Source organism: Paramormyrops kingsleyae, chromosome 21, assembly GCF_048594095.1.
Source record: "Paramormyrops kingsleyae isolate MSU_618 chromosome 21, PKINGS_0.4, whole genome shotgun sequence".
NCBI classification, from domain to species: domain Eukaryota; kingdom Metazoa; phylum Chordata; class Actinopteri; order Osteoglossiformes; family Mormyridae; genus Paramormyrops; species Paramormyrops kingsleyae.
Window position 1 is genome coordinate 1024967 of NC_132817.1, and position 60948 is coordinate 1085914.

The 60948-nt window shown below is 41.9% G+C and overlaps 2 long non-coding RNA genes across 3 annotated transcripts; one reads left to right on the forward strand and one right to left on the reverse strand.

Annotated features, from left to right (window-relative positions):
- The first annotated feature begins 18416 nt into the window (after positions 1 to 18416).
- LOC111835164 (uncharacterized) lies at positions 18417 to 32653 on the forward strand. Of its 2 annotated transcripts, none has more exons than XR_011984589.1 (4): positions 18417 to 18575; positions 19744 to 31166; positions 31373 to 31768; positions 32017 to 32653. It is a non-coding gene; the product is annotated as an uncharacterized lncRNA (long non-coding RNA). The 2 variants fall into 2 exon arrangements; XR_011984590.1 differs by having other exon boundaries at positions 28966 to 31166.
- Positions 32654 to 33494: 841 nt separating this feature from the next.
- On the reverse strand, positions 33495 to 46075 carry LOC111835165 (uncharacterized). Its single transcript, XR_002836175.2, has 7 exons — positions 45998 to 46075; positions 42811 to 43023; positions 41673 to 42728; positions 41325 to 41493; positions 39963 to 41235; positions 39761 to 39847; positions 33495 to 34042 (listed from the first exon to the last, which is right to left on the reverse strand). It is a non-coding gene; the product is annotated as an uncharacterized lncRNA (long non-coding RNA).
- Positions 46076 to 60948: the final 14873 nt, after the last annotated feature.

A 60948-nucleotide genomic window follows, 5' to 3' on the forward strand; every position in this document is an offset into this window, starting at 1 on the left:
ACTGGTGACTTGCAACCACTCCTCGACTGTGCTGTGAATCTCTTCTCATCAACGGACCCGGCGGAGTTCTGACTCCAACAATTTGGGGGCTCGTCCGGGATGAGCAGGAGATTCCCAAGATTCAGCTAAGGTGACGCAGCCTACCTGGACACCGAAAACTGCGAGGCGCCGACTGTAAGAGGTAAGCAGAGCCTGTTATGCCGAAATCTGCATATTGGATATTTCAAATTAAGCAGTCTGAAGTGTCCAGCGGCCCGTCTGCAAATTAGCACAGAGAGGAGGTTGCGGGTATCAGAGTGGCGCCCAAGGTATTGATGTACTGTATCTATGAATTATGTATCCATTGGGCTAAAGGAGTGTATGTACCTAGGGTGGGTGTAAAATAGGTTTTAAGGAACGGAGGGCATGGGACCCTGCCGTAAAATAGGTTTTTAAGGAACGGAGGGCACGGGACCCTGCCGTAAAATAGGATTTACAGGAGCGGAGGGCACGAGGCCCCCGCGGTGGTATCAGAGCGGAGGTGAAGAAACCCCGCAGTAGAGAATACAAAAGAGGAGATAATAAAAAAAAAAAAATTAAAAAAAAGGTCTCCCTCTCTACGAAATAAGGGTCTCCCTCCCTAAAAAAAGGTGAATTAAAGCACCAGTTTGGGTGCAGTTGTACTGAATTGTGTGCGTAAGCTGTGTTGTGGGCTCTTCCTGCCTTGGGGGGGCTTATCGCTCGCTCTCTGTTGGTTGGACTTGCCCGTAACTCCACTGTCGCTCCTTGCGATCTCACAGTGTGTCAGAACCGAAGGGGAGTTCTCAGCAATTGAAGACCCAAAAGCGGGCCAGCCCGGCCGCACCCACTGACTCAAAAAGGGCAGAGCCGGTGGGTACCTCGGGAGGTCATTACAACCTTTGAGGAAGACCTCGTCCAGAGTCAGTTCTAAGAACGGCCCTGGCTTGGACTCTCACTGGGGTGGGTGACACCTGAAGGCTATTTTGCCGACCCTGGCCGAGTCAGACCGGTAGTGCGACCGACAAGCTGACCCCCACCTGGGTCCTCTCGGTTGTGCGTACAGAACACCCCCTTCCAAGTTGGCATTGCTGGGGATCGGGGGGGGGGGTCTCAGCTGGGAGCGGGCTGGTTTGGCTGGGATTGAGCTTGCGAGGCGCGCCCTATTCAGGGGGAGACACGGCAGTAAGCTGCGTCTGAAGCACAGATATTGTTCGTACAACGACTTTTTATGTATTGGTGGTGTTCACTAGTAGGACATTCTACTACAATAAAAAGGTGTACTAAGTGTGGTTGGGTGAATCCACGCCCAGAGGCGAAAACGCTCCTAGAAGAAACAATACAGAAAATAAAAATAAATAATAATAATAATAATAATAATACTATAGGTAGATAAATAAAACTTTATTATAAAAATAAAGAACTAAATAAAGGATAAAAATAAATAATATAATATAAATAAGTAGAAGGGAGAAAAAGGAGCAAAGAAGTAATATACAATAATAAATATTAATACTAAATAATAGGAATAAAATAAAATTAACATAGCTGGTCTAACTAGAATGGATCACGAATTTGATCGAGAGTTAGATGACGGGGGATGGGCACCCCCTAAAAATACAGTGTGGAAGCCCATGTTGAGGCAGATTCAGGTGGTGAGAGAAGCAGTGGAGGGGGCAACCAAGGAGAAAAGTAGGGAGAAGGACGTCATAGAGGCATGGCAGCGTATGTGTGAGGCGATTCGGAGTGCTGGATGTCGAGCGGAGGACAAGTGCTCATTAGGAGTACTATTGTGGAAAAAGGAGAGAGAGCAGGCTAGTCTCAGGGACAAAGCGTCACGTAAGAGGGCGAGCGCTAGTCTGCTGAAAAAGGGGAAGTTGAAGAAAGAGGTAGAAATGTATGAAGGCGAAAGGAGAGAGTGGTCGAGGTTGGCGCTATTATGGCAGGGGACAGAACACCTCCACAGAGAGAAAACCGAGGAGTGTAAGTCACCCTCTCGTGCAAACAGAACACAGATAGGAAGTGCAGATCTTCCTCCGGCATATACAGGCCAGAGGGTGTACCCAACGGCGCCCCTAGCCCATATGTGCCCCATGATTAATGTCACAGGGGGAACCCTTCACATTCGCACACAGGGGACTCAGGAAGTCTCAGCCTGTGCGCAGTCTGAAAAAGGGAAGCAGGAGTCAGAAGGGGGCTCAGACGCTGAGACTGAGTCCTATACTCAAGAGAAAACAGGGGGGTCAGAACGACAGGATTCTGCAGGGGCAGCAGACCAGCCAGCGTTCCGTAACTGAGTAGTGCGGGAGCAAGCAGAGGATTTCGGGGAGAATGGCATGTTTAAACCCGCCACCCCAGGAAGTGGGCTAAGGTTCAGCGGTCGGAAGCGAAAGCAAGTAGAGGTGGTGGGGCAACTAGTGGGGACGTGTGAGGAGATGGAGGGGGACCCACTGTTCGAGGACTGTGAGGATGAGCAGCAAAGGGACACAGAAGGACTTAGTTCAGAATATATAGAGGGAGCGCCAGGGCCGTCCGGAAATGTATACAGCTTGCGCTCCAAAGGGACAAAGATAATCGCACCTTTGTTGCGAGGAGCAGGAGGCGGTAGGGAAAGATACAAACCTTTCTCTATAGGGGATGTGCAGGCTTTGGCAGATAAGCTGCCTCCCCCGGCAGAGGGGGGAGGACAGTGGTTAGACAAGTTGGATCAACTCACTCAGGGTCTGACGTTGGCCCTGGGGGACTTCCGGGCAGTGGCAGCCCGATGTATGACTAAGCATGCTTTACAGGATCTAGAGGCCAGAGCAGAGGTTACCAAGTTTGCAGATAGTGTGCGTCTGACAGGGGTGATCATGGACTTGGGTGACGCCATGCGAGAGATATTCCCCGCCCCGAGCGGAGCAGTGATCCCAAAGTTTACATGGGATCCTAAGCTCCACCCCAGAGAATATTTGAATAAATGTAAAGAGGATTGGACCCGTTGCACTGGCTGTCATCCAGGTCAGGCAGGGGTGCAGCGGGAGTGGTTCAGGCGGGCAGTCTTGGAAGGAGTCCCAGAGGCAGTGAAGGGAGCTATATTAGATAGCCCAGATCTATTAGGTGCAGAGTGTCACATGTGGGACCGGCACGTGATACACCATTTGCAGAGAGAAAAAGAGGAAGTCGAAAAGGAGGAAAGTGACCTTAAGCAGTTACAGTCGCAGCTGCTGAAGCTGCAGTTGGGCGAAGCGAGAAAAAAGGATGTTGAGTCCAAAAAGAAAGACAAGGGGAAGCAGATGGTGGCAGGGGTGTCCCCAGAGGGACCCCCCCCTCAACCACCTGGCCCATGGAATGGGCCCCCCACCTACCAACGGAGAGGGTGGGGCCAACAGTGGGGAAGGGGCCGGGGTGGTTGGGGTCGGGGATACAGAGGCCGGGGCTGGGGAAGGGGCGGCCCGCAAAGGGGACCGCCGTCAGGTGTCTGTTTCAGGTGCGGGGCAGAAGACCACTGGGTAAAGGATTGCCCAGTACCCCTCCCGGCCAGTGTACGCGGCAGAGGGGGCCCTCCTAGAGTCCAGGTACTGACACCCAACACACAGGTGATGGCACCCAACCCCCAAGCGGTTCCCACGGCAGGACAGTACCCGGTGATGGACGGGGGGGAGTGGGACTGGTACCCCTCCCCACAGTGATGGTGCCCACGAGCGGCCCAGGAGGCAGGGGAGGCAGACCCCATGCTCTCCCTTATGGTCATGGATAAAGAACTGCCGTTCCTGGTAGATACAGGAGCCACATATTCCACTCTTAATGTGGTCCCTGAACAACATCACCTGTCTACCTCAACAGTGACCGTTGTGGGCTTTTTGGGGAAAGAACAGAGACTGCCAGTGACGAAATCGGTGAAAGTTGTGGTGGGGAAACAGACCTTCCTCCACCCTTTTCTTGTGTCTTCTTCAGTTCCAGTGAATCTTCTAGGAAGGGACATGCTGGTGAAGCTGGGGGCCTCTATTTTGTGCAGTGCAGATGGACTGGTGGTTACTCTGCTGGGAGGCACTCGCCTGCGCTGTGACCCCCGGACCACGGGGGCGGGACAATGGCTGGTACAGCCCATCCAGAGTCAGGCCCTGGCAGACATCTATTGGGGCCTACTGGAGCCCAGCCTGACTGGCATCCTGGCGGCCTACTCTGCGTGGCGGCCCTGGATCTCGCTCCTAGAGCCCTATGTACCCCCACCTGACCCTCCCCATGTGACCCTTTTCTATGATAGGGCAAGTACTGAATGGTATGATGAACTGTTTACTGAGCAACTGGAAGGCCAACAGTGGCAAGTTGCCTCTGAAAACATTTATGTGGGACCCGAAGGGGTAGCCTCAGCCACCATGCTAACCCCAAAACAGCTGCCCTGGTTCATGATGGGACAGGAAGCTGTCCCACACATTTCTCTGGCCCTCCATCCCAAACATCAGGCCAAAGATTTAGGCCCGATGGTTAAACGGGCCAGAGAAACTGAGGACTGGATACAGACCCAGATCCCACAGATCTCCTTCTCGCCCTCCTGCAGTACTTATTGCATACAGGTCACAGCACAGGATACAGCTCTCCTGCAGCATGAGCAGATAGCCAGAGAACACGGCCGTGAAAAGATGGACCACCCGAAGGCGGCGGCCCTTCTGGCATCTTTACCAGACTCTCTGTGGTCCACTAGCCTTACAGATGTGGGTGTCATATCTTGTGCACCAGTGCAGTTTCAACTTCAGCCAGGGGAAGGCCCACTCTGGATTAGACAGTATCCACATAAGCAGGCAGCAGAAGAAGGACTAGCCGAGACAATAGACGGCCTCTTACAGGCTGGGGTGTTGGAACCTTCCACGTCTCCGTGGAACACCCCTATCCTCCCGGTGGAAAAAGCTGGGACAGGGAAGTATCGTATGGCCCATGACCTGCGTACTATAAATAACCTTCTGCTGACCCCCACTGTTCCAGTCCCAAACCCATATGTTGCCTTGACTAATTTGACCCCACAACAGAAATGGTTTACCTGTATTGATTTGGCAAATGCTTTTTTCTGTCTGCCTCTAGCAGAAGTGTGCAGAGACATATTCTCTTTCACGTACAAGGGCTGTCAGCTGAGGTACACTCGCCTGCCCCAAGGGTTTGCCCTTTCTCCAGGTATTTTTAATCAGGCCTTAAAGCAGGCTTTGCAGGGATGTCATCTCCCGGACGGTGTCACCCTCATCCAATACGTTGATGATCTCCTGATCGCTGCCCCAACATCAGAAGAGGCCCTACAGGCTACTCAGTCCGTACTGCTCCGACTCTCGGAAAAAGGGTTCAAGGTCAGTAAAGATAAACTGCAGGTTGCGCGGACAGTGGTATCTTTTTTAGGCCGAGTGTTGTCCAGCGCAGGGACAGGTCTCTCCCCAGCACATCGTTCAGCTATCCTGCAGCACCCAAAACCCACTACAGTAAAAGACATGCTGTCCTTTTTAGGTCTCACAGGTTACAGTCGCACTTACATTCCAGATTACACGGGGCTCACACAGCCCCTGAGGGCCCTGGTCCGAGAGCACGGCCTACGTCGCCTTAGTGCATATCTCAATTGGGACCAGGCATCTGAAGAGGCTTTTATCACTTTAAAGCAGAGATTAGCCCAGGCCGCAGACCTAGCCCTCCCAGATTATTTGATCCCGTTCCATTTGGATGTTTCTGAAACAGGTGACGTCGTCAACGCCATCCTGTTTCAGAAAAAAGGGGGAGAAAGGAGAGTACTGATGTACATCAGGGGGTTAACCATGACGTTTTTTAAAGTAATGAAGCACTTTTCTGCCAATTTGAATAATAAAGTGCCCTAAACATTTTCGACAACAAGAATCAAGGAATAACGCCGGTAATCCTTGTTAAAATGAGCGTACGACATTAACCCAGAAGCGGGGATGGTTAAAAGCCGCCATGCGACTAGTTTTAAACTAGAAATAATTCTCTTTAACATGAACGTGCTGTCGCTGACTCCGGGGAGTAGGTCCGTATAGGAACTATAGTAATTAGCAGCATCAAGCATCAAAACATATTTTAAAACTTTGACAGAATAAAGCATTAGTTTTTTTAATAAACACGGTTTTTCAGTAAATATTTGTACAGGCGCACGCGTACAATCAAACGTACGGGGGTCAGGGCTTTAGAGTTTAACTTCAGGTCTGTGAAATCAGGCATAATTATTTGTCAGGAGAACGACGTGTATGCAGACCCAAAGCACACTAACTTAGGCATTCACGCAACTTATCGCGAAAAACCAGATAGAAATAGACTTGTGAAATTTAAAGAAAAGATATTAACTGATTTTGTTAATGTTTAAAGGTATAAAAAACTTTAGCTGTATTTGTTAAATCAGTATAAAAATTCAGCCTTAACTACAGAAATAAACCAGGGGTACACGCACAAGCGCGCAGTCAAGGGTAGCCCGGCGAAACAGTTGTAATTTTCTTAAGCCGACAGTAGGCGCGCCTTAACAAAATGGGTATTACAAGGCCCCTAACAGCCACAAAATAAAAAACACCAGACATACTGTATATAGTTCACACTTTTCTTAAAATTGCATAAGGATTGTTTTGTCATAGAGAAATTTTAAATTAGGATGAGTTGGGGCACATGATGCAGGCGATGAAGAATGATGTGCTTCAGTGAGCTCCTCTGACGAGCTATATTATCAATCCAAATCCTTATTTAATTTTCCAACCTGATAGACTAATGCAGGGGTCGGCAACCTTTTTGACATGGGGTGCCAATTATATATTTTCTTGTTAGTCCGCGTGCCATGTTAACGATGGGGGTGGGGGGGGGCTACCATCGAGTAATCAAACCAAAGCAGCAGGCGCACCAAGCAACAGCCAATGACATTTCAACATCATAGAAGACGTCTTTAAAATTTTTATGTGTTTAATAATTAGGGTTGTGATCTAGAGACCTGCGCGGGACAAATTTTTCAGTCCCGCTTCCGCAAAAAAATATATATATTATTTTCTTCAGCTCCCGCCCGCAGTATTCAAGTTTTGTCCCACTTCCGCCCGCAAAATCCCGCAGGTAAACATATGAGTAGTTTTATTTTTACCACTTCTTCCCGCTACTCTGTTATTTGTTTCACTTGCTTCCCTTTTGAGTGTATATAAAAAAGAAACGGAAAATAAACAAATATGTTTTGTTTTATTTGAGTTTAATTAAATGGAATGATGAACATGGACATGAATGAGGAGCTTTTCAGAACATAGAAATACACTCAGAACAGTTAGAAATAGGCTAATAATATTGCAATGAAACAAAATAATAATAAACGTTGATTTCTCAAGTGGTCAAACAGAAAAGCATTTGGCCTAATACTGCTTCAGAGCGTTAGCCTTTAATTTAGTCGTTCTTGTTGCTTTTGTGCAGTAGATAAATAATAGAGTACTTGTTTTTAATAAATTAATTTTAAGATAATTCCATTTTGCGGGAGTCCTGCGATTAATTCTATTCTCCCGCAACCCGCACATACATGAGGACCTTACCGCCCGCATCCGCATTCACCCATCAAATCTTGTCTCGCGCCGCACTCGGTGCATTGGGTCCCGCGGTACTCCCGCAGGAGTGCAGGTCTCTATTGTGATCACCGTCAGCATGCCACCCGAAATTCCTCCGCGTGCCAATTGTGGCACGCGTGCCTAGGGTTGCCGACCCCTGGACTAATGAGTAGGTTAAGTTAGCGTGAAGTTACTATCGTTTATGGCAGGATACAATTTCCAACGAAAGGGAAGTAAATCTCGACCAGCTGTCAACACTCTCGAGGCTAACAACCCCAACACGTTACCTAACATGGTCGGTGACGCGGAAGGTGAAATATTGCTACAGACGGTGTGGAAAGAAATTAAAGCCAGCAAAGAAGAAATTAGTAAACAAATTGACAAAGTGACTAACAACATACAAAATAAGTTGGCTCTAGGGCTGGGCCGATAAACGATATCATATCGAATCGCGATTTATTTTATTTTAATAATGATGATAAGGTCTAGACATTTTTTGCTCGATATGGATTAATCTAAGAGCCAATCACACAGCAGAACAATACAACAGCCAATCAGCGTGCAGCTTGCGCGTGCCGTGCACGTCAAAGTTAATTTCCTACCGCACTTTGCAAAGCAAACTTGACACCAGGACGACAAAAAAAAAATGAGTGGAAGCAGTGACGAAAGTGAATCTAACCTCGAGTTATTATCCAAAGATGTTGAAATTGTCGACAAAAAAGGTAGCACGAATTCCATTATATGGAAGTGGTTTAGCTATCTGAAAAATGACGAGGCACAGATTAAAACGATCTGTAAAATATGTCGTTGGTTTGTGAAAACCAAGACTGGCAACACATCCAACCTATTCCATCACCTAAAAAAGCATCACCCAAACAACCACACTGAAAGCATGAAAATGCGGGCCGATGCTACTCCGTCAACTAGCAGGGCTAGCAGTGGGGCTGTACCAAAGCAGAAATCGATCGTGTCGTCTTTCGTGGCCATTACACCTTATGAAAGGTGTTCCAAAAGGAGCAAGGATATAACCAGAGTCGTTTCTAACTTTCTAGCGAAAGATATGATGCCCCTAAGCACAGTAGAACAAGACGGGTTTAGGAAATTAGTGAAAGTGCTTGACTCCAGGTACGAACTCCCTGGCAGAAAATACTTTTCCAAAACCGCACTACCTCAGCTGTATGAAGAGTGCCGCGGAAAGCTGGAAAATAATCTAAGGAACGTGAAATACTTTGCCACTACCACCGACCTATGGTCCAGCCACACATCCGAGCCATATTTGAGCCTCACCATTCATTACATCGACGAGGACTGGGGTCTGCAATCAAGATGCTTGCAGACTGCATATTTTCCAGACAACAATACTGCGGAAATACTTTCTGCGCGTCTGGGAGGATGCACTCGCATCTTGGGACCTTAGCGAGGACCGCCAGGTGTGCATTACAACGGACAACGGCGCAAACATTGTTAAGGCTGTCTCACTTAAAAACTGGACTCGCCTACAGTGTTTTGGTCACCGGCTGCATCTAGCCATTGGTAAGTTAAGCATCTACTAAAGTTAAAGTTTTCAGTGCTAAAACAGCATATGAGGATTTATAACATATCCTACGATTTCACAGCATTTAAGGCTATCACGTTTGACTGCATAATTTAGAAAATGCTGTTGTATTCACACTGCCCTAACAAACACCAACTTGCGTGTGGTTGTGCGCTGTAAAGGCAGATATAAATAAATAAATGATCGTCTAGACCTGCTTGACGCTATTTAATAAATATGCATATATATTAAGCATGTTACATGATGTAAATGTTTTAAAAAGTGAGTAATGCATCTGTTCTACAATAATAACATGATAATTTCTCATAATTCATTCCATTTTTGTTGTCATTGCATGCTTAAGCCATTATGTCAGTTTATTGGGGCAGTGTGAAATAGCCTTTATTTAACTCCGAATTGTGGGATAAAAAGACAGCCCTAGTGTGTGTGGTCTAAATGTTGTTTCTCATTATTGTTTGAAAATCTCAAAACATTGTAATTTATCATCACAAAATACTTTTTATCATCACAAACAAGTATTTTTTTTATAAAAATCTTTGCCTTGTAAAGATCTGAGCATGTGCCTATACTGTTTTCTTCATCATCAGAGGGGAGTATGAGAGACCAGAGAATCCAAAGAGCCATGGGTGTGTGCAAAAAACTGAACTAAACAGCTACCTGCAAGCTCCTGATGCAGACAGTGAGACCAACCCCCTGGTATGGTGGAAGATCAATGCAGCGACATTCCCCAGAGTGAGCCTCCTGGCAAAACGTTACTTGTGTATTCCTGCCACCAGCTCACCCTCAGAGCGTGCTTTTAGCACAGGTGGTAATATTGTGTGCTGCAACAGGGCAGCTTTAAAGCCAGACACAGTGGACAGACTAGTCTTTCTGGCAAAAAACCTGTAAACGTTTTACAAATTGAGTGCATTAGCTAGAAATTGATTTTTGTTTACCTTTTATTTAATGTACCTCTTAAAGTCACTGCTCACAGACTAGTCTTCCTGGCAAAAAAAACAGAGTTTTACAAATTGTGTGCACTTGCTAGAAGTTGAATATTTTTGTTTACATTATGCACATTTAATGTACCTCTTAATGCCAGACACTGTTCACAGACTAGTTTTCCTGGCAAAAAATAGATAAATAAATAAGATAATAATGTGAAAGTTTTACAAATTGTGTTCACTAGCTAGAAGTTGTATAATTTTATGTTTTGCACATTTGACCTACCTCTTAAAGTCAGACACTGTGGTCTAATTGTGTTACAAATTATGTTTTTAGAATAATTTTGTTTACATTTTGTACATTTACTGATTTTACCATACTTCACAACTTTTATTTATTTATTTTTTTATTTTAGTAAATTGTTTTAATTTTTAAGGCCAAATCTGTCATCTGTTTTTGTTAATAAACTATACTTTAAAATGTAATTTACTGAACCCTTTAATTTTTGTGGCTTCAGTCATTGTTGGGATACTCTTTTAAAGCTGGCAGCATTAACAGCTTATATCGAAATATATATCGTTACCGTTCAATATGGGGAAAAATTATCGAGATTACATTTTTGCCATATCGCCCAGCCCTAGTAGGCTCGCAGTGAAACTTCTATGTCCACGTTATCCGAGCAGATGGTCGAGGTTGAAACCAAAGTACGACAGAAGATGACCTAAGAGACACTCGTTCAACAATCAGTCGCTTGGAGAAAGATGTTTCTTATTTAAAAGACAAAGTCCAAGACCTTGAGAACAGAAGCAGAAGATCTAACATCCGTATCATTAATCTGCCTGAAAAATCTGAAGGAGGCAATATGGTTTTGCTTCTAGAGCGCATCATACCTGAAACCCTCGGCGCAGAAAACTTCCCTTCTCCTCCTATAATGGAGAGAGCGCACAGAACGGGAAACATTTTGCTGAACAGAGCGACTCCGAGGGTGATTGTGGTGAAACTCCTCAACTTTAGAGAGAGACGGAAAATCCTTCAACTCGCAAGAGAGCAAAAGGAAATCTACTTCGACAATCGACGCATCCATTTCTTCCCGGATTTTAGCGCGGAGCTCCAAAATGCACAAAAGGCCTACACGGAGGTTAAATGGGCTCTGAGAGATCGCGACATCGAATACTCATTCATATATCCCTCCAAACTCCGGATTACACACAAGGGTAAAGTCAAGATCTTCTCTACACCATCGGAGGTTAAAGACTTTATTGACTCTTTTGGTAAGGATACCGAGGCATCTCCTCTCGAATGAAAACTCAGCTACAATAGATCTCTTGAACCTCATTTAAATAATGACACTTTATTTGTTACCTTATTTATGCTTTAATACTGTGTACCTAAATGTGTACACTATTGTGTGACTTATATGCTCTTACTGGTTGCTCACTCACTTTTGAAGGCAAAGTTATTGAGATGTTTTATAGATTGTTAGCGATAGCTACAAGTTCGGTAGTATAGAGGTAGTTGTAAGGTTTTTTCCTTTTATTATCCCTTTTTTTATTTTTATTTGTTATTTATCTTTCCTTTTTATTTTTTTCTCTCGATTTATCTTTTATTTTTTATATATTTATATTTTTTCTTCTATCTCTTTTCCTTTCCCTCTCATATTGGTGGATTTAAAGTCTTCTACATTGCCTTTGTGCAACAAAATGTCCCTTTTACATTGTGTAAAGATAGCAGTAAATTATTGTGTGTGCAGTTGGGATCCTATCTCTCATATCGCAGGGCCCAACTTAAATGACTAACTCTTTAAATTGTGTATCATGGAATGTCAGGGGTATAAATGATCCAATCAAAAGGGGAAAAATATTATCATACTTGAAAAGGATTAACACCGATATAGCATTTATACAGGAGACACATCTCACTGATCAAGAACATAAAAGACTCAGGAGAGAGTGGGTGGGTCAGGTATTTTACTCATCATTTTCATCCAGCGGGAGGGGCGTAGCTTTGTTAATACAGAAAAAGCTATGATTTAACCTAATTAACAAATATTCTGACCACTCTGGAAGATATATAATTGTTGAATGTGAGATAAATGGGGAATATATAACCTTAGTAAATCTCTATGGACCAAACCATGACGATCCAACCTTTTACAGCAAACTGATATTACGATTAGCAACTATTAAGGGCAACTATATTATTGGAGGCGACTTTAATTTAGTTCTAGATCCTACAAAAGATGCATCCTCAAAAAAAAATTCCAAGCTTAAAGCATCTACCATCTTAAATCAAGGAATGTCTGATTTAGGGCTACGTGACATATGGCGTACCCTTCACCCAGACCAACTTGATTATTCATTCTATTCAAATGTACATAAAGTTTACTCAAGAATAGATTTTTTCTTAGTGTCACAGACAATAGAACATCAAATGAAGGACTGTACCTACCTTTCTGCTTCCATCTCTGATCATAATCCTGCTAAGCTTATATGGGAACCAACAACGATTACACCTCAATCTAAAAACTGGAGGTTTAGATCTTACTGCTTAAGGATCCAAATTTTATTCAGTTTATGACCACCCAAATAAATTTTTTTTTGGAAACTAATGCTAACTCAGCCTCTCATTCCATTATATGGGAAGCACTTAAAGCATTTATGAGAGGTCATATCCTACCATATGGGGCTTATAAAATAAAAGAAAAAAGAGCAAGACTAAGGGAACTAGGAAATGAAATAAGAACATTGGAACTAGAGCATTCAATGTCAAATAATGAAAAAACCTTGACACAACTCACTCAAAAACGGATCCTATATAACAACTTGTTAACTCAAAAGATCAAATCTAATATGGCGAGAACAAAATACCACTATTATGAATTTGGAGACAAAACCAGCAGATTACTGTCATGGCAAATTAAGAAAGAGAATTGGACCGATATATACATTCGATTCAATTAAATGATGGAAATTATATTAAAGATCCGAGAGAGATTAATACTTTATTCAAGAATTTCTATGAAGAATTATATGATAGATCATAATTGTGGAAATATTGAAGCTAAATTTTTTCTAAATAAATTACAATTACCTAAGATTGATGATGAGGATAATGAATTATTAAATTCTGACATTACTGAGAAAGAGGTACTCAAAGCCATTAATGACCTGGAAAATAACAAGGCCCCTGGCCCAGACGGCTTTCCAGTGGAGTACTACAAGTCTTTTTTAAAACTACTGTTAACGCCTTTAACAAACATGATTAAAGAATCACTTGATAGAGGTTCACTTCCTCACTCTCTGGAATTGGCTACAATAACACTACTCCCTAAACCAAGTAAAGATAGACACAAGTTAGGAGCATATAGGCCGTTAAGTCTTCTCAATGCTGACTATGAAATTTTGACCAAATTACTTGCCTCAAGATTGGAAACTGTTATACCCAAAGTAATACACTCAGATCAGACAGGATTTATTAAGAACAGACTAGGTGCGGATAATGTCAGAAGACTATTACATATAATTAATATTGCTCAAAAGAAGAAATTGTCAATGTTTATATTGTCCATGGATGCCGAAAAAGCCTTTGACAGAATTGAGCCTACCTTTCTTTTTGAAACACTAGATAATATGGGCTTTGGGTCTAGGTTTACTGGATACCTGAAACTTCCCTAAAGCACAAATCCTTACTAATAATATTATGTCTAATACCTTCACTTTATCTAGAGGATGTCGACAAGGTTGTCCTATTTCTCCTTTATTATTTGCCTTGGCCATTGAACCTCTCGCTGTAGCAGTAAGATTTCACCATGGAATAAAAGGAGTTGAAATCAGTACTAATAATCACAAAATATCTTTATATGCGGACGATTTGTTGATATATATGACCAATCCGCAACTCTCTATTCGCCCTCTATTAAAAATATTTAAAGATTATAGTAATACATCTGGTTACAAACTGAATTACGATAAAAGTATGGCTTTTCCCATTAATATATCAGAACAAGAAAAACATATAATTAAACCATTATCAATATGCAATAACGGGTTTAAATACTTAGGAATTCATATTGAATCAACATTTAACGAGGTATTTAAAAAAAAAATAACTACACACTCCTAGACAGAGTGAAAGAAGATATGCTGAGATGGAAGGACCTACCAATATCATTGATAGGCAGAATCAATGTCATCAAAATTAATATCTTACCTAAATATATGTATAAGTTCCAGTGCCTCCCTTTGAATATTCCAAAATCTTATTTTAAAGAATTACATAAAGTTTTATCAGGTTTCCTTTGGAAAGGCAAAACCCCTAGAGTAAAACTCCTTAAGCTTCAAGCACCGTATAAGAAAGGGGGATTGAAACTTCCTAACTTTAGACATTATTACCTAGCTTCACAACCTGGCAGCGTGTGGCTCTACAAAGAGCAAGTTGAGGGAGGCGTAAAAAGAATTTCCCCACGGGGATTAATAAAAAGTGTCAATTATTAACTTCGGCCTATATGGATTTGGTTACACCCTGATAAGGTTAATGTTAGATGCTTACCAATAGAACAATGGGAGATGAGTGCTATTTCATTAAAGACTATTCCGTTTTTTGAATCAAAAAAAAGATTGTCTACATTCACTAGGAACCCATTAATACTTATGCTACTTGGGTGGAATCACATAAAATATGTGGTCTTGACAACATCCCACTTAGAAATTTACCATTGTTAGAGAACCCCGTCGTGCCCCCAGGCATTATTGATGGAACCCTCAAAGCATGGGTACATAAAGGGGTAAATATGTTGGAAAAATTATATGTCAACGACTCTTTAATAAGTTTTGAATTATTATCCCAGACATATGGAATCCCAAGAAATATATTTTTTTTAATTCTTACAAGTTAGACACTGGATTAAAGAAATTACTCCTAAAACATTTCCCAAAATCACAATAGCATCACCATTTGAAAATATTATGTTTAATGAGAAAATTACCTCTCCAAGTGGTATAGCTTCAGTAGGATATAATATTTTTTAAAGAAAATTTTATGTATGTATATACAAGTATATATGTATGTATGAACATGTGTATATAATTGTATTATCATTGTCACGCCCAGCTCCGTACGATCCTTGTGTGTGCCACGCCCACCTCGTTACCTCGTTTTAATCCCTGCTTGTACTCACCTGTTGCCTGTTCCGTATGCCTAGTCTTGTGTATTTAGTCCTCGTCTGAGTCTGTCTTCCCCAGACTTGTCAGTAATGTTTGCCGTCGTGCTTCCCTGGTCCTGTTGCTTAAATAAATCCCCATTTTACCTGACTTCCTGGCTCCTCTCCTCTGCTTGCCAATTCGCCTGTTCCCGATCGTGACAGAATGACAAGTCTCTACAACAAGCTCAGCGCTACTGGGGAGGTTCTCCCCATGGTAGAAGAGGTTATCCGGTGGACGAACCTGCTCGATCTCTGGGAGGATCCAGTAGCCCACCGGCTGATTGACAGGTGTTGGGAACTCCTGGACAGGAGGTTCCGTACTGGTGAGGAGCAGCAGCTAGTGGAGGTGGGTGAAAACCTACGACTGCTGAGGGAGAGAGCGGCAGTTTGGCTGCCCCGCCTGGGAACCGCCCCACGTCTCACACGTTGGTAAAGTTAGTTTGCGGTTCGTTTTTCACGTTGCAAACGGCCATAAAAACCTTATATATGCACGAAAAAATACGAATTATGGCTCCTTGTGATAGTCCTGTTGTGTGAATTCAGAAAATATAAATACATTGCGTAAAAACAGCCTTTAATGTATTTTGACCAGTTATTTTCATTAGCTTCTCACGTCAAAACCAGACGTCCTCATGACTCAAAAAGCGTCTCATATTAAACATCCTGATTTGTGAAAAATTTCACAACTGATAATTTGTCCATATATCGCATGTAAACCCATAAAAAACACATTGAAAAACGCGCGTTTTAAGGAGGACCGGACAGATAGTTCTTAAGGTGGACCAACAATATAGCCCGAATACACACATTTTAATAATTCCATTAATCATACATGCATTTAAACTGGTTAAAACTGATCAAGATGACTTGTGATGGTCAAACAAGGACCTTTCACATCTTCATATACCCCTCAGACACTGACATTGATTTGTTAAAGCTTTCACAAGTCATATTTTAAGAGTTATGACTGATTAAAGGCCCTAAAAATGACCAAGATGACCTCTGACTAACCAAATCAAAACTTTCACACCTTCATCTATCCTCGAAGGACTCACCCTGATTTGTGAAAGTTTTCACAAGTCATATTTCAGGAGTTATGACTGATTAAAGTGCAGTAGTATTTATGGCGGATCAAGGTCTCAACCTAGGTGAATTTAAAGGCCCTAAAAATGACCAAGATGACTTCTGACTGACCAAATCAAAACTTTCACACCTTCATCTATCCCAGAAGGACTCACCCTGATTTGTGAAAGTTTTCACAAGTCATATTTTATGAGTTATGAAATATTTATAATAGTAATGACTGAAATCCTATGACATGAAATAAGCACAACAGTACATGGAAATTCAGTTGTGATGAACATCTCTGAAGTCCATGTGTGCTCCTTGACACAACAGAGAGCCACAACAGACATTACAACAATGATACATGAACTTCTCTGTGTTGTGAAAGTTCAAAAATGTTATGTTGAAAGTTGAACAACATATACAAAACCATGTTTTGTTTGGGTGATTTTCTGTGTAGATCCAATGTGACGAGTGCATGTTGTGGACACATGTGAAATGCACAGACCTCACAGAACAGGAAATTGACACCATCAGTAACCCAAACAAAACATAGTTTTGTATATGTTGTACATAATAAGTAAAAACTAACATTGTGAATTTTATTAAGTTATTGTGTTATTGTTTATTAATCATTGTAATTTGTTAAACTTATGTTACTGTTCTATTTGATGTAATGTTTAAACTACACTAATAGTTCATTGTAATAAAATGATGTTCAACTTTCAACATAACATTTTTGAACTTTCACAACACAGAGAAGTTCATGTATCATTGTTGTAATGTCTGTTGTGGCTCTCTGTTGTGTCAAGGAGCACACATGGACTTCAGAGATGTTCATCACAACTGAATTTCCATGTACTGTTGTGCTTATTTCATGTCATAGGATTTCAGTCATTACTATTATAAATATTTCATAACTCATAAAATATGACTTGTGAAAACTTTCACAAATCAGGGTGAGTCCTTCTAGGATAGATGAAGGTGTGAAAGTTTTGATTTGGTCAGTCAGAGGTCATCCTGGTCATTTTTAGGGCCTTTAAATTCACCTAGATTGAGACCTTGATCCGCCATAGATACTACTGTACTTTAATAAGTCAAAACTCCTGAAATATGACTTGTGAAAACTTTCACAAATCAGGGTGAGTTCTTCTGGGGTAGATGAAGGTGTGAAAGTTTTGATTTGGTCAGTCAGAGGTCATCTTGGTCATTTTTAGGGCCTTTGAATTCACCTAGGTTGAGACCTTGATCCGCCATAAATACTACTGTACTTTAATCAGTCAAAACTCCTGAAATATGACTTGTGAAAACTTTCACAAATCAGGGTGAGTTCTTCTGGGGTAGATGAAGGTGTGAAAGTTTTGATTTGGTCAGTCAGAGGTCATCCTGGTCATTTTTAGGGCCTTTAAATTCACCTAGGTTGAGACCTTGATCCGCCATAGATACTACTGTACTTTAATCAGTCATAACTCCTGAAATATGACTTGTGAAAACTTTCACAAATCAGGGTGAGTCCTTCTAGGATAGATGAAGGTGTGAAAGTTTTGATTTGGTCAGTCAGAGGTCATCTTGGTCATTTTTAGGGCCTTTAATCAGTCATAGCTCTTAAAATATGACTTGTGAAAGCTTTAACAAATCAATGTCAGTGTCTGAGGGGTATATAAAGATGTGAAAGGTCCTTGTTTGACCATCACAAGTCATCTTGATCAGTTTTAACCAGTTTAAATGCATGTATGATTAATGGAATTATTAAAATGTGTGTATTTGGGCTATACTGTTGGTCCACCTTAAGAACTATCTGTCCGGTCCTCCTTAAAACGCGCGTTTTTCAATGTGTTTTTTATGGGTTTACACGCGATATATGGACAAATTATCAGTTGTGAAATTTTTCACAAATCAGGATGTTTAATATGAGACGCTTTTTGAGTCATGAGGACGTCTGGTTTTGACGTGAGAAGCTAATGAAAATAACTGGTCAAAATACATTAAAGGCTGTTTTTACGCAATGTATTTATATTTTCTGAATTCACACAGCAGGACTATCACAAGGAGCCATAATTCGTATTTTTTCGTGCACATATAAGGTTTTTATGGCCGTTTGCAACGTGAAAAACGAACCGCAAACTAACTTTACCGACGTCCGACACGTCACCTGCCACCATCCCGGTCTTCAGAAAGACAGCAAAGGCTCCAGCCTCGGCCGCACAGCTAAAGACTACTCCTCCGAAGCGCAAGACTGAGCTTAAAGTGGCTTTGGCCGCTCAGCTCCCCAGCTCTGGGGAACTGCCTGGGCAAAGCACCCAGGGTAAGGACCTGCCTGGTCTATTTCTATCTGGTTTTTCGCGATAAGTTGCGTGAATGTGTGGTGGTTCCATAAATAAATAATGTGGGAAATAAATAAAAAAAATGTTAGTAAATTATATCAGAGAAACATTGAACTTGGGACAAGTGAAATGTGTTTTTCTTTAAAAAAAAAATGCAAAGTATAGTGTTTTATCTGTGACGACTAATATTCCCTGCTTAGCCTGGGGTGATACACTGATTACTCGATTGGTTTCCCCTTGGGAGCTGGTCACCTGTTTGGGGAGGGGGGGGGCGCTGCTCAGAAATACAGAGACTCTGATCGTGAAGCAGCAGCTCCGTGTTTTGCGTTTTCTTAACTATTTACATCTCCCCTCATCAGGTATGAAATCGAAGTAAATGTAATAAGAATGTATCCGTAATTTGTTAAAGTTACGAGAGATGCAAATATTATTCTTTAAAGAGTGAAAGTGTCATTGTTTTTGGATGTTTAACCGTTAGTTTCGAGTACCGTGTGCTACTTACACGTTCCATGCTAATGATGGAGACAGCGTGTTCTTATACTTGGTAACTACAATGTAATGTATTTGGGTGAAATACCGATATATTCATGTTGTGACAGACACAGTATATCAGTTACAAATGTGTGTTCTAAAAGTTAAAGAAGTTAATTAAATAGAGTTCACATACCTTTCTGTATTTTAAATAAAAATGCAGACGGCATTCTGAAGAGTTAATGAGTTAGAACTTTTACATAAAATCGATTGCCACGGTCCATTAAGTTGTGTTTACAATATTTGAGTACACTGAACAAATGTAAAGAATGTTATTGTTATAAATATTATTATAATAAGTCTTCTGAAATCTCTAAAAACATATGTTAAATGTGTTAAAAGGTGCATTAACTGTTGGAGCAGCTATACAGTTCATATGTTTGAAAGGACATTCTAAGGGAAGGTACTATACACATGCCTGTTAAAAATGTATTTCATGCAGCTATAATATGTTCATGCAACTCATGTTCTGGCTATGCTGAAATGGGAAAAAAACTGAATAAAATGTGTTGCCATGCTTTTAATGTTCATGCACAACGAGAAATACAGAGACTCTGATCGTGAAGCAGCAGCTCCGTGTTTTGCGTTTTCTTAACTATTTACATCTCCCCTCATCAGGTGGTGAGGGTACTACATTTTTGGAGGCACCGCTGGGATCTGAATGCAGTGTGAGTTGGCTTCCAGTGACGATAGCCTGCTTCCAGTGCCATTCAGCCCACCACTCAGCCCAGGTGACTAGTGGAGTGAAGACGTTTAGGTGTCCGGATCGAGCCAGGAGGGAAAGTGCAAGCAATCTGAGGTTGATCTTCGATACCAGGAGCGCTGCAGGTTTCCAGCCAGCTAAGGACATTTCTTCTATCGCTATACACCCATCGAGAGACTGAGTAACTAATGGATCACATAGAGGATTTGAAGCTTGAGGTGATAGGAGCAGTATATGCTCTCTCACAAGAAAATTTGACTGAATTATGTGCATTCTTAGGGATTGAGTATGAAGATGCCAGTAGCAAAAGTCGGTCATCCCTTGTTTCTGTAATTGTGAGATATGTCGAGCGAGAGGCATTAGAGGAATTGGAAGATGCCGGCATGTCTGAGCTCTTGTGTCTAAAAGACAAAATATGTGACATTCAGAGGGGTAATGATTTAGAACAACACATAGCACAGACCACGAAGGGAGTGAATGTAAACCCAGTAGCAGAAGTTACAGAGCAGCATAAACTGCAGAAAGAAATTGAGGCTTTACAGTTGGCTTTGCAGGATTTAATAGAGCAAAAACAGAGAGCAGTTAACCACACACCACAACGCACGGGTACACAACAGAACCTAAACGCTATACAAAGTTCTTCCATGTTGCAAAGTCAAAATGTACAGTCAGACACAAGCTCCCATGTGCCGTTAGTGATGCACCGGCCAGTTATGTCCCCATGGAACAGAGAATTTAAAATATCAGGACAGATAGGTGAACCTGGACAAAAAGATAAGCTCACCTTTTCAAGTTTGGCCCATCAGATCGAACATGGATTGAGCAGGGGAATTTCAGAGCTCGAAATAGGGGACGCAGTGATAAGAGCAATCGCACCAGGCATGCAACTGCGCAGCTACCTGGAGGGAAAACCAAATCTAACTCTGCCTGTGCTGAGACGTATATTGAGAGCACACTACCAAGAAAGAGGTGCGACCGAACTGTACAAACAGTTGACCTCTGAGGCACAAAGTAGTAAAGAGACCCCACAAAGTTTCCTCGTTCGGTGTCTTGACTTGCGGCAAAAGATCCTGTTTGCATCTCAGGAAGCAGAATACAGCTTGAAGTACGACCCAGTTTTAGTCCAGAGCATGTTTCTCCACACTGTCCTCACTGGCTTGCAAAGCGACAATATCAGAAGCGATCTGCAACCATACTTGACTAAAATTGATGCAAGTGATGAACTTCTTTTTGATAAAATTAATATCGCTTGTGCTAACGAAACAGAGCGGCAAAACAAGAAGAAGTTTTTAGCTCAACAACATCCCAAATTGCATTCAGTACAGACCACTGCAGTCTCTGCTGAAAGGAAAGAAAAGACATCATGTCATAAAAGCACAGAGAAACGTGAGCCTGACATCTTGAGTGAATTAAAGGAAATCCGAACAGAAATGGCGTTGCTGAAGGATCTCAGTGTAGAGGTTTCTCAGATTAAAGAGTCCATCAGACAACCGCAGGCCTTGCCTACCCAGTCCTCTACTCGTGTGAGAGCTCAGGCCGCCACGTCGCCACCTCAATCTGCATACCCATCTCAAGGTTATGTGCAGTCTTATGGCGGAAGGGGGGAAGCCTTCCAACGACAACAATGGTTCCCAGCACAACGCTACCACCCACCATCAACGCGTGTGAGAAAGTGTTTGGCATGTCAACAAAGTGGGCTGGATGTGTACTGTACTCACTGTTATAGGTGTGGCAGTAGTGATCATTTTTTGGTCGGCTGTAGAGCACGAGGACCAGTGATGTATAGAGAGCAGTCGTTAAACGAGACGGGGTCACGACTGCGGGACGAGGAGTGACCAGTTATGCAATGATGTCCCCATCTAGCTGCACGCAGTGTGGTATCACTGGCTCTAGCCTTAGACTACGACAATGCGCCGCCTGTAGACAAACATTATACTGTTCAAAAGCATGTCAGGCAAATCATTGGGCATGTCATAAAAAACAATGTGATGAGACAGTAAGAGTAAACACACATTCAGCCAAGCAAAGAAATAAAGGGGAAGCCAATAATTCTACACGTGCTGCCTTTATAGGAAAACAGTGTCTAGTGCCGTGTTACATTCATGGTCTCCTTGTCAATGCATTATGGGATACAGGATCTCAGGTTTGTATAGTGGATGAAATGTGGAAGAGGGAACATTTACCAAATATCAGACTGAGAAAGGTGGCTGATGTAATTGATGCACCTGAAGGACTCCGTTTAGTGGCAGCGAATGGACAAGACATACCTTATATAGGATGGATGGAAGTGACTTTTGGCTTAGCATCGAATGAAGTGGAAATGGATAGACTGGTCATACCGGTGTTGGTGATGAGGGGTAGTCAGCTTCATCATCCGATCATCGGATATAATGTGATCGAGCAAATGGTGAGTGACAAGGGAATAACACAGCCCGTCACAAGTGGATTCCAGGGAACAACTCATCCTAGTGCGACAACAGAAACAGTGCAAGCTTTCATCAAACATTAGTGCTGAGACACAATATGAATATACAGTTAAAACAACAAAGGAGAATGTTCATGTGCCCAAACATACATCGGTGCAAGTGGAATGTAGAGTGCAGTCATATCGACCAAAGGAAGAGACTTTGCTCATCTTTGAGCCTGACATCAACTCACAGTGGGCAGAAGGATTGGAGTTCTGCGAGACTATAGTTACTATGCGACCATATACTTCCCCACATATAATTGTCAGTGTACAGAATCCAACGGACCATGACTTGACATTAACCGGAAGGACCGTCATTGGCACAGTTCAAAAAGTACAGGCTGCATATCCAGCTGCAGTTCTGGAAGGACAGGGTTCAACTCCTGAAGGAACTAATAAGGAAGAAACCGATACCAGCCACGCTTCTGACACTAATTGGATTCCGCCAGTTGAATTAAGCCATCTCAGTGAGCTTGAAAAACAAATCGTGCAACAGATGTTAAAGGAAGAAGCAGCTTCATTTTCAAAATCTGAGAATGACATTGGTTGTGTGGAGAATCTACAACTGGCTATTTCATTGAAGGACACTATTCCAGTTGCACGAACTTACCAGTCAGTCCCTAAACCTCTATACCAAGAGATGAAAGATTATTTGCACGATCTTATCGCACAAAGATGGGTACGAAAATCAAATTCGCCATATGCATCACCAGTAGTATGCGTGCGAAAAAAAGATGGAAGTTTACGCCTGTGCATTGATTATAGGGAATTGAACCGGAAAACGCATCCTGACAGGCAGCCTATTCCCCGCGTGCAAGACATAATGGACAACTTGGGCGGAAATTCTTGGTTTTCACTTCTTGACCAAGGAAAAGCGTATCATCAGGGTTTTATGGCTAAGGAGAGCCGACCCTTAACAGCTTTTGTGACCCCTTGGGGTTTATATGAATGGATTAGGATACCGTTTGGCCTAATGAACGCACCCTCAGCTTTCCAGCGATGCATGGAGGAATGTCTGGGCGAGCTAAGAGATACCATCTGCGTTCCTTACCTGGATGATACGTTAGTTTTCAGTCGAACCTTTGAAGACCATGTGAAGGATGTAAGGAGAGTCCTGCAAAGGTTGAGACAATATGGGATAAAACTGAAGCCCACCAAGTGTGAATTGTTCAGACGTGAGGTGCGATACCTTGGGAGGATTGTCTCTGAGGAAGGTAGTAAAATGGATCCGGCCGATACAGCTGCCGTGAGAAATCTGAAAGATATAAGGCCAAACACAGTGGGACAGTTGAGGGCCATAATGGGTCTGTTGAGCTATTATCGACAGTATATACGAGATTTCTCCAAAAGCGCGAGTCCATTGTATGATCTGTTGAAGGACACCGAGACAGGGAAGGCCAAATGTAACGGGACAAAGGTTCAACAGGATAAAGGAAAGAAAAAGGGAGTACCTTCACATAGACCGATTGTGTGGACAGACAAGCATCAGGAGATATTGGAGGGGCTGATAGACTGTTTGATTGAGCCACCAGTACTTGCGTTCCCGGACTTCTCACAGCCGTTTGTACTTCATACTGACGCCTCAAATCAGGGACTCGGGGCAGTCCTATATCAGCCACAGGGTGGAAAACTTAGGGTTATTGCTTATGGGTCCCGGACATTGACGGTTGCAGAAAAGAAGTATCACCTCCACTCAGGGAAATTGGAATTTCTTGCTCTGAAGTGGGCTGTCACAGAAAAATTTAGGGATTATTTATACTATGCACCTACCTTTACCATATACAGCGACAATAACCCACTTACATACGTCTTAACCAGTGCAAAGTTGAATACGACAGGATGTAGATGGGTGGCCGAACTGGCAGATTTTCATTTTAATATCAAATATCGGCCTGGCAAAGAAAATGTGGACGCAGACAGCCTATCAAGAATGCCCTTAGATATTGAGACTCTGATGGAAGAATGCACAGAGGAAGTACCAGCTGACTGTGTTGGAGCGACCGTCCAGTCGGTAGAGATACCACATCCCAATTTCTCCTGGACTGCAGTTATTTCTCTTGACGACACCGTAGCATCCGAGCAAGCAGGTGAGCCATTACCTGTAGAGGAGATCATACAAGCACAGAAAAATGATGACCACATTGGACCTGTTCTACAGATTAAGCTTTCAGGTAAAAAGCCAACAGGACATCTGTTTAAGACCTTGAGTGCCAAAAGTAAATGCTTACTGCGTAGTTGGGAAAAACTTCACCTAGGAGACGATGGCATCCTCCGCAGAAAGACGAACACTCGGACACAGCTAGTTCTACCTACGAAGTACAAGCAGCATGTTTTGAGAGAATTACATGATAACATGGGCCATCAAGGTCTTGATCGAACCATGTCCTTAATAGGAGAAAGGTTCTACTGGCCACAAATGCACAATGATGTTAATCACTACGTCACCAAGAGTTGTGTTTGCCTGAAACAAAAGAAACCGAGTAAGGAAACCAGGGCACCACTTCAGAACATCGTTACCACTCACCCATTCGAGCTTGTCTCCATTGACTTCTTGCATTTGGATGAATGTAAAGGAGGGTATCAGTATATCTTAATCATAGTCGATCACTTTACACGATTCGCGCAAGCGTATGCAACTACCTCAAAATCAGCTAAAACTGTTGTTGATAAGCTGTTTAATGACTATGCTCTGAAGTTTGGGTTCCCGCAAAGGATCCATCATGACCAGGGGGGGGAGTTTGACAACCAGCTGGTTGCTCAATTGAAGAAGAGTTGTGGAGTTGCTGGATCAAGGACCACGCCGTATCATCCCCAAGGAAATGGGCAGGTCGAGCGTTTCAACAGAACGTTACTTCAGATGTTGAAGACGCTGACTGAAAATCAGAAAGCAAATTGGAAGGAATCACTAAACAAACTAATTTTTGCGTATAACAACACTAAATGTGAAGTCACTGGGTTTTCGCCATTCTACTTACTGTTCGGAAGATCCCCGAGGTTACCCGTTGATCTACTGTTCGGTTTAACACCTGAAACAGAGACTATTGATTATAGGGAGTATGTAAGGAAATGGCGACAAGAGATGCAGGAAGCATTGGAAATCACTAGACAGACTGAAAAAAAGGTGGCAGATAGGAACAAGAGAAACTATGATGGGAAAGTGCGAGGCTCTATGTTATGTCCTGGGGATCGCGTTTTAGTAAAGAACTTGACGCCTAGAGGTGGGACTGGGAAGCTTCGAAACCACTGGGAAGATGTTGTACACACAGTAGTCCGTCAAATGGGAGGAGAGGGCCCAATTTATGAAGTGAAACCTGAGTGGGGTAAAGGAAGATCACGTGTTCTCCACCATAACCTCTTGATGCCTTGTGATTATCTGCCATTGGAGATTGACCTGGGGAAGGAAGGAAAGACAAAGGGGCCAGTAAAAAGATCAAAGCAAGTAAAAAGATGGGAACCAGGCCCAGGAGAAGAGAATGAAGAAGAGGAAGATTATCCTTATTATTGTTACCAACCTGTGATCCAGCCTCAGCAGCCTGGCCAAGGAGGCATTGAATTCGGAGATGGAAACGTACCTGAAGTCCAGTTTCAGAAACCTGAGAAGGGAAACAGGGGGTTAGCAAGTGAAGATTTACCAGTTGTCGAGTCTGACGAACCTACACAGGGGAGGGAAGAAATCAGTCCAGAGGCAGAAAAGGACTGTACAAAAAGAGTTCAAATGGAACATGAGGAGATACCTCAACAGGTAGTTGAGGTGATGGAAGAGGAACAACCTGGGGGGAGACTTGACGACATGGACGATGTGCCGGTAACACCGAGTGGGAGTGACAGGGAGACAGGACGAGAATATAGATGGCCTAGGAGAGAAAGGAGGCCCCCAAAGACATTTACTTATGATTGTTTGGGTACTCCAGCATGTTATAATGTAGGGCATGCGAATACAATAGCGTTTCAATCCATGCCATATGAGAGGCAGAATTTAACTCCATGGACTTACTTCGTGCAACGGTATGAGCCAGCCTACTCATACCTCTATTGAAGAGATTGAGTTCATGGGGAAAATAAATGAAGTTTGAAGAAGGGAGACCATGTACTTCCTAACATATTCCTAACTCTATCTGTAACATGCAGTGTGTACAAAGCAATGGGCCATTTCAGACAAACTGTAAGGCACTAATGCTATAGGATACTGTCAAGGGGCATTACGTCTCTTGTTTGGGGTTGTGACCAGGGAGAGTAATGTCGGGACGACATTTATTTTGACGGGGAGAGTGTGGTGGTTCCATAAATAAATAATGTGGGAAATAAATTAAAAAAATGTTAGTAAATTATATCAGAGAAACATTGAACTTGGGACAAGTGAAATGTGTTTTTCTTTAAAAAAAAATGCAAAGTATAGTGTTTTATCTGTGACGACTAATATTCCCTGCTTAGCCTGGGGTGATACACTGATTACTCGATTGGTTTCCCCTTGGGAGCTGGTCACCTGTTTGGGGAGGGGGGGGGCGCTGCTCAGAAATACAGAGACTCTGATCGTGAAGCAGCAGCTCCGTGTTTTGCGTTTTCTTAACTATTTACATCTCCCCTCATCAGGTATGAAATCGAAGTAAATGTAATAAGAATGTATCCGTAATTTGTTAAAGTTACGAGAGATGCAAATATTATTCTTTAAAGAGTGAAAGTGTCATTGTTTTTGGATGTTTAACCGTTAGTTTCGAGTACCGTGTGCTACTTACACGTTCCATGCTAATGATGGAGACAGCGTGTTCTTATACTTGGTAACTACAATGTAATGTATTTGGGTGAAATACCGATATATTCATGTTGTGACAGACACAGTATATCAGTTACAAATGTGTGTTCTAAAAGTTAAAGAAGTTAATTAAATAGAGTTCACATACCTTTCTGTATTTTAAATAAAAATGCAGACGGCATTCTGAAGAGTTAATGAGTTAGAACTTTTACATAAAATCGATTGCCACGGTCCATTAAGTTGTGTTTACAATATTTGAGTACACTGAACAAATGTAAAGAATGTTATTGTTATAAATATTATTATAATAAGTCTTCTGAAATCTCTAAAAACATATGTTAAATGTGTTAAAAGGTGCATTAACTGTTGGAGCAGCTATACAGTTCATATGTTTGAAAGGACATTCTAAGGGAAGGTACTATACACATGCCTGTTAAAAATGTATTTCATGCAGCTATAATATGTTCATGCAACTCATGTTCTGGCTATGCTGAAATGGGAAAAAAACTGAATAAAATGTGTTGCTATGCTTTTAATGTTCATGCACAACGAGAAATACAGAGACTCTGATCGTGAAGCAGCAGCTCCGTGTTTTGCGTTTTCTTAACTATTTACATCTCCCCTCATCAGGTGGTGAGGGTACTACAAATGCCTAAGTTAGTGTGCTTTGGGTCTGCATACACGTCGTTCTCCTGACAAATAATTATGCCTGATTTCAAAGACCTGAAGTTAAACTCTAAAGCCATGACCCCCGTACGTTTGATTGTACGCGTGCGCGTGAACAAATATTTACTGAAAAACTGTGTTTATTAAAATAACTAATGCTTTATTCTGTCAAAGTTTTAAAATATGTTTTTGATGCTGCTTACTATAGTTCCTATACGGACCTACTCCCCGGAGTCAGCGACAACACGTTCATGTTAAAGAGAATTATTTCTAGTTTAAAACTAGTGGCATGGTGGCTTAATTTTAACCATCCCCGCTTCTGGGTTAATGTCGTACGCTCATTTTAACAAGGATTACCGGCGTTATTCCTTGATTCTTGTTGTTGAAAATGTTTAGGGCACTTTATTATTCAAATTGGCAGAAAAGTGCTTCATTACTTTAAAAAACGTCATGGTTAAGGGGACTTATTTGAAATAGCGTGCGCTCCGTTTGTTGCTACCATTTTGAAATGGGGTGTCTTACGAATCATTTATTCTTTGTTTAATGCATGGTTTCGTGTAAACATCTGCGACGGTTTATGACTACACCATATGTCTAATAGCCTGGGAGCGGATGATTCTACCCCATGTTTAATAACTTGTGAACGGATGACCAGTCTATATCAAAGCCAGTGGCCTGTTTGATTCTACCCCCATGTTTCCTCCGGCAGGTGCGAACTTCCGTGCATGTCCGCTGTGATATGCTTAGCAGACACGTTTGATGTTTTTAGCCCTTAAAAATAATATTCCCATGGCATTATTCTAACATAGTGTGACCGGTAGTACGTTGAGGCGAGTTGTCGCTCCCCTGTTGGTCGCATGCAAATTTAGATCACGGGGGTGTGGCTCTCTACCGGTGCAGCTTTTTAGTTTAATTAAGACATCCGGGTCTTCAGACATCCGGTTATTAAAAGGCATGGTTGTCCGGTTAGTTGGTGTTCAGTGTTGCCAAGTCCGCTTATTATAAGCGACTTTGGGCTTGTTTTTTTGTAAAGTCGCTTACAAATATTGATAGTCGCGGGTCGCGTTTTTTTGGGCTTCTTTCTAAAGTGTAGTTGCTTATTTGGGCTTGATCCCAGCTCCATAATAAGTTATCAAGCAGATATTTTCTAATATGTTATTTAAACCATAGACAGATATAAACGATTTAAACGTAGGAGTTTGTCTAGACTGTTCCCTCTGTCCCTCCCTCCCTCCCCTTTCCCCATACACACAGGAGACAGCAGTTTTTTCCCACCCGCATCCTGCTTCTAATTGGCTCTGACCCAGATGGCAACGAGTACTAGCCAATCATAGGCAGGGCAGGGCAATCTTTTTTCTGGTTAGGAAAACGTCAGTGAGTGAGTGATTTAAAGTTTAAATGAATGCACGCGAGTTGTGACTGATGGTGACTGACTGGAATGTAGGAATGTTTTTTTGGAAGAACAAATGCCCGGGACAAAGTGGGCGAAATACAGCAAGAGATATAACAAAGACTGGGAGAAAGAGAAAGGAGTAAAAGAATGGATTCAACCCGTCGCGGGGGATGACTCAAAAGCACTGTGCAGAGTATGTAAGTGTGAAATACGTGCACACCACGCGGACCTCGTACAACATGCTAGCAGACAAACATAAAAAAAATGCAGCACCGTTCTCAATGAGGCTTACGGACATTGGGTTTGCGGTCTCCAAACAGAACGAATCGAGACAGAGAGCTGAGCTGAAGGTAGCCACCTATGTAGCTTGTCACACATCTATTAAATCAGTCGATCACCTTGGGGAGTTAATGTGCTCAACTTGTGACAGACATCAAAATGCACCGGACAAAATGCACGGCATTAATTAACCATGCCATTGCTCCGTGTATGTTTAAAGACCTTCAGAGGGATATTGGAGGTGCTGAATACTCCCTTGTTATTGATGAAAGCACAGACATTTCATCTGTCAAGCAACTCTGTGTGGTAATCCGCTATTTCAGTATGACACTGAATAAAATTGTCCACCTTTTTGGGTTTAATAAACTTGGAGGGTGAAACAGCAGAGGCTATTGCCTCCACTCTGACCCGTTTTCTACAGAGTATTGAACTGGACATCAAAAAGTGCATTGGATTAGGTACAGATGGCTGCAGTGTCATGGTAGGGAAGAGGAATTCAGTGTACACTCACCTTCTCCAGAAAAACCCAAATCTCCAGCTGCTCAAGTGCGTGTGCCATTCTATACAGCTGTGTGTAAGCAAGGCAGTGGAGACCCTCCCACGCAACCTTGAATACTTAGTCTCTCATTCTCACAACTGGTTTTCCCACAGTGCTCTTCGCCGCCGTGAGTATGCAAAGATCTACAGCCTCATCAATCCTGGTGAAATCCCTTTGATGCTTGTACAGATGTCAGGGACACGGTGGCTTTCCATCCATGATTGCTGTTCGCGCATACTCAATCAGTGGGATGAACTGAAGCTTCACTTTCAGCTAACCAAAGACCACCAGAGATGTTATGATGCTGAAATCCTGCACCAGATGTACAGTGATCCTGTTAACAAACTGTACCTGCTGTTTTTAATGCCTTTTCTACAAGAATTCAACAGGATCAACAAGCTGTTCCAGCAGGACACGGGCAATCCATTCAAAATGTTGGAGTGTCTGCTTCATTTCTTTCGCTGCCTCATCTCCAGAGTGGTGAGACCTGGAATGATCCCCACATCAGATGAACAACTGCTTGCAATTGACATAACAGACCCCAGTGTTTTGTTACCCGTGGGTGCAGTCAATTATGGGGTCACCTTCATGATGGCATTGGATGAGGCAAGAATGGAGAGCACGGCTGAAAGAAATATGAAGAGCAGGTGCCGTGACTTCTTGGTGAAAGCGGGCAGACAAGTGCAACAGAGACTTCCAGGTAACATCCAGATATGGAAATCTATGACTGTGTTCAGTCCGACTATCATCCTGTCACAAACTAAACCACAGCTCAGCTCAGTCTCAATGCTGAAGCTCTACTCTGGTGATCTTGCAGCTCTTGAAACACAGTATCAGGCTGTTTCATATCTCCCATGGACAAACAAAGAGGACAGCCAGGCAGAGGCCTTTTGGGTTGAAGTGCTCAATTACAAAGACAGCAGTGGAGACCACACTTTTAAAAAAACTTGCCCTCTTTTCTCTGTCATTGTTTGCAATGCCTTTGAGCAATGCTGACGTAGAACGAGTGTTCTCACAGATGAGCCTGGTCAAGTCCAAACTGAGGAACAGAATGGGACAAGAAACTCTCAGCAGCATACTCCACATAAAATACGGACTGAGAAGACAAGGCTTGTGCTGCAAGGACTTTGCCCCAAGCCAAGAGATGTTCCAGCGCTTCAATAGTCGCATGTACTCTGTGAGTGGAGCATCAGAGAGCAGGGAGATGGATGCATATGAAGACAGTGAAGATGAATTTTAATTAAGGTAAGCACTGTTGCTGTATATTTTTTATTAGAGCTAGGATATGATGCTAAGAAGGAAAGTTGTTTTTGATGAATGATGATAATCCTCAAAGTACTGTAATATTTAATGAGATTTAGGGAATCCTAAGTATCCATCTTCTAGTGTTATAGCTGAAGTATATTTTGACTGTATCCCTCATTAGAAAATCTTACCTTTTCTTTCTGCAGCACAAGCTCTGGCCTCTACACATGAAGGAAACAGCAGTGGAGGTATGAAGATACTAGAGGTCGACCGATGTATCGGTTTTGCCGATTAATCGGCACCGATTAGTTGATTCCCGGAACTATCGGTTATCGGCAAAAATCCACGCCGATAGTTTTTCCAGGTTGCGTCAGAGCTGAAGCGGCTGAGAACGGTCTGTTGTCCTTATACAGTGCGAGAGCCAACATATATATCTATGGCAAGAGCCACCTCTATAGGCGAAAATCGCTGTAAAGCACATGCTTTTGTTTTGACACGTGATACTGTTAGTTGCAAGGAGAGCGCAAGCTGCCTGGAGAGAGCGCGGTGCACGGACAACGCTGACACTTCAAATGCACGTTTAAAACATAGACAGCGAAAAGGTATGTATACAGTACACTACAGTACATGTTTTCATCTCAATATAAAGTAATTAATTTGTTGATTAGATTCTGCATTGGAGAAAGAACAGCAGTATGTTTGTCGACAAGGCTGAGAGGACGCTAACATTAGCAGTACATCAAGCGGTTAAAATAATGTGGCAAAAATACACGCAAGTCCGACCCAAATGTTTAATGTCATGATTGTTACCATCAGGAATGCATTCGATTTCAGTTCTTTTTATCTTCAGGCACAGGGTGCGATTTGCCGGGGGGATCCGACTGGAGCGCTTTGAAACAGTGAATCTTTTTGCGACGCAGTGTTTTACTGATTCGGAGTTTCAAAAAGCTCTGTTGATACTTTGCTCACCTTCTCTATATAATATATTTGTTATTTGAAATGAAATCATTACTATTATAGGCCTAACTTACGATGTTTTTATTAAATTTATCACGTACTGTAATACAGCTCCCTTCGTATTAAAACCATTTCATGATGTGACACTCATTATCTGGTTCTTGCCTAAAAAGACGGGTATAATAATGAGCGTTGTTAACAGATTACACAAACAGTTTGGTCAACCTCTGTCTATGGAGAGAGAAAAAAGTTTTCAAAATAGAAGCAAATATAATGGGAGACTACACATATAATATACATTTATATAATTAATATTATATATATAATTATAATATATAATTATTATAATTCATTTTGTATGTAACTTTTTATTTATTTATTTGGAGTGTTACTTTGTTTCAGTTTGAAAGCATGTCTTTAATTTACCTCAATATTTATTAATATATTCATATTTATTTCATATAGCACATTTTCATGACTCAGTACTGTTTTTTTGTTTGGTTTTTGTAATAAAGTTTAGTACTATTTTACATGTAGTGTTGTGTTTTAATTTAGTTTTTTTTTTTTTAATCCAGTATCCATTTTAAAAACTATCGGTTAATTAATCGGTTATCGGCAAGTACGGACCAACCTAGCTATCGGTAAAATTCAATATCGGTCGACCTCTAGGAGATACATCTGAAGACATCAGTACAAGGCCATGTTCTACAGAGAGTGAAACTGCCTACCCTGTACCTGTCCTGTGGCATCTTAAGCTCATGCCACTTTGTGGTGAACCAAAGAGGGCCAATCAAAGTCAAATGTCACTCACACACACACACACACACACCCACCACAACTTAACAAGAGGATACACTGTAAAAAAAAAAAAAAATAGTCGAATTTACGGTGAATTACTGGCAGCTGTGGTTGCCAGAAGTTCACCGTAAAAAATAGTGTTAATGTAATAAACATAACGGTATACTATTTTGGTAACCATAAATTTCACAGTAAAAAATTGTTTATTACTATGAATAAAAAAATTACCATAAACCTGTTTATGGTAATTCATGTGAAAACTACAGACATCCTGTTAACTTGATTACAGTCTCCCACTGCGAAATACAGTGAAACACAATACGGTATTTTATTGTAAAATTCAATATTACTGTAAATTATTGGCAGATGTGGTTGCCAGAATTTCACCGTGAAAAATAGTGATAATGTAGAATACATAACAGTATACTTTGTTGAAATTCACAATGAAGCACTTTTTTTTTACGTAAACCTGTTTAAGATAATTCATGTCGAAATACATTTTTTTCCCCATAAGCTTGATTAGTCTCCTAGTGATAAAACACACTACAGCTGCATAATACAATAGGTTTTTTTTTTATTTAAAAGTTCAAATTTACAGTAAATTCCTGGCAGCTGTGGTTGCCAGAATTTCACTTCAAAAAATTAGGCCTAACAAACGAGGTAATAAACGTAACAGGGTTGATTGGCATAAAATTAACAATCACTAACTATGTTTGGTTATAATTTGCCATAAGAATCAATAAAAAAACAATAAAAACAATGATAAAATGTCAACTTTTACATTTTGTAATGGAATTAATGATTAAAATAGGCACATCACTTAATAATATTAAACTTACACAATAACCTGTTAATTTTAAGCTTGAAGCTTACAAAACAGAACAAATACGAAAAAGTACATAATAAACATAGTCCAATAGACTTTAAAACACTTGATACTTGCAGTGGTTGATCTAGTATAAAGAGTCTTTATCCAGAATTGACAGTGGAGAGCATTCAGTATGGAAAACAGTCTCAGATGGTGTCCGAGAAACTGGAACAGGTTTTGGATCCAATGTGCTTAAGGACTTGCAAGTTGTTCTTCAGATGCTCGGTGTAGATTAGCATTCGTTTCCTTGCACCTGAAAGCAGATACAAAGCACAGTTAAGCAAACTGGCCATTTCAAACCCAAATAGACATATACCTTTGATCAAGCAAATATACAGACTCACATTTAACACCACCAAATGTGAAAAATTCATTTGGTCCAATGTTCAAATCCCACACCCAACTCAAAAAAGGCAATGCTATGTGCATAAACTGTATAAATCAGTGTTCAAACAATCCAATAAGAAGTAAGCACAATGTAAAAACAAAACAAAAAAAACTTACTAGCTACATTTACTAGAATTTGGAAACAAATCATCAGGGATATACAAAGAATGCCAAAAAAGTTGGATAGTATAAACCATTTAAATTTTTGATATGCAGTATAAGAATATGTGTAATGACTTTACTTTGGATTACAAGTTTGTTTATTTTAAAGTGATGTATTGTTAGATAATTATTTTGTTCAAATGACATCTTCTTTGGTTTTGATTTATGCAAGCTAGAACAAGTGTGCACCACAGTGGGCCTATGTTTTTTTACCAGAGCAGAAGTAGTAGCAGAAGTCAGTAGAAATTATTTGTTGCTTGCTGCCGTGATTAATAAACCAAGCACCAATCTATTATCATATTTGGACAATGGACTTCTTTTGCCATTGATAAGAAAGATGGAAAAAAGAGAAGAGATGGTTATTGTAATTGTGTTTTTGTTAAATATGCAAACATTTTTAACAATTTAAGAAGCACAGGAGACTTTAAGTATAAAAACTTTTTTAAAGCAGAAGATAATAATCTGCATGTAAAAGTTGTCACATTCCGCTCCGTACGATCCCGATGTGTGCCACGCCCCCCTCATTACCTCGTGTTCAGCCCTGATGGTTCTCACCTGTTGCCTGTTCCGTTTACCTAGTCCTGTGTATATCAGTCCGCGTCTCCCCTTGTCTGCCAGATCCGGCATTGTATTGTCGTGCATTGTCCGTGGATGTCCCTACTCGTCTGTTCTGAGAGCAATAAACCTCGTTTTCCCGAAGTTTTGACTGCTCTCTCCTGCTTCCCTGCACCGCTCGTCCGCTGAGCGTGACAGAATGCCGGATCTCCGTAGCAACACGACGCGGGAGACCGAGCACCACCGGCTCGGTCTCCTGCAAGACTTCGTGTTCTGGCGCTCCCAACCAACAGTACTGGAGGATCCTGTAGCCCTGGAGCTGGCCACCCGGGGCGCGGACCTCCTCGCAGAAGAGCGCCCGCCAGGACAGCAGTACCCGCTCGAGCGGGCACGCAAGCTCCTACGCCGTCTCAGCAAGCGCCTCGCACGGCTGAGAGGCGAACGCGTCGCCCGGAGCCAGGACGAAGCATTCGCGGTGACTCCGCTTTCGCCTGCCAGCGGCAAGAAGCGGCGGACCAGAGTGCAGCAGGAGGAGGCTCCGTCGCTCTTCATGGGGGCTTGCACTCTGCTCCCCGTCTGGGATTTAGCCAGGGAGCATGATGGCTCACCGCTGCCCTGGGATGACTTCGCCGCTACCCGCCTGCTCGGCGTCCCGGGTGAGCTGCCGCCACCGCGGGAGGCGTATCCGTACCGGCCGGAACGCCTGCACGGCAAAGGGATCAGCCCGGTGAGAGACGCCATTCCCCGGGTCTCTAGAGCCGGTCTGCCCGCGGCTGCGCTGCCGGCTGCAGCTGCCGCCGCTCTGCCCGCGGCACCGCCTGTCCTGTCTGTCCTGCCTGTCCTGCCTGACCCGCCAGTCCTGCCTGGCTTGCCTGCAGTCCCGGTGGCTGGCCGCGTGGAGGCTGCGCCCACCGAGGCGCCCCCTGCTGGCCGCGTGCTGGTGGCGCCCGCCGAGGCGCCCCCTGCTGGCCGCGTGCTGGTGGCGCCCGCCGAGGCGCCCCCTGCTGGCCGCGTGGTGGCGACGCCCTCCAAGACACCCCCTGCTGACCACGGGACGGCGGCGCCCGTCCTGCCGGCACTGGAATTGCCTGTCTCGCCTGTCCTGCCGGCACCTGAACTGCCTGTCCTGCCGGCACCTGAACTGCCTGTCCTGCCGGCACCTGAACTGCCTGTCCTGCCGGCGCCTGAACTGCCTGTCCTGCCGGCGCCTGAACTGCCCGTCTTGCCTGTCCTGCCGGCGCCTGAACTGCCCGTCTGGCCTGTCCTGCCGGCGCCTAAACTGCCTGAGGTGGCCGCGGTTGCGCCCCCTGCTGGCCACGTGATGGCGGCGCCCGCCGAGGCGCCCCCTGCTGGCCGCGTGCTGGTGGCGCCCGCCGAGGCGCCTGCAGTGGCCCCTGCTCTGCCTGCAGCGCCCCCTGCTGGTCGCGTGCTGGCGGCGCCCGCTGAGGCGCCCCCTGCTGACCGTATGCCCGAGACGCCTGCAGTGGTCCCTGCTCTGCCTGCAGCACCCCCTGCTGGCCGCGTGATGGCGGCGCCCGCCGAGGCGCCCCCTGCTGGCCGCACGATGGAGGCACCCGTCCTGCCGGCACCGGAACTGCCCGTCTCGCCTGTCCTGTCCGGCCAGCCCTGCTCGCCGGTTCTGCCCGTCTCGCCTGTCCTGTCCGGCCAGCCCTGCTCGCCGGTTCTGCCCGTCTCGCCTGTCCTGTCCGGCCAGCCCTGCTCGCCGGTTCTGCCCGTCTCGCCTGTCCAGCCGGCCCAGCCCTGCTCGCCTGTCCAGCCGGCCCAGCCCTGCTCGCCTGTCCAGCCGGCCCAGCCCTGCTCGCCTGTCCAGCCGGCCCAGCCCTGCTCGCCTGTCCAGCCGGCCCCGCCTGAGGCCGCCGCTCTGCCCGCGGCCCCGCCTGAGGCCGCCGCTCCGGCTGCCCCGCCTGAGGCCGCCGCTCCGGCTGCCCCGCCTGCGGCCACGCCCGCGGCTCTGGCTGTCCTGCCCGCGGCTCTGACTGTCCCGCCTGCGGCCACGCCCGCGGCTCTGACTGCCCTGCCTGTTGCCTCTGTGAAGGCCTTGACTCCCTCACCCTTACCCCGGCAACGCCGACGCCCCTTAGGACCCCGCCTGTCAGTGTCCCGAAGGGGAAGGGGCCATAGGCGTGGGGCCCGGTTCCCGCCCGCCCTGCCCCCTGGCTCGCCCTCGCTCGCCTTGGCTGGGGCTCCGGGGCCGCCTGCGGGTCCTCCGGCTCGGGGTCGGCGGTCGCCGTCGGGTCCTCCCCTGGATCCTCGGTGCCGGTCCTCGGTCCCTCCTCCGGCTCCATGTCGGTCGCCTCCGGGCCCCCCTGCTCCGGCTGTGCGTCGGACGGCGCCTTCGCCGGCTCCGGCTGCGCCTCCGCCTGCCGCGGCTTCCCCCTCCTGCCCGCCTTCACTGGGGTTCCCTCCTGCTCCCTCCGTGTCCCCTCCGTCACTCCCTCGTCCCGTTCCCTTGGCCCCTGGGTGGTCCCCTCCTGCTCCCTTCTTCCTCCCGCCTGCGGCCCCTCCGGCCGCTGCCCGTCGCCCGCTTGGGCTCCCTCGTGCTCCCCTTGTTCCTCCTCCCTTTCCGTTGGTCCCGCCTGTCTCTGCTCCTCGTCCCTGTGTTCCTCCTTTGTTCACTCCTGGCCCTTTTGTTCCGCCTGTCTCCCCTTCGGTGTCTCCCTTCCTTGTCTGCCTGTCTGCCTTCCCAGTTCTGTGTCGTCTCTTGTCTTTCGTCTCGTCCCTGTTCTTGTTCTGCGTCTCCGTTCTGTTCCCTGGTTTTGGTTGACGTTCTGTTTTGTTTTCCAGGTCCTGTTTTCCCGGTTCGTCTCGTCCGTCGCCTCTCCTCTGGCGCGCCCGGTGTGCGCGCCTTTGGGGGGGGGTTTTGTCACATTCCGCTCCGTACGATCCCGATGTGTGCCACGCCCCCCTCATTACCTCGTGTTCAGCCCTGATGGTTCTCACCTGTTGCCTGTTCCGTTTACCTAGTCCTGTGTATATCAGTCCGCGTCTCCCCTTGTCTGCCAGATCCGGCATTGTATTGTCGTGCATTGTCCGTGGATGTCCCTACTCGTCTGTTCTGAGAGCAATAAACCTCGTTTTCCCGAAGTTTTGACTGCTCTCTCCTGCTTCCCTGCACCGCTCGTCCGCTGAGCGTGACAAAAGTGATTATTAGTTAACTTTTTAAGGTGTGAGTTTGTAAAGTTGTTTTACTATGTGCTCAGATTGCTCGATATGTGCATGTGAATAACCATATTCACGTACAATTATCCAAACTTGTGCACAAATTGTCATACACATTGTAAATCATATAATACACATTTTAACCAATATAAGTCTAACTTCTCTCCACATTATAATCCCCTATTATCCCTGAGCTGTGGGAGAAATCTGGAACACCAGAGCAAAACCAAAAAGAGTAGAGTAGTGAAAGCATGCAAACTCCACACAGAAAAGCACCAGCCAAGGACTAAATGAGGAACTTTATGTCATGGACCAGGGCAGACTTCGAGCGTGGGCGAGAGCATGTCATGGTGCAGGCAGAAGGAGTGGACGACCCACTGGCAGCTCACCGGAACAGAAGGGGTTTATTAGACAAACAGAAAACACTATAAACAAAAAGGACCACGAGGGGTCAAAAGTAAATGGCACTAAACAAAGACTAATTACAAAAATGGGCAGGGCAACAAAGGGTAGGCAGGCTGGTTACAAAAAACAGACTATCCCATATCAGTACATCTAACAGCAAACTACAACAAAACCCAATACACAATGAACCACCGAAGGACAGAACTGAGGCAGGGACTTAAATGCTAAAACTAAAACCGGGTAACGAGACAGCAGGAGTGAGACAGACAATGAGCAATCAGGTAAAGACACAAGGGCAGGCACAAGAACAGGCAACAGCTGACACTAATAAACACAGGGAAATCAAACTAACAAAGAAACTAATATTAATCAAGGAAATAGGGAAAACAGAACCTAACACTACGAAACACAAACAGGAGCCCAAGGAACGAAATCAAAACCAAATACAAAACACCAGACACAGGAACCAGAAAACTCAAAGAAACACTGGGGAACAAAATACAAAATAACATGCAACAAAGGAATATGCAGGTAGCCACATGGCCATGCGGCAGAACAGGGAACAGGGGACGCACAAAGACTGACAAAAGGGACACACGTGGGTGCTGTTGGAAACTTTTTCCTTTGTCGAAGCAGAGACCAGGAGACATTGGGATATCTTTCCGGCCGAAGTTCCTCTTTATTGAGAACTCGTCATGCGTCGCTGTAGTCATCCAAGTCTGACTAAAACTCAGCTCGGCAGAGTTTATACGTTTCAAGGGGGGAGGGATACACAGAGGTGGAGACAAACTAAACAAAGCATAGTATATTCCAGCAATCAGCCTGGAAGTTCCCCAGCCCTGATTTCATCAGCATAACAGTGCCTTTCAAATGCCTCTCCAGGTGCTAATCTAATTAGCCTGATAGTATCACCCAGACCTTCACATTATCATAGCGACAAAGGCACAGCCTGGCCTTGAGATTAGCATTCACCTTTACTTTGGGCCCCTACCCAGTGATCAGGAAGTTCATAAAGATGAAATGTTAATGTCTCAGACACCTGGGCCCCCAGACTTGATCTTATTAGAATGTCACCATCTTTACCTCCAACTGCAAATCCAATGTGCCTATCTCTTTCATTTCATATACTGTTATGTTGGAAGCTAGATTGAACAATTTATAAATTTGTAATCCTACAGTGCTGACCCTGACACTTTATCGGTGTGAGGTCATAATACTAAGTTAAAATTTAACGGCAAAATCAGATGCTAAGACAAACTACTAGGCCACCAAGAATACTCACCTTATAGAGTATTCAAAAATGCCACGGTGTGATCCTTGTAAAGGCCTATATCTGCAAGGCCACCCCCAGTCATTTCAGCTTTTCTGTCTAATAAAGTACAAATCAAATTCAAGTATTCATCTAAAATTCAAGAGCTATAAAATCTTTGTCTAAACAAAAAGATATATTCTATTATTGGCATTGCAATTGCTTTGAAGCTCACCATTTTTCTGGTTGTAGCAAGCCCACCAAGTCCATTCTCCTTCTTGACAGTCATGCCTAAAAGATGTAGGGAGTGAAAAAAACCAAATTATTACTTGTCTTCAAAACATTTTTGCATGAACAAAAGCATTATCTACAAACTATTAGACTGTAAACATTAGTAGAGAATTTTGTTTATGTTACTCACCTTCAAAAGAAGATCCTTCTATCTTAGGAATAATACTAGCTTTAAATGAACTCTGAAGGATCAGGCTCAAACACTCTTGCAATGATTCTTTATTTTAACATGTTAGCTGTGATGTTTAATAACTCAGCTACTTTTTGCCATACAATTATTATAGATCAATTCAAATGAAAGAGTGACCAAAAGAACCAAATAAATTAAAATGTGGTCATTGCCAAAATTGTCAACTTGACTTATGCCAAGAATCATTTTAATGAAAAATAAAAAAAAAATCTGAATTCAAGTTTTTTTTTTCCTTTACAAATTAAAAATAAATATGTAAAGCAAAAAATATCCTGTTTTCTGGAAGAAACAACAAACTTGAATTGCTGATAAAATCTATACTTCTATATAGTTTCACATTTTTAGACTATTACAATGAATCTTTTCTCAATGTTTTTTGGACATAACTTATAGCAGCGTCAAACACAAATAACAGAAAATTACAAAAACGTTTCTGTTGACCTTGCCAGTAACTATTATACAGTCCACAAAAATTAGAAACACAGACCAATTTCAAGTTTAGTAAACCCAACCTATAAGAATTGTTGCCATTGCCTCAAAATCTAGCAATTTTCCTAATAATCAGTATGTTATTTGTCCTTTAAACTTTAGTGTAAAAAATGCCCAAAACTTATAACAGTTGAAACCAATTCTGAAGACAGTTGAAATCCAGCTCTGAACAAAATTAAATGACTGTTCTTATAAAAACACACCTACTTTCAATGTCAGTGGGTACGTGTGTGCATGTATGTGTGTACCTGCGAGTGCATGTATGTGTGTGTGTGTGTGTGTGTGTGTGCGCGTGTGTGTGCCTGCAAGTGCATGTATGTGTGTGTGTGTGCCTGCGAGTGCGTGTATGCTATGTTAGAGTAAACATAGCTGAGATTTAACAGCAGTGCGATAAGTCCATCTTTAAAATGTCTCTCGCCACTCGTGATCCGAGAGATCTGCAATAAGGGTGAGGACTCTGGGATTCACAGAGAGTTGCTTCTTGTTGTTCTTTTTTTCCACCTTTGTGCCCTTTTCTGGATTGATGTTGAAGAAGCACCTGTATGAACACAAATTCAACAATCAATCACTAAATCATAAACAATGTGCTGCTCGTAAGTATGATTTAATTTTTTTTTACTTTTTCACCTCTGAAGAAATTCGAGTGTTGAGCAAAGATCCACAGGATAGTGAATATTGAGGCAGTAGTAACTTGCAAACAATAAACAGATGGCAGAAATGAAGGTGGGAATATTGTCATTTACAACTTTATGGTCTACAGCAAGCATGAATCGGCTTGAAGAATAGCAAGAAGATCCTGCAAAGAAAATAAATGTCATTAACACTTACAGCAACATCAATCATTCTTACAAAAATGTTCATAAACATTTTTTGTGTTTTTTCTCCATTAAAGTGATATAAAACTGTAAATCACTGAAACAAATCCAAATATCTTTACTTGACAAGCTACCCTCAGATAACTGAATATCAACTTACCACACACAATGATACATGGACTTACTGGCAGGGTTTCCCCTTGAACCTCATGTCCCAGACATGTTTCTTCAACATGATGGAATAGATTCTCCTCCTTTTCATCAAAATAGGACAGCAGAAGGAGGACCATATCCTTCATATCCTCTGAGCAGCCTTCCAACTGTCCTCTGAGTATTTTTAGTTTTGTGACAGCCTGCAAAACTCTTTTGCTCTTATCAGCACAAGTGTTTCGCATAAAGTCCAGCAGCCGTTTTCCCTTTTTCTCCAGACTGTTAAGGAAGGTCTCTTTCAGTGACACCCCAGTGAGCTCGTGGAAGTGAACTGCCATTCCGACCTCCTGGAACAAGAAAGGCCATTCCTCCAACAGGAATTGCATGTCTTCTCCTTTGTTTATATCCTTTCGCTGAGAATAGTAAGTTTGCTTCATTAGATTTTCTACCTCATCTAGGCTGACATTGGTCTCTTGAAGCTTCTTCAATTTTTCTTTTTTCACCTTTTGACTTTCTGCTGTCTCAGTCACTGGCATGAATTTCATGTCCCACTTAACGCAACCATATGTGTCCTGAACAGCAACTCTTTTTTCAGCTGGGACTTCATCTGTTTCATATTCATCTGAACACTGCTTGCGCTTCTTTATTGTAGGTGTTGAAGACCGCTTAACATTTTCTATTCTTGCTTGTAACTGCTTGACCAGTGAATGATATCCTGATCCCACCACATCACCTTCTATAACATCTTGCAGTGATTGTGGATACTTGGCAATCAGTTTTTTGGCTACTTCAGTTGAAGCTTGTTTACTGGGAGATGCACTTGCACGCATCATTTCAGATGCAACAATACGGATCATTTCTCTTCTTAACTTTGGTGCTGGCCTCTTCCCCCTCTCCAAACACTGCATCAAAGCTTCTGGAAAGTGATTCCATGGAATCTGGAAACTGTCAACCCAATCTGAAACAGTATGCAGTTGGCTGGGCAAAGGTGAGAGAGAGATCGAGGAGCTTGCTGATGAGGCAGGAGAGGATAATGGTGACTGGATGTGAATTTCAGTACTTTGTGCTGTAAAACAAACCAAAAAATAATTAATGAGCAAAATGTATTATTGTAAGATAAACAATAAATGTAATTGAAATCTACTTACAGTTTTTTTTCCATGCAGCCACCAATTTTCTTGCTTGTATCGGTCTAAGAACTGACAGCAAATCAGTCTCCTGGATATAGTCAAAATCTTCAGTGGTTTCTACACCCATTGACTGTAGTGTCTCCACAACAATATCAAGAACTGAAGGTGCAAGGTCTGGCAACACCTTTGTGATGGCATCACTTATGCTGCTTTGGTCCATATCACCCATTTCTGTATATAAGAAAGTAAATAAAGCATAACAAATACCCAAATAACAGACTACAGAAACAATCATTAGTCTGACAACACACTATGTTTCAACGGAATCATTTGGCATCCATCCTTTATGTATGATGTCAATGGATAGAAATCAGTCAAGGCATTTATGTTCAGACATAACATCTTTTCAATGTCTTTTCTAACGGAGTACAGATGGTACTTAGGAAGGAACTCTGTTATGTACACTGATACTAGTAAATGAGCAGTGTCATCTTTTATAAAAATGAGCACTAGCTCACCAAACTCCAATGAGTCAGTGTTGCCTATGATAAGGAAATTACCTTTCTTGTACGGTGTTCCCTTACACACCATTTCTACTGTGACCTTTGTGTTGTTCTCTGTAAATCCAAATGGTCTAACAGCATCTTGAATGGCTTTACTATATAGTGCTGGGTAAAATGGAGTACCACCTTTAACTTGCAAGGCAGTCTGACATATTGATCCTGCTGAAAGATACGCTTGCAACATCTGATGCCTTTCAGAAAGTGTAAGGCAGACGTTTTTGAAATTCTTCAAATTTCTTGCACATCTTTTGAAATAGCTGTGCTTGCTTTCAAATCGCATTGTCCATAGTCTAATTAATGGCCCAAATTTCAGAATCAGTGCTGGATAATGCCGCAAGTAATGATGCTTTGGTTTCAAGGTACTTTCTGGGAATAGAGTTTTTCTTGACTCTAAATACTCTTGAATAAGGATATCAAGATATGCAACCCTGAGGCACAGAAATTTTCTGAGCACAAATCAGGTCCACAATATCTTTCAGTTGAAGGATCAACTGCCACACATCATCTGTTTCATCTTCCACTCTGTCACCAATAATGAGAGGCAACAGCCTTAAAAAGTTCCAGTTTTGTATAGCCTGTCCAGAGAGTTTAGCTATTTGAGGACTGACCTCACATGGCTTTGAAGAGACATCAGAGGCAGAGTACAGTATTTAATCTGTTTAATGCGCCGATTCAGAATGGAGTAGGTGAACCATCCTTTTTTCTTCACAAAATATTTAAGATACAGCGCAACATCATATGACAAAATGCCCTCAAAAATGTCGTGTCCTAAACAAGGCGGCAAACCTGGCTGACAGACGTGAAAATGTTTTAAACAGTTGAAAACTGACTTAAACTTTACTCCTTCCACATCTGGTGTACCTTCAGTCTTGAGGCGTTCAACAGCAGAATTGTACTTCTCAATGGTGCGTTGTGGTCCACACAGATTTGGATCACCACCATGAAAATCTGATCGTGTTATTAAGCAGTACCTACAGAAATATTGTGTGCGACTAAAGCTTTCACAGAAGCCACCAATGCAATGTGAGCCCAAATTATCTCCAGCAATGCAAAACAAGGTTCCTTTGACAACAGTTTTATCTGATGTCACTATGCCATTTTCCTCAAGTTCCTTCAAATCTGTTAGTAATTCAGAGAACACCTTTGCATGGCCAAACTCTTTGAAGTCTTTCTCTCTACACAATAACACAAGAGACATGTGGTCTGTGTCAGACCTAACATGAAGTGGCAAATTAGCAACAGACACATAAACAGCTAATACTTTATGTTTTGTCTTTGCAGAACCTAAAGGATTAACAACTTCAAAGGCATCTTGGTACAGCAGTAGTTTGAAACATGATGGACTTTGGTCAAAAAAAATATTTGTTTTGAATATCTGACCATCACTAATGTCACACAGTATATCTGATGAAGACTTTGCTGGTTGCTCTCCTGCCACACATTTCTGCCACAAATCAGAGTCTAACAAACATTTCAAAGTCTCTCTTAGAGGTACATAGTATGCAAACTGATCTGTTCTATTCTCACTTTGTCCTAAAAATATTTTCTTGGGCTCCACATAGTTGAACATTTGTTTGAAGGACTGCGCTCTGGAGTATGTTGTCCTCAATGGCCCTGTATGACATGCAGAAAACAGATCGGATCCCTTGACCGCCTCACAGAGCTTGGCAATATCCTTATCAGATAATGTTGTTTCAGTTTTTAGAAGTGAAGTGAGGTTATTCAAAGTATATGACAGACCCAACTCATGTATGTTTTGCATTTCCTCGACAATGGTCTGGATGGTAGAAGCAGGTAGCAAAAACCGTCCTTGCAATTTCAAGTAGAACAAACATACATTTCTGAGAAAAAGATCTCTAAAATCTTCTGAAAATTCCGAATCAACTTCTTTTGGGCCTGTCTCTGTGCCTGCCTCATAGACTTCATGTCCAAAATGACGTAATTCTGCTTCAACTGTGGGACACGACTGAGATGCACAATCCCTGTACAAATCACTGATGCCTCCGTCTGTAAAATCTTTATGTTTCCGTGACATGTGGGCGGTAAATGAAGATTTTACTTTGAAAACGCGTGTGCACCCTCTTAGTGGACAAGTCACCTCACGTCCTTCCACAATATGGTCCTTCAAGTGAGCTATTAGACCTTTCGTGTCGGTACACTGACGTTCACACAATGCCACTGCACATTTAAATGTGCTAATGGTCATCCCGGCCGTAACAGGAACGGGTGCAACATGCTTTCGATAAAAATGAGCCTTGAAAGCCCCATACCTACAAAATGTCTGCTTGCAATCAGTTCCGAAGCACTGAAATATACATCGCGGTTCATTTCGATGAAGTTTGCAATGAAGGACATAGCCCCTTAATGTCTTCACTGACTTGCAACAGAAATTGCAACGTAACATTTTCTTTAACCACTCCGAGTAAATTAAACTGGCGTATGTTCGACAGTAAAGCTAGCTAGAATCTTCAACGTGGTGCATTAGCACGAGCTTTCCAGAGAAACTACAAAATAGGACTAAACTGGCGGCGACCAAAATCTCGGCAGAGGAACACATGTCGCCGCAACAAGAAAACTGGCATAGCAAACTAATGTTAAAGTTGATATAGTTAAATTTATTCAAAGTATAATGGTATACTGACCTTGAAATAGAAGTTTCGCGTCTTCTGTGCAGGTTAGTGCTCCCCGCTTTGCTGAATCCAGTTATGGTCGGTCAGAACTGGCGCCTTTTTTTTTCTTTTTCAAAATAGCGGTGTCGGTTAAGTCACGTGACACAGTGTATCGAAAACGTACGCGTAATGTAGACTTTTTAAAGAAAGTGAGTGTTAGACCTTTTATAATACATTATTTGACTGTTCTTGATGTCACAAACTACATTCATTATTTTTATTTTATTTGATTTTTTATAATCAATCTTTATTTCAGCAGGTGGTATAGCACTCACAATTCGACACTTACATACTTTTTATTAACTTACCCTTTCCAAATAAAATAATTTTTATTTTATTATTTTATTTACAGTTAAGCCCATCACTGAATCACTGCACCCTTAGCAAAGTAATGCACTATAGAGCATTATTATGTTTTAAAACGATCATATTTAAATCTCATTTCAAAAATGATATTGTATGTCTGTTTACCAGGAGACCAAAAGGGGCTTATTAAAAGAAACACAAAGATTTAGGTCACATCTGAATTACTCTAGATATGTTTTAAAACAAATACTTTATTTCTCCATTTCTTAAAACCTTTTATGTGGAACATATTCACACCTCCTGTAATGCACAATATGGGTAAAAAATGACTCACATTTTATTTTATTTCGTGCTGGCTGAGGGTTTCTTTGCTTTATCTTTTGACATCAATTTATTTTGTGATTGAATATTATTAAAATTCTAAGTACAGTATTCTTTAAATATCTTGTTTTTGATCATCACAGATCATAATTCCTTTTTCTTTTCATACTTAAAAAACCTGTTTGATTATTACATCAAGTTTACACACATGGGTCAACAATGACCCATTCCCCCAAGTGTGATTTTAAATTAAATGACTTCAATATAAATCATTTGTTTAAAATAATTAATTTGGCAGTGAGTGTGACCAAACACTCATACATTTAATATTTGCAACATGTTTGTCACACACATACACCTCTGATTACAGATGACACAATGCTATTGAATTGTACTGTACAGTATCTCTGATGTAATTACTCTAAAGAGGCAGTTGCTGCAGACTGGACAGCGGCAAATCCATGATGTTAATCTCCTGTTCCCCACCACATCCCAAAGGTGCCATATTGGATTGGGATCTGGTGACTGTGGAGGCTCAGTGAACTCATTGTGATGTTCAAGAAACCAGTTTGAGATGATCTGAGTTTTGTGACATGGTGCATTATCCTGCTGGAAGTAGTCATTAGAAGCTGGGTACACTGTGGTCATAAAGGGATGGACATGGTCAGCAACAAACTAGGGTAGGGTATAGCGTTTAAACAATGCTCAGTTGGTACTAAGGGGCCCAAAGTGTGCCAATAAAATATCCCCCAGCACACTATGACACCACCACCACTAGCCAGGATCGTTGATACAAGGCAGGATGGATCCATGCTTTCATGTTGTTTACACCAAATTCTGATCCAACCATCTGAATGTTGCAGCTAAAATCTAGACTCATCGGACCAGGCAAGGGGGTTCCAGTCCGTTACTGTCCAGTTTTGGTGAGCCCGTGCCCACTCTAGCCTCAGTTTCCTGTTCTTAGCTGACAGGAGTGGCACCCAGTGTGGTCTGGTATAGTCCAAGGTTTCACATGTGCACCTTTGTTGAAACAAGGGGTTATTTCAGCTATACTGTTACAAAGATAAAGAAGATAAAAACTCACTCGAGTCACTTTTGAACAATAAGAAAAACAATTGTTTTAAAACAATAACTCATTTTGATACTTTTTATAATTTTCTCTGTTATTAACCTTTTTAGCAAAGTTTAATGGTGACAAGATCAGGATAAAGAAAGATAACATGTTTTATCTGTAAAATTTTAGATCAATCTTGGATCTGTGAAAATAAAGATGTTTTGGTTAATACAGTTCTACACTATATAAATTTAAATGTACATCACTGTAAAAGTACACAGACTAAATATGTAATTTTAGGGTAATTAGTTGTTTATTATAAAATGGCCTTTCACCATCAATTGTGCCAGAAAATATTTTTTCATAGCAAATATTTGTGTTTTATTCATGGTGACACTGTAAAAAATAAAGCAATATACATTTTTTCTTCATTTTAGGTAATTCACTGTATTTACTACTGAGATATACTGTTTTATTAAACAGTCTGATCCTGTTAGTATTTTATTTTTGCTGTACTTTTTACTAATTTTTTTCCATTGTTTTAACAATTTCTTACTGTAAAAACTAAGGTATGTTTTGGGTGATTGATGTACGGTTCTGAATTGTAAATTCAGATATTAAAAGCATCAAAATCTGTAATTTATACAGAATTATTATGCTAATTGTAAGGTGATGACTTGCTATTAATGTTATGGATTTTTTCTGTTTTTTTAAGTTAATTTGAAATATTTAAGGTAAATTAATGTATTTTCAACATATTAACATTCTAAAAATAAAAGCAATATACCATTTATTGAATTACAGTAATTTAACATATGTATTACAATCATTTACCCTTTTTTGATTTAATGGTCATTTACCGTTGCCATTTCATAGTCATTTACCGTAATTTTTACGTACATTTTTAACAGTGTAGTTACATTCTTATTTTACTCAAGTTTTTTTTTATGCTTGTTTTTATTATTTATATGGTTTTATTATGTTCTTGTTTGAATGTGGGCCATTGAGAACGTCTGGATGTAGAACTAAAACATGTTGAATGTTTCAGGATATTTAAGATATTTTCAGATATTTCATAGGTTCAGCTCAGACAAATTGTTATGTTGTTAAATATGTTTAATTTGCACCTTGGTACCTGAAGCAACTTGAAAGATAATGGTGTTATTCTGTTATTCTTCATATATATGAGGCTGAAGTGTTATGAGTAGGGCTGCAACAACTAATCGATTTAATCGATTAAAATCGATTATTAAAATAGTTGCCAACTAATTTAATAATCGATTAGTTGGGTCTACGTTATTATACACATAAGTACAGTGGCAACCTCCTAATTTGGGAGCAGTAAGCTAACCAAAGCCGCGGTGGCAGTAAAGTACCATTAAGCTGGATGCCGACCGCCATAAAAGAAAAAAGTAAATGCACATAAACGCCATTTACGCACCTTTTAAATTTACAAAACAGCTTTTACTCACCTTTTTTAAGATCACTAATGTTAATGATATAGTTACCCACCGTTTTTACTGCTGTGCATATAGTTTACCCACCTTAAATTTCTTGTTACCACTACAGCACTGCTTCATTTCTTCACGATAGAAATTTATAGTAATATCAAATGTTGTAGTACTCAAGACCAGTTTTTGAAGGTCTCGATCTTGTCTTTGAAGCAGCCGTATTTGTACTCGTTCTTGTCAAGGACTCGGGATTTTATTTCGAGACCATAACTCTGAGAATATTCTTATTAATGAGCCGTTTACTGTCGGATTGGATAACTAATAACTGCAACCAATGGCGTTACTGCCGGCCGCGTTACCCGCCCCGTCCCTTCACACACGCACATGTGTTTAAATGAACGCAGGGGAAGTCGTGGTTGTCAACACAATCAGCTATTATGGGGCTAGAAATGCGGCTACATACAGTATACCACAACGTGTTTACCCTACCATTCTATTAGGTGGGCGCCCCAAGTTAATTTTATTTAATTTCATTTTCTATATAGCTCCAGATCGCAACAGAAGTCATTTAAGGCTACCTTTCCGATAGAACAGGTTTATATCTTGTCCTTTTATTAAACAAACTAAATAGCCTTATATTATTTATCTTATTTACAGTTCATCACTGTAGTATGCTGAAACAACCGGACACGTTTTAAAACAAAATTTGCCGCCTGCCGTTCACGGGCACCAATCGTCTTATTTGCGTTGCTCAGTAATTTTTAGCGTATAAGATGCGGAAAAGGCTTTTTCTTCGCAATAAATGTTTACTTTATTTGTCCGTAATAAATGCAGACAGACTCGCTGGCGTGCTCTCTCCCCCTGTCATATATGTGTATCAACATTAAATAACATTAGACAATTATTTAATAATATTCTTAGTAGCAGCAGCGGTAGTCTGTGCTTTTACATTAAAAAACTGGAGTACTGAATACATTATCTAAAGCACCATGCTGGTTGCACTTTATAAAACAAGATTTTGTGTATTTCATTACGTTGATTCAGCTGCTACAAATTATTAATTTTTTTTGTATACTCTTAATGTAGCATAAATTTGTTTTTTATGTGAGTTGCTGGAAACAACTTTTGTACAAAGACAGACTGGGTTATTAAAAATTGCTGGAAATCAAATTGTTTTTTGCCCCCCCCCATCCGATTAATCGACTAATCGAAAAAGTAATCGACAGATTAATCGATTATCAAAATAATCGTTAGTTGCAGCCCTAGTTATGAGTCTTCTGTTTTTGGGTTATAGTTATTTAAAAATGGGATCTTCTGCAGTCCCTGCAATAATAAATAAAGAATTTGTGAATTCAGTATGATATTTATTTGTGTGTGCACATTTTTCTAATGTTTTTCAAATGTTTTCTAATGAAGTTTTCTAATGTTAAACCACATTTTAACATTATTTAACTCCCTCTTGTGGTCATTGTCCTGAAGGTCAGGGGGGAGAAAAATAAATAAACTACTGTATTGACAATCTGTATCCACAGTTTAAAATCCGTCCCCACGAATTGTAAAACTGCACACAGTTTATTTTTCTCTTCCCTGAACCTAGGGGGGCTCCGTAGAAAAAGTCGCTTGTTTTGGGCTTGTTTTCACAGGCCTGGTTGCTTATTTATCTCGCGAGATCTGGCAACACTGTTGGTGTTCCGTTCATTGTCGTAAGGGTTATGCCCAGACTGGCATAGGCAAGTGTTTCGGTGCCAACTTGTGTTAACTTCAGCGGAGGTGTTTGCGGGTGAAAGGTAGGAGACAAATGGTTGCCTTCGTTTTCATTTTACATGAAGTAGCCCCTTAATTTCTGCATGTTTTGTAGGTATTAATTGAGTACGGGCGGTTGGAGCGTCGTGGGGGGAGAGCGAATCTGGTTTCCCGATTGGGTAAGGTAAACATAATTTGCGGTAACGTAGGATGGTCTTTTGTGACCTCCGAGGTAATGTGATTAGCTGTAAATGTGCTAATGGGGTTTATTCTTACTTCTAGGCTGTTTTGCTTTACCGCTGTGCCCTGCGGCTCTGCCCTGTTTGGCTGCTGCTCTGCCTTGCCGTTTGGCCGCTGCTCAGTTGCCACTTTGCCCTGCTCTGCTACCACGCTTTGCCTGGCTGCCTTGCTTCTGCCGTTTTGCTGCTGCTTTGCCCTGCTGCTTTGTCTACTTTCTATTCTTCCATCTGTTATTCGGGTTTCTTTGGTATTTGTTGCTTTGCATGTTTTCTTTTGGTTATGTTATAGGTTTATTGTTTTGGTTATTGTAGTTTGATTATTTTGTTTTCTTGCTTTAAAGTCAGTAAGTTTGTGTTTTTTTTTGTGTGTTTTCGTGATTGAGTTGTTGTGGGATTTTATTGTTAAAAGGCAATTTCCTAAACAAATTCTGTACTTATGTAATTGTTTTTTTGGTTCTTGTTTTAGAGCACTGCCTGGTCGGGGGTGGGGTGTGGCTGTATGTGCTGTTGGGTGGACACATTGGTACAGGAGGCCGCTTGGGTTATTTTTTGTTTTTCATTGGATAAATATTGTGTGTGTGTGTGTTTTTAGATTTTGTTGTGTTGCAGTGATTTGCTAAAACTGGTGGCCTAGTGGCACTCCTGAATGTGTGTTTGGGTTCCACCACAGTCAGAGCCTCTGCCTTGCCCGGGTGCTCTACGGGGACTCCAGATCCAGCAGTGGTCCCTGTTTTTACTTCTTTTACTTTTACTTTTTCATGGGTAATAGCTTGTCCACCTATATGGTAGTGTTATAATAAACGTCCCTTGTTTCTTTGGCAAATCATGTTTCTGCATTAATTACTGGTAGAACCATTGGGTGGGGGGTACACGTGTGGTTATATCCTTGGGTGAGAGGCCCAAGGTGGCGTAGTCGGGGTAGTTGTTTCGTTTGCCAAAGTAGTCGTCCGCCCTCGGGCAAGGGGCTAGGGGGGGCCACAATAGTAAGTTGCTAAATATACCGCTCACCAGTTCCTACAGCTATTAAATGTATTTAAATTAAATAAAATCGGGGCATCTTGTTTAAAATAAAACTAACAAAATACAAGTATTTTAATTGAGCTAAATCTGTTTGTTGAGCTAAATCTATTCAGCCTCAAGCAAAGGAGACTGAGGGGGGACATGATCCAGGTCTATAAGATTGTAACAGGTTTGGATGCTGTTCAACCGAATAGTTACTTCAGCATTAGTTCAAATACAAGAACTCGTGGCCATAGGTGGAAATTAGCGGGAGAACATTTCAAACTGGATTTAAGGAAGCACTTCTTTACACAGCGTGTAGTCAGAGTATGGAATAGTCTTCCTGATAACGTAGTGCAAGCTGAATCCTTGGGTTCCTTTAAATCAGAGCTAGATAAGATTTTAACAACTCGGAGCTATTAGTTAAGTTCTCCCCAAGCGAGCTTGATGGGCCGAATGGCCTCCTCTCGTTTGTATAGTTCTTATGTTCTTAAGTAAATACATCTTTTGTAAGTTATAATGTTTTATTCATTTGATTAACCAAACGTAGATGACTAGCTAAATGTTGCTAAACAACCCGAGGTGTGGTGTTAGAGATCGACTTTTATTTAAATTAGAAATATGTTATTTTATACTATTTACAAATAAGTCAGATTAACAAATAGAGTTAATGCGCATTCTGTCAGGATTGCGTTGTGCTTTCACAATTAAGGGCCATGGCTAGCCTCAGGCTAACAATTTCCGGCGATCGCCAATTGAACGTGTGTCGGCGCGAGCACGCCCCCTTCCCCCCACCGTTGTTCATTTGACGCGCAAGTTTTGAACTGGCTGGCAGCATGCCGGGTTCGCTCCATTGCGGGATAATGGCTGCCTTGCTACACTGACGGAACCCAGAGCAGATATCGATGGATCTTCGCGTTTGGTGAAAATGCTTTTTCTCTTTTACATTGAAATAAACTGTTAAACTGATTACGGCTTTTCTCGTTTTTAAAAACTTGTGCTAAAATGTTTGTGCTTGTTTCGCATTTGCTCTTTTGTGCTTGTTTCGCTCGGGTATGTCTCTAGTTTAAAAGTTAAAGTTTGGGGACTTGTGTAGTTTGTGCTTAAAATAGTGTTTTATCTTCACAGTGTTCCGCTCGGGCATGTCTTGTTTAAATTCTGCCTGCTTTTCTTTCTTTCTTTTTAAATGTAACACAAGTTTTTCTTGCTTAAAACATTTTGGTACTTTCTTCTTTTAAAATACGTCGGGGCGCTCGTGTCTACTGCGGATGGACGGAACCCCGCAGGACGTGTATGCGCTAGCTTACGTTCATCCTGCTATATGTTTTATTATACCTTAAAACGTAATTAAAAATAGCACATTAATAAAATACATGTAATGTATTTTTATTCTATTAAAGTTTAACGGCAACCATTAACACCCCCAAACCATATATGCCCCCCTATCAGCAACACGTGGCATAAGCATGTATGGTACCATTTTGGCCAACCCCCCCCCCCATTTTGTATATAAATGTATACAAAACAGTCATACAAAAAATACTTGTAAAAATATGCATATGTAAAAACAGCCAGTCATAAGAGGCAAGTAGTAAATATAAATACTTTGGATGAATAAGATAAATAAAAAGGACTGTTGCACTGGTTTTTGTCATTACTAAAGACTGATATTGCACACAGGCTCTCAGTCCAGGAAATTTTATTACAGGATATGATCCATTGTTACTTGGATTTGACAAAAACCTGGAAATTTTATGCATTGTTTTTATATTTAGTGATGTTATGGCCCAAGGGAAGAAACCGTTCTTGAGTCTGGAGTTGCATGTTTTGATGGACCTACTGTATAGCGCCTACCAGAGGGCAGCAAGTCAAACAAGTGAAGTGTGGGATGAACAGAGTCTCTAAGGATTTTTTAGGCTCTAGAGAGGCAGCGGGAGCTGGCGATGACTTCCAGGGATGGCAGGGAGCAGCCAATGGTTATTTTGGGCAGAGTTGGTAACCCTCTGGAAGACTCTCCTGTCTGCATATGACAGGGTTTCCACGGGTCTTAAAAAAGTCTTAAATCACTTTTCCGTGAATTAAGGCCTTGAAAAGGTCTTAAATCAGACCAGCAAGTCTTAAATTCATATGATCATGGCATAAATTTTTGTGAGGGATTGTTTCCTCATGTGTTTTGATTTTAAAGAGAAGCGAAAGCGTAATTTCTGTGCTACATGGCTTAGATCGCTCAATATTCATTGAACGGTAGATGGCGTTATGTGCTGCTTCATCTGTCAGTAACCCGAAGAAGAACTTGACAAGCATGCGCAGATGAACCCTTTCTTCTAAAGCGCGCTATTTAGACATTTAGTGCGATTGGAAGGCCGAAGAATACGTATATTCTTATGATTCTTATGATTATAATATCATAATTCTTATGATTATAATATATTCGTATGAATTTCCCTACGATATTTTTTTTTTCCTTAAATTTTCTTTATTTGGTCTTAAAAAGGTCTTAAAAAAGTCTTAAATTTACTCTTAGAAAACCTGCAGAAACCCTGTATGAGCACCTGGCATACCACACTGTAAGGCAGTATACTAGGATGCTTTAGATGGGCAGAGCAATAAAAGGCCACAAGCAGCTTCTGATCCAGCTTGTTTTTCCTGGGTACACTCAGAAAGTGGAGTCACTGCTATGCCTTCTTAGTAAGCGTCGGGCAAAGGGTAGTCTTGAGCAAAGGGTGGTCAGTGGTCACTGTCCGTGAAAGGCTGGAGAGTCATGGAGCTATGATTATCAGCGATAGCGCAGTTTAGCTCTCTTTTATCTTCCTGATGATTATAATATGTTTCCACTCCTAGTAACATACTGAAGTCATGACCTCAAGTCCTGCTTTGGTCACTGTTACTCATAAACAAGGATAATAAAATGGGTTACATGAAGAAAAGTGTATAAGTGCTATTTTTCTGTTTTTCAGGCCCTGGATAAAAGACAACTTTCCTAATAATAGTTCTAGCAGCAGCAGCAATACAAAATGTCCAAGGCAGCAGCCCGCCCCAGTGTGAACTGATGGTAAACCCATACATTATCAACAACATCCAGCTTCCTGTCCAGCTCAGATTAATTCTCAGATACAGGTGAACATTGTAGCTATAAAAAGTAACAGAAATTCTGTGTCTTTATAAATGAAAAAAACATTACTGTCATAGGGAAGTGATTCTCTGATTGATTGTATTAGGACGAATTTCCGGACAACTACGTTGCCTAGAATTAATCATTGTCCTGTTACTGTCATACATATGAGGTAATTGAGGTGTGGATTGATTCTGATCATGTATGGACTGATCATCCTGAGATTCAGATACGTCATCCATGATTCACCTATAATATTATTGTATTAAGGTTAGACTGCAAAATCATGTTTTTTTCCTATCTGATCACTTATATAACTTGTTTTTCACAAATGACTTGTTTCTCATGAAAGATGTATCCTTGTTCTTATGTGAAAGAATCCTCGTTCTGGGATGCTTATCATATTCAAGGGTGGGTGTTGGAGGGGCTTGCTGAAGACAGGGAAAGGTGTTGCTCAATATGTTCTGTACACCATTGGTCAGTGTATGAGACACCTGCTTTATCTTCATGGGAAGGGAAAGCATTGCTCAAGAATACTTGTCTAATTATTTTGGGAACTGCACTTAGTTAGTCAGTGTGTGTAGAACGCTTACCTCCATCCTTAGGAGGAAGGGGTGTAGGATCACACATGCACATATCACAGGGCCTAAATTCCAGGTGGCCTGAGACAAGGCCGAGCCTGGTACGAGAGGCACCAAAGGGGGGTTACACACATAAACACACACAGATATCAAGGGAGGCCAGCACTCCAACTTTTATTGCCCAAAGATTTAGGGACCTACAGACAAGCAGAGTGGACTTCACGGACAGGGGTCCCTCGACTTGGCACACAACCCCCTCCACATACACTCTGCCTTACATCTCACTCACCCAACAGATGAACACCCTAAAGGAAATTTCATTTAAGTTTGGCTTTTGTATACCCTGTATATTGATTTACTCACGACTACTAGTCTCAATATACAGATAGGTCATGTTTGTATGTGTCCTTAGACAATCTTAGTGTTTTGTGTGCCACCCTTATAACCATGTTCACGGAGTATCACCTATTTCACCCCTTTGCGCTTGAACACATATAAATTTAAATAAATAGATAGGTATGTATGTATGTTCTCATGGTATACCAGAAGAATCTGGAAAGTGAGTGTAACCAATGTGTCCTAACTTTTAGAGAGTCTGCTTTGTTAAAAACCCCCCCTTCTCTTCCAACATTCCTTTGTGGTCCTTATCTGATCTTGGTGGATGGTTACCAAGTTTCTTTGTTCTAACATACTATGTTAAAAGAACTGAATTTTGGTGTATCTTATGCATTCTGGAGAAGATGAATTGGCATAAGCCACACCAAACAAAATATGTTGTTTCCAAATGTGCAACTTATATTGATATTACCACAAACTAACGGCCATGCCTATCTATGGATAAGATGTGCTGTTTGTAATATGAATATTTGATGTAACATCTGTTGAGGCGCAACCCAAAACACCTGTATCCTATATTGATGTGAATCAGTCACATAGATAAAATAATTAATTGTTTAATCAATTAATACAGATGATATGAGGTATGTACCTGTGAAGCTGGTATGGCATGTTTGGTGTCAAACTGATTGTTAATCACCCCTGATTCCAAATCTGGTCAGTGATTACCATAAAAGTGGATGTATCAAAAGTTATAACAGCTTAATGAAAATCATCAGTAAAGGGGGAATCAGTCGGCCATAAATCCAAAAAGGACTGATACAGACCCCCTTCCGAAAGCCCGCCAAATGGATGGCCAGCCATTGGGCCAGGAGTCGAATTCCTGGTCATCCCTATTCATGAACTTTAGACCATAAAAATCTAGCACCTCAGAACAAAGGTGCGCAGAGAAAACCATCCGCCCGAAGGAGAACATCAGCCCGGGAGAAGAGAAACCCACAAGAACCCTCCGGTGAAGGCCCAGCTGAACAGAGAACAGCACCCAAGACAAAGCTTCACCAGGAGAGAGAATCTAAAGGGACTCCACTCCACTGCTCCAAATGCCGCGCCTTCCTGAGTGCCATCGGCTCAGCAGCTCTGCCATCAACTGCCAAGACCCCCCCCCCCCCACTCTTCAACCAAGTAAACCAACTTCCTTTCATTCTAACAACTTAAGCTGTTCTGTTAACCTGCTGTAAGACTTTAGGGTCGTGTTTCCACAAACTGTGCTTGCTTTGCAGAACAGTATTTCCCATTTAAGGTTACTCATTTAAATCCGGTCATTGCATTTTCATAATTACATCGTTTGTTTTATTCCGTTATTTCGTTTTTGTTGTTTGTGTTAGGTGTAATGTCTGCCTTATGTTAGTTGTAGTGTTAGCTAGGAATAAATGCATGTCTTTTACACAACTTCAGCCTTCGTCATTGAGTACTCACACTAAGTTCCTGCCTCTGTGCGATCTTGCTACACGCTCTGAACCTCAAACTCGCCTGAAACATCGCGAGACTCTCTCATCAGCCGTGAGGGGGGCTTCGCTACCAATTGTTTACATTACCTGGTGACGCAGCTCGGTGGACGAGCCTTCTAACCCAGGTTACTAAGTGATACTGGTAATTAGTGAATCCCATTTAAGTCTCACATTAACAGACTCACGGGGATACCGCAATCGAGTTTGGAGGAGCCGACCATTCGGCATAACAATTGATTAATAATCAGCATTAAATAATAATTAATTAAACTTTAATTAATTCAAACATATTGGTGGGGATATTAAAATTTACCTGAGCTAATAATTCCTACAGGGGGATACATTGATTATAGAAACTTGTTTTGTCACTTCCGATTGAAACTGCAGGCGGCTTTACTCGGACAAAATTGGAAATTTGAGAACGCAATGCCTGAGGGGAGGGGTGAGCCTGCCCAGCTCATCCCCTGCCCACATGTAATGCCCAAAATTTAGTATAAAGGAATGGGGAGATCTCGGTACTGACTGGAGTTCAGCCGCGGGATAGAACGCGCATCACCCAGCATTTTCTCGGGACTTATGTGTTGGTCTCCTGCTAGCACTGAAACGGGCTCCCCAGTCTAAGAGTGAGGGTAGGTGATGATAGCACGTCCAAGTGTGAATAGCTTTGCAGTGTCAATGTGTTGATTCAATCAATTATCACAATAACTATAATAGGGCTGCAACAACTAATCGATTTAATCGATTAAAACCGATTATTAAAATAGTTGCCAACTAATTTAACCCCCTGGGGCCTGAGGCCTTTTTTCCACTTTCGAGATAGTCTGACATGCCTTGACATTTTAAAATATTTCACCTATCTAAAAAACACTTATCCCAAAGTGATACATTTGCTTTTATTCAGCACAAACTCAGCACCAATAATCTGAGACCTCTTAGAATGTTATTATTCTATTTTTTGTTAAAATCAACTTTAAACATATACTTTTCAAAAACCTATTTTCAGACATGCTGAGAAATTGTAAAAAATCACATTATAGACATTTCTAGGTAAGACTTTTGAGCTCTGAAGCTTATAGACACAGGGGTTGGCTACACATAGGTGAAAGTGACATTCAGAAATTTTATATGGTTTGATTACTAAAGTGTTAGAACTTTGGAGTGACACTCTTTTTCTCAAAGTCAGTGGTCTTCACAATGAATATTGATGAGAGAGGTATCCTCACACCTGTAGTAGTTTGCATACTGTCAATGGCCCATCAGTCTGGAATGTCACTGCACCCCACACCCATCACTTTGGAAAGGCAGTTTGAAACGCAAGAAAAGTAGCAACAATAAAATCCCTTTCACAGTTTATTGATAGATGGAATGAAAAATGAAAAACTGTGACTATATAAATATAGAAAGCGATAAATATGATGCAGTGACTATTATTGACGCTCTGGGGACGAGGGCATCATCGACCGCGTATCTTTCTCGTGTATTTCAGTTTATATCTCGCTGAAATCATTATGTAGAATCATGAAAAAAACACTGACTAAATCCGTTATCTTTCTTCTTTTCAAAACTTCCATTGTCAGAAGTATTAAAGTTTTTAAAATTAGGTTAAATAGGCAAAAAAGCAAATCGTGTCACCTTTCTTTGTTTTACTTGCGTCGGGAGCGTGTAGGACCGCTCTCAGCGGAAGATCGCTATTCACGTTCTAAATACGCTGCGTTTGAATCGGCGACCACGTGATTGCAGGCACACAGGCTTATCCCACTGAGCTATGAACACAGGTATGAGCTTCGCTGCTGAAAGTGGCAACACTGGCGCAAAGCTTCAGCGGCAGAGACGAATCCGTGTGCTATATTGTAGCCGATCAGTGTAAACACTACCCAGACATGTGCTCTTGTTTATTTCGGTCACAATGGGCGTATTCACATATTTCTTCACCCAATACTAACTGTCGGATTATCATGTTATTATCATGCGAATAGCGCGATTTGCAAGTGGGTGGGCGATCACAGCCGCTTCGAGACGCAGACGCTTAAGTCAGTCACTCTTGTTCTTTCTATTCGTATCACGAAGCTGTAAAAATATATTTAGTTTCTACCTATATATATTTGAAAAGTAGACCGTCCAAAGTTTCTGAGGGTATTTTTAAAATGTGTATATGACAAAAACTCGCGGAGTTATTTAAACGGTCTCGCGAGAATTCTGTCAGATCCCGCCGGCGGGATCGCCGGTCCCAGGGGGTTAATAATCAATTAGTTCGGTCTACGTTGTTATACACATAAGTACAGTGGCTACCTCCTAATTTGGGAGCAGTAAGCTAACCAAAGCCGCGGTGGCAGTAAAGTACCATTAAGCTGGATGCCAACCACCATAAAAGAAAAAAGTTATGAGAACCAATGGCGTGCCTTGAGTAGCTTACGTGATGAATTCTGGGAGAACAGAAAAAAACGTTTAAAAAATGACGTAGGCGGACACAACAGAGTCTTGTTTTAACTCTGCCAGAATTTGACGATAATTAGCTGAAATTAGGTCGGAGAGACACTGATGTATTATGTGACGTTGTGGAGTTTTTGGATTATTTTATGCAATTATTCAGATTACTTAACGCAAATTCTTCATTCAGTGGTGTAGTGGAGGGTAAATGCACATAAACGCCATTTAGGAACTTTTTAAATTTACAAAACAGCATTTACTCACCTTTTTTTGAGATCAGTAATGTTATGGATATAAATATAGTTACCCACCGTTTTTACTGCTGTACATACAGTTTAAATTTCTTGTTACCACTACACCACTGCTTCATTTCTTCATGATAGAAATTTATAGTAATATCAAATGTTGTAGTAAGACCAGTTTTTGAAGGTCTCGATCTTGTCTTTGAATCAGCCTTATTTGTACTCGTTCTTGTCATGGACTCGGGATTTTATTTCGAGACCACAACTCTGAGAATATTCTTATCAATGAGCCGTTTACTGTCGGATTAGATAACTAATAACTTCAAGTGCAACCAATGGCGTTACTGCCAGCCGTGTTACCCGCCCCGTCCCATCACACACAAACACGTGTTTAAATTAACGCACGGGAAGTCGTGGTTGTCAACATAATCAGCTATTATGTGGCTACAAATGTGGCTACATATACCACAACGTGTTTACCCTACCATTCTATTAGCGGGGTGCCCCAAGTTAATTTTGTTTAATTTTATTTTATATATAGCGCAAGATCACAACAGAAGTCATTTAAGGCTACCTTTCCTATAGAACGTGTTTATATCTTGTCC